The sequence below is a fragment of the Peromyscus eremicus genome, chromosome 20 (assembly GCF_949786415.1).
Source record: "Peromyscus eremicus chromosome 20, PerEre_H2_v1, whole genome shotgun sequence".
NCBI lineage: Eukaryota > Metazoa > Chordata > Mammalia > Rodentia > Cricetidae > Peromyscus > Peromyscus eremicus.
In genome coordinates this window covers 27,331,159-27,401,159 of record NC_081436.1, presented here as the reverse complement: position 1 = coordinate 27,401,159, position 70,001 = coordinate 27,331,159, and the positions used below count along the sequence as shown (strand labels likewise).

General features: G+C 49.9%; 3 protein-coding genes and 1 long non-coding RNA gene across 5 annotated transcripts; 1 reads left to right on the top strand and 3 right to left on the bottom strand.

Annotated features, from left to right (window-relative positions):
* Nucleotides 1-12,535: 12,535 nt before the first annotated feature.
* LOC131897159 (ATP synthase membrane subunit K, mitochondrial-like) lies at nt 12,536-12,826 on the bottom strand. Its single transcript, XM_059248043.1, has one exon. It carries the CDS (start codon nt 12,823-12,825, stop codon nt 12,649-12,651), a length of 177 nt encoding a protein of 58 aa, XP_059104026.1. The 5' UTR covers nt 12,826; the 3' UTR covers nt 12,536-12,648.
* Nucleotides 12,827-26,195: 13,369 nt separating this feature from the next.
* Nucleotides 26,196-27,662, bottom strand: Ly6h (lymphocyte antigen 6 family member H). 2 transcript variants are annotated; one of them, XM_059247879.1, is made up of 3 exons: nt 27,541-27,662; nt 26,976-27,107; nt 26,196-26,731 (listed from the first exon to the last, which is right to left on the bottom strand). In XM_059247879.1, exons 1-3 carry the CDS (start codon nt 27,605-27,607, stop codon nt 26,496-26,498), a joined length of 435 nt encoding a protein of 144 aa, XP_059103862.1. In that variant the 5' UTR covers nt 27,608-27,662; the 3' UTR covers nt 26,196-26,495. The 2 variants fall into 2 exon arrangements, with proteins under 2 accessions (XP_059103862.1, XP_059103863.1); XM_059247880.1 differs by having other exon boundaries at nt 26,991-27,107.
* Nucleotides 27,663-46,823: 19,161 nt separating this feature from the next.
* LOC131896440 (uncharacterized) lies at nt 46,824-47,991 on the bottom strand. Its single transcript, XR_009375449.1, has 3 exons — nt 47,638-47,991; nt 47,252-47,325; nt 46,824-46,870 (listed from the first exon to the last, which is right to left on the bottom strand). It is a non-coding gene; the product is annotated as an uncharacterized LOC131896440 (long non-coding RNA).
* Nucleotides 47,992-53,680: 5,689 nt separating this feature from the next.
* Nucleotides 53,681-55,518, top strand: Gpihbp1 (glycosylphosphatidylinositol anchored high density lipoprotein binding protein 1). Its single transcript, XM_059247906.1, has 4 exons — nt 53,681-53,997; nt 54,287-54,403; nt 54,810-54,923; nt 55,015-55,518. The coding sequence occupies exons 1-4, from the start codon at nt 53,946-53,948 to the stop codon at nt 55,455-55,457; spliced, it is 726 nt and encodes a 241-aa protein (XP_059103889.1). The 5' UTR covers nt 53,681-53,945; the 3' UTR covers nt 55,458-55,518.
* Nucleotides 55,519-70,001: the final 14,483 nt, after the last annotated feature.

The window sequence follows — 70,001 nt, the reverse complement described above, 5'->3', positions numbered from 1 at the left end:
CTTCTGGAACTTCCCAATTAATATTCTCAAACAACAGTGGTTGGCCAGCCGCAGCTGCACAGTGCAATGTTGTTGGTGGGCGAGCTCCTGCAGGGTCCTGTCTTTTCAATGTAAAGGAGCCTGTAACTCAGGAGTTAGCAATCTCGCTCTGAAGAAACCAGAGCACTCTGCCTATCACTAGAAGAAGGAATTGGCCAGATGTTTGCTATAGGTACAATTTACCAACCCCTTCTACACCCCACAAATGGTGGTGGCTTTTTAATTTCTCCCTTTCCAAATTCTAGCTCTTCGCTGTTCTGGTCTCTTTAAGTTGTTAACTATGTATTTATGTGTGCACGTACGTGTCGCAGCATGTGTGCAAAGCTCAGACACAACTGTGGGAGGCGGTTCTCTCCTTCCACTACGTGGGTCTCAGGGACCGAACGCAGGCCGTCAAGCCTGGCAGCAAGCACCTTTGGCTTGCTCAGCCATCTTGCCGGCCCTGCTTTTGTGTTCTTATTTGGTGATACCGTATTACTATACTGCGGAATGAAATGGAGTCCGTGTCTTTTCAGGGGTCCTGGTGTTAAAAGAACTTCTCATATGGATTTTTTCAGATGTCTGTGACTACTTAAGGGAAGGTCTTGCTAGTCCTTGTTTATTATTTGTTGGTTTGTTTGCTTGCTTGTGTTTTCGAGACAGGATCTCATGTAGTCCAAGCTGGCCTTCAACTTGTGATGCAGCCAACACTGGGCCTTGAACTCCTGATCTTCCTGCCTCTGTCTCCCAAGTGCCTGGATCACAGGAAAGTGTTAGTTATCACATTAGTCCTCATTTGAAAGAAGTATTTTTTATAAGCCAATGTTAGCTTCCTTGTTTGTTTTTAATGTAGATGACAGCATTTTTCTTAACTTTTAAAATTATTTTTTTTAGATTTGTATTTATTATGTATGTATACAGTGTTCTGCCTGCACATACGCCTGCAAGCCAGAAGAGGGCACCAGATCATGCATGGCTCACATGGGGAGATAAGAGGAGGACTTCATGGAGTCAGTTCTCTCCTTCCACTGTGTGGATCCAAGGACTGAACTCAGGTCATCAGGCTTGGCAGCAGACGCCCTAGCCACTGGGCCATCTCCCTGGCTCTTTCGTTTACTCTTTGCTTTCCTAGATAAGGTTTCACTACACTGGCCTGGCCTTCCCTATATGGCCCAGGCTGGCCTCAAACTCACGGTGACCCTCCTGCCTCAGCCTTCCAAATGCTGAGATTACAGATATGTGCTACCAAACTCAGCTCCGTCTTAGCTTTGTTTCATAAGCTCATGCACTAACGTGGCCCCACATTCACTCACTTCTCATTCTCTTTTTCATTCATAATTCTCTCATGCTTCTGAATTAGGCCTGTTTGGTCACCTGCTACTTTTTAATACATCATCTTAAAAATTGGTTTGTCTGTAGCTGTTCTTGTATTTTTGAGAGTGAAAGCTGCCCGTCTCATGCCTATGAACCAGAGCAGGGCAAGTGTCCTGGGAATCAAAGTACATCAAGAGCTACACAGAGGAGACAGTGTTAGGATGCAGAAATTCAAACAATTCTACCCAGAAAAGTCCCCCAACATCACTCACTGGTCTCAATGTCTGAGTTTCTATTTCCAGCCAAAAGCCAGCAACAGTGGGTCCTAGCATGCACCTCACTAGTGACAGGTGACATCAAAGCCAGACTCGACTTTGGGAAATGGACTGAGTTCAGTCCTTTTTGGTCCCTGCTACAGGGATTGGATCTAGGACCTCACACTAGTTAAGTGGTCTACCACCGAGTCACATCCCCTAGTGGTGAGCTCAGTCCTTTGAGCCAGTGGCCATCATGACCCCGTCTCATATCAAGAAATACAATTCGCCAGGCGGTGGTGGTGCACATCTTTACTCCCAGCACTTGGGAGGCAGAAGCAGGCGGATCTCTGTGAGTTCGAGGCCAGCCTGGTTTACAGTGTGAGATCCAGGACACAGAGAAACCCTTTGGGGGGGGGGACGGACAAGTAGAGCAGCTTTTACAATATGAAATAAACATCTGCTTATTATATATCTACACAGACAGCCTATCTTCTCCTAACGGTAGAAAAAATTAAATTAACTACTCAAGCCAACAAAATAGCTCAGTGGATAAGGGCGCTTGCTGCCAAGCCTGACAACTGGAGTTCGATCCTTGGGACCCACATGATGAAGGGAGAGAGAGCAGACTCCCACGGTTGTCTTCTGACCTCTGAATGCCCCTCCCCCACCCCCACCCCACACGAATAAATAAACATAATGAAAGTTACCTAATCTTTAAGCAAATTTTATTTATTTTTATTTATGTGTGTTTATGTGTACCTGCTTATCTATGTATACATTGTGTGTGCAGGTGCCCTCAGGGACCAGAAAAGGCCATCAGATTCCCTGAAATTGGGTGACAAGCTGCCTGATGTAGGTGCTGGGAGCTGAACTCAGGTCCTGTGTAAGCACCCCAAATGATCTTAAAACCTCTGAGCATCTCTCCAGTCCCAAACGTGTAGTCCAGGCTGTCCTTAAACTCACAACCCGACTGCCTTCACCTCTCCAGCATATCCCACGGACATATGTCACCAGAACCGATAACAACAGCAACAACAAGAAAAAATAATCTGCAAAATCCCAAAACAGAAGAAATGGCTCAAGTTTAGTATGACAGGGAAGAACAGACCCGTGAAGAAAGGTAACTGAGGGGTATGTGTGCACGTGTGTGTGCAAGCCTGTGTGTAAAAGAGAGAGAGACGGACCTGTGAAGAAGAGTAACTGAGGTGTTTGTCTGTGTCTGTGTGTGTGCATGCACGTGTGTGTGTGTGTGTGTGTGTGTGAGAGAGAGAGAGAGAGAGAGAGAGAGAGAGAGAGAGAGAGAGAGAGAGACGTGTGAAGAAAGGTGACTGAGGTGTGTGTGTGTGTGAGAGAGAGAGACTTGTGAAGAAAGGTAGCTGAGGGGTGTGTGTGTGTGTGTGTGTGTGTGTGTGTGTGTGTGAGAGAGAGAGAGAGAGAGAGAGAGAGAGAGAGAGAGAGAGAGAGAGAGAGAGAGAGAAATTTATTTTTAACTTTTATTTACTTTTTAATGTATGTGGGTGTTTTACCTGCATGTATGTCTATGCACCACATGTATGCAGTGCCTGTGGAGGTCAGGAGAAGGCACTGGATACCCTGAGACTGGAGTTATAGATGGTGGGGAGCTGCCATGTGGATGCTGGAACTAGAACCCAAGCCTCCAGAAGAGCAGACGGTGCTCTTAACCACTGAGCCACCTCCCCAGCCCCAGCCCTTGGTTCTTTTGTTTCATTCTGGTTTTGAGACAGGGGCTTGCCATGCAGCCAAGCTGGCCTCCAACTCCCAAGCTTCCAAGTGCAGAGTATAGATGCCCACCATCACGCACAGCCAACCAAGTTGTTAAAACAGAATCCTGACATTACAGAGGAAGACAGGCGAGTTCTGCTGAAGGGCTTCACGGAGTTGGGGACCTGTGCCTTTACACTTGTCCCACTAGCCAACATGGCTTTCACGGCCAGTTGGTGGTGCCAGAACCCCATATTCGTTATTAAAGATGACTCCTAAAAAGGCTCCGCTAGTGTGAGGCAGGGCCACTTGAAGTGTGGCTGTCACTAGGCAGCAAGACTACTTGTGTCTCTTTAGTGGTGAGTCCCGTGACAGTGGTGGAGTAAAGAAGAGTTGGCAGGGACGCTCTGGGCCCTTTTGGAGATCCGAGTCAGACAGGTCCTGAGGGGAACAGTGCTGACAGAGGGGATGCTACGGGGCCGTGAGCTCTTCCCCTGAAAGCCCCAGGGCCAGAATCTAACACTTCAGCGCATCCTCTCTAATCCCAGGCTGACCAAAGGCCAATAGTGGAGAAACTTCAGACCTGTCTTCCCTGTCAAGAGGGATTCTACCTAGAGAGTTCCAGAATGCAAGTGAATGGGACCTCAGCAACTCTCTTCACTGACCACCCAGAGCCACTGCTTAGGGGATGCTGTGCAGCCTTCTTTATGACAGTGTTTCTCAAGAGGAGGGCTGGTTCAATACAGAAGAGGCCACAGCGGGAGCACCACAGTCTAACTCTGTCTGGGCTAAAATACTCACATGTGATAGGCAACTTGCTGCCTGCTCCAAGTCGGATGTAATCCAGCAAATATGCCAAATGCAATGTGGGCAACATGTGTGGAAGGAACTCATGAGCAGCCTCACATGAATGGACACAACTTAGTGGCCTGGTAGCCTTGATGAGCCACCTGGGGTACACTTAGTACATTCACAGCAGCCTTCAGACACACCTGGGGGCTAGAGTCAAGGGTGGAGTCCCCCCTCCTGGGACATTGGTCATATCTTTCCAAATGGGGCAGACACTGTTCACAGCCATGCAAAGGCATACATAGGTGCTCAATTCTATTTTATTTTTAGGGTTTGAGATGGGTAGAAGTCACCTTCCTTTCATGAAACTGGTCCCAAAGAAGGTGACTTGCCATCCCTTGTATGGACACCAGAGGGTGTGCTCCTCCAGGAGATGGTTCAGCAGGCTTAGGCCCGCCCCACACCACCATCAGTGGAAATAGGTCACCTTCAACACCTCCAGGAAAGGGCTGGTGTCTTCCCTCCCCCGCTCCCCTCCCTCCCAGGGGTTATTGGACATTCTGGTACTCTTAAAGGCCAGTGGCCAGGCTGGGATTAAGAAATTATTAATGGGCCTTGCAATAAGTGTGTGTTGTGTCTCAGCAGGGCATCGCTGGTCAAAGTGACCCCTACCTGCTTTCTGATAGGGCCAAGTTTCAAAATCAAAAAGGGAAAGTTGACTTCGATATCATTCAGCAAGCTGTGCTGAGCATGTAATCCCAGGAGATGGGCTGGTTGGTGTGAGTGTCCCAGGTTCCATAATGACAGATGGGAGATATCTATATAGCGCCACCCGAAAATCATCCACACAGGCCAGAAGCAACCCAGATGAACAGAAGCTCCTTAGCACACCGTTACTGAGAAGAGGGTGCCTAGGGAAGGCCATCCCTGCCAGAATATGGTAGCATCCTGGTGTCTCTAAAAGTGTCTCCAAGGAAACCAGTGTGGGTCTCGGTGCCAAGCAGCGTCTGAAACAAACATCTGCAACAGAAATGAATGTCTAGGAAAAAAACAGGAAAGTCCCCAAATTTAAAGCCTTACCTTGTTGGCACTTTAACCAGCGGCCCTCTCTCTAACGCTATCACTCAGCCATGCCAGTGCTAACTGAGGTTCCCTGGGCCGAGACACTAGCCAGGCATGTCCAGTTCTCACCCATATCCAGGGCACCTGCCAAGCTTCCTCAGAGCCCACCCTCCTAGGAAGCTAGCATCTGCATCCAAGAATTCTCCACTGCTCTCCTGTCCCTCTCCACTCCAGATGCTTCGTGGCCTTGAACACAAGGGTCCAAGTGACCCCACCGCCCCCGTCCCTGACCTACTTATGTTCCTGTTGCTATGATTTTTTTTTTAAGCTGACAAAACAACTTAGGCAAGAAAGGCTTTTCTGTTGTTGTGAAAAACACCACAGCCCAAAGAAACTCAAGAAAGAGTTTATTTTGGATTTACGATCCAGAGAGGTAAGAGTCCAAAAGGCACAGCAGCAAGCAGCAGGCACTGTGACAGAATCAGGAAACATCACAGCTCCAACCACATGTGGAAAGCAGAGAAAGCAAACTGGAAGTGAGGCAGGACCACAAACTCTCAAAGACCACCCCAATGACGTACTTCCCCCAACGAGGCCGCACCTCCCCAGTACCTCGTCAAATATTCCGATTCCTGCGCCTAAGAGGACAGTTCTCATTCAAACCACCACAGATAGATAATAGACAGATAGATAACCGAAGATAGATGGATAGATAGATAGATAGATGATAGATAGATAGATGACAGAAGATAGATAGATAGATAGATAGATAGATAGATAGATAGATAGATAGATAGATAGATGATGGATAGTAGATAGATAGATAGATAGATAGATAGATAGATAGATAGATACATACATACATACATACATACATACATACATACATACATACATACATAGATATAATAGATGACAGATAATTGATAGATGGTAGATAACATAAATAATGATAGATAGATAATTGGCAAATAGGTAGATGATAAAGATTAAATGACAGATGGCTGTATCGATTGATTGATTGATATTGGACAGATGCTACATGGAAGAAAGAAGTTTTACTATGTCTAGCCAGGCACAATAAGTTGAACCTTTAGTCTCAGCTACTCTGGAGGCTGAAGTAGGAAACCAGCTGAACAGCAGGACAAGGTCTCATCTCAAAAATAGTACTAAGACTGGGGGTGTGACTCAGTTGGTAGAGTTCTTATTTGCTTGTCATGTACGAAGCCCTGGGTTTAACCTCCAGCACTACACAACCTGATGTGGTGGTGCAAGCTTGTGACCCCAGAACTTGGGAGGTGAAAGATCAAGAGTGCAAAGTCAATCCTCACATATCTAGCAACTTAGAGAACAGTCTACAATACATGATACATTGTTTCAAAAACTACTGCAAGTATAAAACAAAACAAAATACTCATTTTACAGGTCCATACTGTAAACGTTACAGTTCGGATGGAAAGGTATCCTGGCAGCCAGGAGCCAAGGAACACCACAAAGTCATACCACACAACAAAGCTCATACAAGAGATTTATGGGGGGTGGGGGGACAGGAGGGTGGCTGCTTCTGCTCAGGCAAGAAACAGCAGCAAACTGAACAGAATACAGGGCTTATATAGAGTTTCTTGGAAAGGGGGTGGAACTTTTCAGGGTGGAGCTTTCCAGGGTAGAGATTGGTGGGAATTCACATCCAGAGATTGGGCTTTTTACTCTGTAGGGTGGGGGCAGGGTCCAGCAGTTAAGAGTGTTCTGTGGGTGGAACCTGGCAGTTCTGGGGGGTGGAGGGAGTCCTCTGGGGAGGAACCTGGCCACTCATGTGGTTGGAGGGGCTTACATTCCCCATTTTTTGTTTATTATTAATAAACAATAAGGTCACGGGAAAGGGGGCAATGTTATCATTAGACTACTTCCTGCTGAATCAGGGCATCAAAGTCCTTTGGGTGAATTTGATCTTCATTCACCATCAGAGTATAATCAGGAGTCGCTGACCTCTGGCTCTGTAGCTAGGGGCTGGTAATCCTGTAATAGCAACTGATTAATAGTCTGGTTAGAGATCTTTTGAATTTCTTGTTGAAGAAATCTAGACAAGAAGTTTATAAGGCAGGGTGCAACTAGTAGGATTAGAAAAAGCAGGAGAAGGGGGTTGAGAAGGGTAGTATCCAATTCCACATTGGACTGTCAATGAGCCACTGGCCAGAGGCATCGAGCTGTTTCTTACATTTTTGGAGATTCATCTAGATCTGGTCTTTTACTTTACCTGACTGGTTGACATAGAAGCAACACTCCTCCCTGAAGACTAGAAAAAGGCCACTTCTTTCTGCTGTTAGTGAATCTGATTCTCACTGATTTTTGTAGCACTTATGGTGTCCCAGTGGGTCTATTTGGCTCAGGAGGGTAAGGATGGTCTGAGCCACCCATTGGAGATCCTGGATGAACTGAGAGGAACTGGGTGGTAAATAGCTAGGGAAGTAGTCAGTCCCAGGTTTCTGCACCAAAATGTAAGTGTTACAGCTCTGATAGAAAGGTATCCTGGCAGCTGGAAGCCAAGAAATAACTACAGCTTGGAAAGAAAAGGTATCCTGGCACACCTGTGTGGCTTTCACAGCAAAAGTAAACGAAGCAGGAGGCATCTGTAGTGCCACTTACCCAGCAGCAGAGGAGAGACAAGTGGGTAGAGCAGGTGGAGCAGAAAATAGCTGGGTAAGTCAAGTGTCTTAGTAAGTAGAATTGCACACATGGAAGGGCGTTACAGGGAGCATGCCCATGTGGTGGGCAGCTCAAAGGGCACAGAAGATCCTTTCTTAAAAGGTCGGAGATAAGATGCTTCAGTCCCCTGAGGCTATGCAGAGAGTGGGTATGGAGCCTGGGTGATATATTTTGTGGGGTTTGATGAGGCTGGTAAAGCTGTAACCCTATCCTGACAATAGGGGAACAAGAAGATGGGGTCCCTAAAACTCTATCAGGACTACATAGGCAGCCCCAGGGTCCAGAAGGAGAGAGACAGATCGCCCTGAGGCTCCCAGTGAGAGATGGCCGTGGTCAGGCCAAGGGAGCCTGGACCCCCTCAGTTGTCCATGGCCAGATCTAGAAGACCAGCTGAAGGGCCACCTGGGCTTGATGTTTCCATGCCGTGAGGGATATGGGGGCAGTCAGCACCTCAGTGACCTTCTTGATGGAACCTTGGATATAATCTGGGTAGTTTAGGAGGCATCAGACAGGCCTGGGCTTAGTGACCCTCCTGACTGCATTTGAAACAAGAACCCAGAGGTTTTGAGGCTTGGGAGACCAGGGAACCTGGGCAGTTGCTATGGTGGGTCGAAAAAGAAATTTTTTTTGTTTTGGGGCTTTTTTATCTCTCCCATAGTACACCTTAAAGGCCATTGCTAAGACTTTTGCCTGTGGAGTCAGGGGTCCTTTCTCTAGGCATTTAAGTTTGGCCCTAATATCAGGGAAACTCTGGAAGAAGTAGGCCATAAAGAGTTGCTTTCCATCTGGGGTCTCAGGATCCAGATTGGTATGTTGCAAGAGGGTCTTTGTGAGACAGTCCAGGAATTGAGATGGATTCTCATATTCGTCCTGGACAACCTCTTGGTTTTTTAATAATTTCTCTCTTTAAGGGTGGCCAGCCAGGAAGCAAGTTACAAACTGATTCCTAGTTGTCCCCTAGGGTATTATAATTCCTTTCAGGGTCCTGGTCAGGGACTGCCTCAGCCCTGACTGGGTGAGCAGCCTGTCACTGAGAAGAGAGAACGGGAAACCAGAGAGGCTGAAGAGGAAGAGAAGGGACTGTGGGTTGAGGCTTGTTAGTGTGATCAAAAACAGTGGAAGAATTATCTGGTTCAGGCCTCACAACTGAGAGTTATTGTTTTTCCTTAAACGACTTACGTCATGTGGTCACTTTTGTCAAGGTGGGAGTGAGGTCACATGGCAAAGTCTATCCTTTCCAACCCTAGCAGAGATGGTTGTCAGCCCCGTGGCCACCTCCACTCCAGTGTGGGGACAGCAGCTAAGGTAACAGCTAAGGAAGCCCCACGTTTCCTTTAAGATTACCTATGTGTAGATTTATAACTTTCACCCTGGTGTTATGAGTTTTACATTAACCCTTTAGCTACAGATTTTACAGGGTTTTAATCAGACCCAATATGCTTACAAATCCTGAAAGTACAGAAAGTTTACACAGATAAGATTTCTACCCTAGCAAAAGTTTTAGAGAGTTAACCCAAATCCAACAGAGGATGAGATGAATAGTAATTGTCCCTATCAGGAAGAGTCAGTCCCTTTATTCTGTCTTGTTCTCCCTTTCTCTGTCACACAGCAGGTGGCTCACTCAATATAAGACAAAGATTTTGGAGGAAACCTTTAAACAAGCACACTTGGGTCTACAGGGGTGGGAGGGAGCCATACCCTAACTCTGGAGCCAGATTTTAGTTCAAGTGGGACGGCATAAAACAGCAGTCTAATGCCACTCATCCCTAAAAGACACCCGAGTCCCTGTAAAACTGAATCTAGTAAGCTGAGAGCAAGGCTTAGAGAGAGGAAATGTTTGAGTCCTGGCTGTAGACAGAGGATGCTGCAAGAGGAAGCCGAGAGAAGCGCCAGCCAGTGAAGAGTGTGTGCGTAGTGTGTGCACGTTGCTGCCGGCCTGTCGCTGCTGGCCTACTGGTTCCTGCTAGGGCTCGCTCCCAGCTCCCACTTTGCAACAAACTTACAGATCCATCTATGGTAACTTAAAAGACAGGACATTTACACAGTGTATGTGTTGGGGAGACCAGACAACACCGAACAGGGCTTGGAGCCGAGAAATAGGGAGTGGGGAATCTCTCTGCGTTTCCTGAATCACTCACAGTATTTGTAAAGGTCCCAAATAATATTAGGATCTAAGGTGCCATTAGATGGCCTTTGGATTGATTATCTAAGGGCTATTAAAGCCAAATTTGATTGCAAAAGTGAATAAATTTAGGTCCCTTTAGGTCAGATGGAGAGGCTGGAGGTTTTCTAAGAGGCATCCCAGGGGAGAATGAGAGGGTATGGAAGACACGTTCCCATGGATGAGAGAAAAGGAAAATTCACTGTAGCCTGTAGTCACAGACTCAGAGGACTGAATGAGAACCAAACTGTTCAGTGGGTCATCACCACACTCAACGGGGGTCAGGAGCTTAGCCTGGCTAAGCCAGTGGGGAGACTTGGTGCCTGGTACCAGCACTTTCCCAGAGGTAAGAAGGCAAGAAGGAAAACCAAGCTCTCGGAGGAGGGGTCTCATCCACAGGGAAGGGTCTAGGAATGAGGTCACAAAAGCCACAAGGGCCTAAAGGAGCTGTGGGATTACGGGCAGCTCCAGGGGGAGGAAGGAGGCAGCAGGGAGGGGTGCAATAGCCTGGTTTGGCCTAAAGAAGCTGCAGGGTTGGGGTCAGGTGAAGGGTGGAGGGATGGGGTCAGGTGAAGAGGGCCAGCTATAGCCTTAAAGATCATGGCTGGGGGTACCTCTGCCTCCAGAGTACCAGAGGGGTGCCGGACACTCAATGGTTACTTCCTCAGACTCAGGGAAATGTTTTCACCAACCAAAGAGGAAACTTACCTAATTGCCGCTGGTGGATGGGGTGCTGAGCAATCGATGAACCGGAAGGTGAATGTGTTGCAGGTGGACTGGAGCTGAAGGATAGAGTCTCAGTGCAGCTTAGACCGTGAGGGGAAAAGCAGGCACCGTGAGGGGAAAAGCAGGCACCAGGAGAGTCTATCCGAGTCATGGAATCAAATGTAAGCATTATAGCTTGGATGGAAAGGTATCCTGGCAGCCAGGAGCCAAGGATTACCACAAAGTCACACCACACAACAAAGCTCACACAAGAGATTTATTGGGAGGGCAAAAACCAGGAGAGTGGGGGCGGGAGAGATGGCTTAGCGGATAAGAGTATTGACTGCTCCTCCAGAGGACCCAGGTTCAATCCCCAGCACCCACATGGCAGCTCACAACTCCAGTTCCAGGGGACCCTCACACAGACATACACACAGGCAAAACACCAATGCACATAAAATAAGAATAAATCCATTACTTAAAAAAAAAAAAAAAAAACCACCTCTGCTTGGGCAAGAGACAGCAGCAAACTGAACAGGATACAAGGTTTATATAGAGTTTCTTGGGAAGGGGGTGGAGATTGGTGGGATTTTACTTCGAGAGGTCCTCAGGGGAGGGGCCTGTCCGCTCTGGTGGCATGAGCGGGGGGGAGGGGAGTTACACATGTCATTTTATTTCTCTACTACATGTCTGTAAAGCATTACGGAGTAATTTTTGTCAGAGGTGCAGGTTTGTGAACCTTCTGCGTCCTGGGTCTGGATTTCGTTCTGTTGCCAGCTGTCCGTGAGCTTTGTCCTGTGGCCCCTCCTGTGTAATATTCCACGGGGCGGCTACATCACCATCCCTTAACACTTTTCTGCAATCGAGGGGCTGTTTCTGGAGTTTTGCTCTTATGAACGGTACCGTTATAAGCATCAAATACATGCCTCTGAGTACACACACACACACACACACACACACACACACACACACACACACACACGGGGCATTTTTACTGGGTGATAGGCTGGCAAGGGATTGCTTGGTCCTGGGGGACATAATCACTCAGCTTTCCAGAAGGTACTGTGTGTTCCCAGGGGGCCATACAATTGCACAATTTGTCTCTGACCTGAAAAGTCCAGGCGGGGATGCAAAGAGCGTCTTTCAGCACCTGGAACTCTCAGCTCTCTGAGGTTTGTTAATCCAGCGGCGACAGCTCCTGTCTGCAGCTGTTTCCCTGGCAACCAGTGAAACTGGAGACCTCCGTCCTAGGGGCCTGTTCTGTGACTTGCCCGTGCGTGCAAGCCTCTGCCGTTTCCACCAGATCTCTGGTCCTCATCATCCGGAGGCTGCATGTTATTTATCAACGTCGTCTTCAAACGTTACTCTGTTGCCAGTGTCCTTTCCCAGGCTGTAAACTACCCACTTGCTTTCTCTGAGAACTATTTTGACAAGTGAAAGCTTTTGGCTTGTGATTGTCACTTACTGGTCTTTTGTTACAATTTGCTCTATTTGTATCTCATTTTGGAAATTCTCCCTGTTCCCCAGGTCATAGGAAGGCCCCTCTGTTGTCTACCAGAGCTCTTCCGGCTTCCCTCCTGACATTTCCTCCCTTGATCCTGGAGTTCATTGTGGTGGGTATTTCGAAGTAGAGATGCACTATCTAGTCCCCTCTCTAGCTCAGTCTCAAAGGGACTCTCAATTTCCCCCTCCTGTCACTTGGGCTCTGCTAGGTCGGCCCCTGAGTGCCTGGTCCTGTTTCCCAGGACAGTTTTGTCTCCTGTAACCATGACTACCTCTCATTGCCACCGTGGCTTCATGAGGATTTTTTTTTCCAGGTTCATAATTTATTGTACAAATTGAGTATTACATGATGAGTTGACATCAGCTTCTTCAGGCATGGGACTAACAGATGAGGTCAGACATTTCAAAATCCATTTATGTTGCCTTCACAGCTGGGGTTTTTTTAGGCCTTAACTCAAAGTATAAGACCAACAAAGCAATACTTCCATATGTGGCCAGTACACAATTCATTCTACCTGTGAGAGTGTAAGAGCTGAAATACTTTTTAATACCAGTGAACTGGAATTGGCCATCACTTTCTGGACCAGCCATGACTTCTTCGCCCAAATCACAAACTACGCAGCTGATGTCTTTCAACAAACCCAGCTACCAGCCTTCATGAGGATTCTTAATGCCCACAGCATGTGCCCTGTCCATGACTGGAGGCCCACCTCTCCACCGGTTCCTCCACTGTAAATGGGGACAACAGTGGCCTTCCAAGCTGGGGGTTGGAAAACACAGAGAGTAGGACCCCAAGCATGCAGCTAGTGTTCTTGACCCCTAAAGCAGTACTTCCCTCATTGGGGCTTTGACCGGTTAGGTTGTACACTAAGTTTGGGCCTCAGCTCCCTGGAGACGTTAAAAGGTAGACCCCATCTGTCCTCCGACAAGGAGTAAACGGCAGAGCTGGCACGAAGGCTATCGAAGACTGACCCAGTGTCAAGCATCTATGAATGTGTCTGCCCACCTCTCCGAGGAATGAGTGACAGAAATCGGCAGAGCTAATCAGTGGGCCTAGGGAGATAGGCGGGGTCTAAGTCCCAGTCACACACACCTCTGAGTCCCTCTAGAGAAGACATGCCTTGCCCCAGAACCCTCAGTCACCCACAGGGCAAAGAGGTTCACAGCAGGAGCCACATACATGGGTAGAAAATTTAAAAATTAAAAAAATTCCCACTTCCCAGGAAGGCTCTGTAGGAAAGTCATGGTAACCATGGTGACTACCGGATGGAACACCTGTCTCAGACATGTTCCACAGACAGACTGAGTGCCCTAGATCCTCTGGGTCAGGACCACAATCGGTGCCACCAGGAACTCATACTACCCAGCTGTGGCCATGTGAGGTTCAGGCCCTGCAAGCCTAGAAAGGGCCAGCTTGAGGAGGGCTTGAACAGGAACCCTCAAACTTCCCCAGGGTGGAAGGTTTAGAGACAGTAGAGATAAGGTCAAAAAGAGACAGTTGACTCTGAAGCTTTCAGCCAAGCAAGGCTCCTTCCTCCAGGCTGTCTGCCATTCACAGCTCCACACAGCATGCACCCTTCCCTTCACAGCCCAGCCCAGCCCAGATGTCACCTGGACACTTGATTCCTGGCTTATGGCTAATTAATTAGCTAACGGCTAGTTCACCATCATTTCCCCCACTTCATTCCTTTCTAATTTATTGATTTATCCTTTTTCCTCATTCATTCAATAAAAGTCTAACACCAATGGTCTTCAGAGAGGCTGTCCTGACAGGCCCACCTGCCCATGCCCAGCCATGTGGGATGGGAAGGAGCGGCTCAGTATCCTGAGGAGGGCAGTGCAGGCCTGTGCTGGTCACACACAGCCAGGCCACCCAGTGCCTAATGAAAGTAGGGAAAGAAAGCCTGAGGACCAGCCCTTGCCCCTGGCCTGCCTAACACCTTAATGCTGCCTCTAAAAGCCCCCACGGCCGCAGTCAGTATGTGCCAGACACTCCAGAAGGTTCCCCAGCTCCTTTGGTATTCATTCTTTCGGCCAGCATCCCTCAGTGCGAAGAGAAGGAGCCTCATGAAGTTCTGGGAATGTAGGAAACCGGTGGCCGAAGATTGTGATTTCATGTAGCCTGGAAATTCGGGAACTTCATCCAGGAGAGGAACTTATCAGCCCTCCTGGACCCACCAAGGACCTCTCTTTTAGCCTCCCTGGCACACTCCCTTCCTCCAGGATGGTCCCCAAGGCCTCACAGTGCTGGTTAAGCATGGACAGGACCAAGCTCTGCCTCAGCCAAGAGCTCACTTGGACAGACCTTCCTCAGTGATACTGAGGCAGTCCACATCTGTTGGGATAATCCCTTACAGAATTTTTCTCTCTGTTCCAGCCTCACAAATCCTTCTCTACCTTCATCTTTGAGGTCTTTCCCTTCAAATCTCACTCCCAGATACTACCACCCTCCTAAATTTACGAGACCAAAAGGACACGGGGTCTCCCTGGCAAATGCCCAGCTCAGTCAATGATCTGTTGCCTCCCAGGGATTCTCCCCCAACTCAGGACAAAGGGCCAATACAACCCAGAGAAAACACTTTATCGCCTCCTTACAACCCTACAGACCAATAAGAACTCCATTTCTTTCTTGTCTTCTTTAGAGTCTATATACCTAACCATGGGCCCATTGTCAAACCTCTAGATAAGGCCTTACGGAACCAGAATGTAAACCACTAAATAACTCTTTCCTTCATCACAACCTTCCAGACACAAATGGACCTCACCAAGGCCCCAATCACAGCCCTTCCCAACCTTCCAAAAGAATTCCCCCCTATATATAGCAGAGAGGGAGAAATGGCTCTAAGACTCCTGGGACAAAAACATGGAGGCACTTAGGAGTGTTAGCTTTCCTTTCTAAACAACTTGATAACACTCTTAAATGCTGGCCTCTGTGCCATCGAGCAGTGGCTGCCTGCCACTGACCAGGAGCCTAGCACACTCGCATATGGACGACAAATGAACACTCATAATGCCTATTAATACCTTGCCAGCCCCTGCCTCACCCAGTCCTAACTCTTATTAGGAAATCTAAACATTTCTATCCACAAATAAAAATCTCCTAAATGTCACAACCCTCCTCCCTATAACAGGACCCGTTACATATCAGTGCCCATAAGTTTTAGGGTACACTCAGGCAGTTCATATAGATACAACAGACTCCCAACTTCCAAACTTGGGACAGTGATAACCACAGCCCAGAGTACAAAGAACTCAGCCCGACCGCCAAACACATCTGCTTTTCCCAAAGCTCTCTCACCCTGGGGAGATGTCAGAGACTTCACACCTACACAGGCTCCGGTATGCCCTTCCCACTGTGGTGACTGCAACGAGAAATGTCCTCTGTGGGCTCAGGAATGAACTTTGGGTCCCTCAGTTGGCGGTGCTGGTAGAGGAGGTACTGGTAGATGGAGGGAGCCTTGCTGGAGGAAGTGTGTCACGGGGGGCCGGGCTTTGAGAGTTCACAGTCCTGCCCAGCGTCCAGTTGGCTCTCTCTGCTTCGCCTCTGCAATGAAAGATGTGGTCTCTCCACTTCCTACTCTGGCTGCCTGCTCTCATGCTTTCCCTGGTACTGTGAACTCTCACAGTGGAACTGCAAGCCCAAGAAAATGCTTTTTTCTATAAGCTGCCTTGGTCACCCGCCCTACACTCACGGGCAGCAGACTGGGCACGTAGAGGACACTTATCACCCCGGGGCTCACCCACTCAACTTGACACTTCTCTTTGTCTCCTGTGTCGGTTGCTCCTCTTGTTCCGACCAAATACCTGACAAGATGAGGCCTCAGAGACCCGTGTTCATTTTGGCCTGCAGCTTAAGGGGATACAGTCTGTCATGACAGGAAATGCATGCCAGCTTGGGTGTGAGGCTGAGGGTCTCAAACAAGAGAGTGAGCAGGAAGAGGGGCGAGTGGGGGGGGGGGAGCTAAGCTATAAAACCTCAAGTCCTGTCTCCAGTGATCCACTTCCTCCACCAAGGCCCCATCTCCTAAAGGTCCCACAAGCTTCCACAACAGTGCCACCAGCTGGGGACCAAGTGTTCAGATATAGGGGCCTATGAGGGACACTTCACATTCAAATCACAACTACCAAACTCCTGACCCAAATTGTAGTTATCTATTGAAAGAGCCACCAAAGGCCCAAGTGTTAGAGGCACTGGGGACCAGTGGAACCGACAAAAAAGGCTGCCCCTTCACCCTCCAGCCCCAGAGGCCCTGGCTATTCCCTCAGTCAATCCCAAGCTTGAAGGAACAAGAAGAAATAGCAGAAGATGGAGTGATACAGCGGGACCCTGGTTTTCCTTACCAGGGAGAACTGTCCTTCCTGCTAATCAAGAGAGGAAAATCCTCACCAGATTGCAGAATTCCTCACATATAGACTCTAAGCCTCCACAAAGGCTTCTGCCTCCCTTTCTCCAATGCCCAAACCTGGGAGTTTAGATTAGAAATGCTCAAAACAAACAAACAAATAAAAGCCACCCCTCTCCCCCGCTCTTGCTCTTGCCTCATCTAGGGAGAGTTCCAAGGTTACAGCTCTGGAGACTCACTCATATTTAGAAATTGCTTGCTATTATTGGCTCCAGTATTCTCAGACATCCTTTGTCTGGGCTTTGCTTCCTCGGCTCCATAGGACTGGTGTGTATTTGCAGCCTGGTGGAATCATTTTATCCGCTCAGACACTTCCACCATGTCCACCCTCTGGCTTGACCCTTCTCTTTTCACACAGTCTCCTGGAATTCCTCTGCCTTTGTTACCCTAACCTGCTCCACCCCTACTATAAAACCACTCAAAAAGCCATCCAAGCATCAAATAAACGAAAGAATTCTAGCTTCACAGATTGTTGGATCTGAGTCCCCACATCCCTGACCAAAGGATGCATCCCTTCCCTGGTTAATCTTTTGGATCTGATTGCCACCGATTCCACCTTCCCTATCCAGGCAACAGCCATCAATGACGCCACTGACTCTAATATAAAGTTCAAATTCTCACTCTCTTTGACACATCCATGAGTACAGCTGGACCAATACTATGGATTAAAATTAACCCAGCTGGCTTCCATTTGTATGAAAAGCTGCTGCTACTCTGGGCTTCTCAAAACAACAAACAAACAAAAAAGCAAACAAAAAACTTTCCACTGTAGCTGGGCATGATGGCACATGCTTTTAATCCCAGCACCAGGGAGGCAGAGGCAGGTGGATCTCTGTGGATTTGAGACTAGCCTGTTCTACATAGCAAGTTCCAGGACAGCTAGTGCTACATCGTGGATTATTGTTTAAATCTTTTTAAATAATTAATTTAATTAACTTAATGACCAATTTTTAAAACTAACTAACTAACTAAATAAATAAATGAAAACAGCTGCCATAAACACATACAACACAGAGTGTGCTTCTTAGTGTGACAAAGCTTACAGCTTCGTGTTCCTAAGCTGTGCGGAAGGCCTAGCAAGAGGGAAAAGGTCAAAGGTGAAGTGTGTTACACAGAATTGAATGACCGTCATTCCCTGTTTACCAGTTAACCAGCAGAGGTGGTCATCTTCACAAATGGAAATTTTTCATCTGTCGGATCTCTTTTCCTTCTAGGTTTTATACAAAAAAAAAAAAAAAAAAAAAGCCACAGCAGTCACTTCCTCTGATACCGAATGTTCTGCTCAGAGATAAAGGGGAGGGTAGGTCAGAGAGGGTGGACGAGCACCAGGGCTGAGAACAGTTTTCAGCATTTACCTTTAGTTCTGACATAATCTCTAAAATTTGCTTGTTAATTATCTTTAACATTTTTCTAACTTAGAACTCTAACTATTAATTTGTGAATTACCAATTGTCTCAGTTTTTTTTCTTCTTCTTTCTTTAGATGTGTTTAAAATCCAGCTAGAGCAGGCTGCCTGTTTGTGATCTATAATCCTATTACCTAGGACATCTCATTTAGCTTAGCACGCACACACAACAATTCAGAGGTATTAAATGCTCCCCATGGAGGGAGCACAAAGTCAAGTTATCTTTAGTTAGACACCACTCTTTTTCTTCTAAAACCCATACGATCTGAATTAGCAGTTATCAAGCAGAAGACCCAGCTGGAGTACCAAATAACGTTTTGGGTTTTTTTTTTCTCCAAAGGTTCCCTCTCCTTTAAATTAGATGTTGGAGGAGGAGTCAGAGATGAGACTGACTGCTAACAATTTAGCAAACCAAAACGTCCTCAGAGGTCTGAAACCAACAAGAACAAATCAAACAATGGGAAGCCAAAATGCGCCGAGAGCTAGCAGACAAAATGGACACCTTAAAACAAATGCTTTGAGAGAAACCTCCCAAAAAATATTCAACAGGATCCTAACAGTCAGATTACAAGAAACAGCACATTGGCCTTCCACCAAACCAAGGGAGGTCGGAGCCCCCAGAAAGAACTCACACCAGGCATCTGAAGAGGCTATGCTGGGTGGTGGACACAAGGCTCCTGCTGTGACCTGGTGCAGATCTGGGTGAATCCTTGATTGAAAGTAGATTGTCCTTGAGGTCCCAAGTTTGAGTACCATAACAGTCAATGCAAAAACACAGAAAATCTCACCTTAAAGGGGATAAGCGATAGTTTTATTCTGGACCCAAAACCATGAGTGGCCGTGGTTCAGGAACACAGATCCGGGTTTCCTCAAGCTCTATGTTCCAACGTGGTAACTGTCTCATGGAATTTTCAAAGTAACAGAACAAAGAAAGCTACACATCAAAATGCTTTTAAACGCATTGGCTAAGGGGTTGGGGTAATGGGTCAGTACTTAAAGTGCTTGCCACTTGAGCCACAATCATGAGGATTGCAGGTTGGATCCTCAGAACCCATGGAAACATCTGGGTGCATTGACCCACTGGCAATTCCAGTCCTGTGAAGGCAGAGATGGATCCCCAGAGCAAGCTGCCTAGATGGATTAGCCATATAGGTGAGCTTTGGTTTCAGTGAGAGACCTTACCTCAGTGAATAAGGTGGAAGGTCATCAAGAAATACTTTGACTAGCCAAGTGTAGTGGCACATGCCTTTAATCCTAGCACTTGGGAGGAAGGGGCAGGCAGATCTCTATGAGTTCAAGGCCTGGTCTACCAAGTGAGTTCCAGGATAGCCAAGGCTACACAGAAAAATCCTGTCTCAAAAAACTAAAAAAAAAAAAAAAAATTAATCATCAGCCTTGGGCCTCCACAGGCATGCACAAATATGCACATGCAGACCCACACACATCTGTGCCCACATGCATGTGAACATGCATACTTACGTGCACACATACACATCATGGAAACATGAAAAGGAAAAAAATCACAGTTGGAAACAATAGGTAGGCATACCGTAGCAGAGCAAAGTTGGGAGGTCTCTGTTGAAGTCCCAGACTCTCTGGCGACAGTCTTAGTTTGGGGATTGGTAAAAGCTAGTGGCTTGCTAAGAATACACTTTAAAGGTTGTGTTTTTGTTTTTTAGCATAGTCACAAAGCTGTTACGTTAGACATAGGGATGAGCAATGAATGACTTTCAAAGGGACTAAAAATAGCCCAAGATCGTTTAGCTCTGGATTGCCACATGTTAACACTCAATAATCACTGAGTTCAGTCTTTGGGCCTTATAAAATCTAAAACGTAGGTGTGCCTCCCACTTAGGTTAACTTCTGCTGAAAACAAAACCTATATACCGTGGCTGCCCGTATACTCTGAGTGCACACACTCATGCACACAAGAACTCATGGGAGTACCCACTGTCTCTTGTCTACGGCTCCATCCCAGACCCTATCACCTAGCACTCAGTACCCAGCAAGTAATAAAACAGTTGTTAAATGGCACATTGGCCTGTTCTTTCCATCTCTTCTGATGCCTCCCCACCCTGCTGATTATGGAGTATGGGTGGTGCCGAATCCTGGAGGGAATTGAGTGGGAGGAGGAGGAGGGTGAAAACCTCCCTTGAGCCCATAGTTTCTAACCACTTTCCAGCCCCTGATCCTGGACCAGCATTCTGCCAGCCTGGAACAGAAGAAGCGGAGCCAGAGACTAGACCCAGCCCCAGTTCCACATGCACAACAGCCCTTAACCAGGATGCTCCACTTCACACCTCAGGATCAGGCTGTGAGGGTGCAACACTCGGAGAGGGTCAGAGAGCAAGGAGTAGGGAGGAGAAATCTGAATGGAGGCAGTCTGGCATGAAAATGAGTGAAGGCTTCCATCTCAACATCCACCTTCCTTCCTTCCTTCCTTCCTTCCTTCCTTCCTTCCTTCCTTCCTTCCTTCCTTCCTTCCTTCCTTTCTCCCTAAGATTTATATTATGTGTCTTCATGTTTTGCCTGCATGTATATACATGCACCATGCATGTGCCTGGTGCCCACAGAAGTCAGAAGAGGGAGATCGGTCCCCTGGAACTGAAGTTATGGATGGTTGTGAGCCACCATGAGGGTGCTGGGAACTGAACCCAAGTTCTCTGCAATAGCAGCTCTTAACGGCTGAGCGGTTAGTCGAGCTCACACTTCTGTTTTTAAGGGAAGCTGAGTATTGAACCCAAGGACTATATATGCTGAGCGAATGCTCTACCATTGATCCCATCTTACCCTTGGTATCCTATCTCTCTCAAAACCACTTCTCATGCATGAAGCGGGAGCAATAAGATGAACTGGGCACATTAGGTGCAAGAGTAGACGGCTGTGTGCTGGGTGCCGTAGGAGGGGGTCACTGTACCCACAGGGACACAGAGAGCAGGGAGGGCACAGGATACCCACTGATGCTGACAGACAGTTGCCCATAGGGTCGGAGGACTCCACTGACTTCCAAGCAGCAAGACTGCTCCAGAGTGTGGGAAGCAGAGGACACTTGTAATGAAGATGTCAGCGAACCATGGGCAAATCTGTGACACAAACATCCTGACCAAACACTGCCTGTTTAAATGTGGCCGTGTTTTAAAATATGACACCAGGGCCGTGGTGGCTTGCCGTCAGGGAACCTGGCAATGGAGCTCACTGAATTATCTGCTCATTAAGCCAGGGACACGTGTGGTTGTGCCAACAGATAGGAAAAGAGCTTTTCTTTGAAATACATCAGCCATTCTTGACTTTAAAAATCTAACTGAAATGTGAATAAATAGTCTAAGGTGAGTAACAGCTGCTTCTGGGAGTGTAGTCCTTAGCTAGTGGAAAGGCCTTCTGGGAAAAGACCTCCCGGCTGCTGTCACCATTCAGGCCCCCCGCAAAGTGTCTGTGCCGCGGACACAGAAACTGAACAGGAAATAAAGACTGGAATGGAGGCTGGATGTCTTCATTTGCAGACCACTGTGGTTCTGTGCCTTGATGAGGTCGGTGGTGACTTTAGAAGCGGGGAGTTTCCTTCCCTCCCCTTCAGTGGTGGTGTGGTCTGCATCCTCTCAACATGAAGACCCTTCTGCATACCTGGACCCCACCTTCCCACCGCAGGATTTAGAAATTACACCTCCCAGCCCCGCAGCTCCAAGCACAGCTCGCTGCTGCTCAGGGGCTGTGAGCAGGGTTGACCTCGGGAGAAGTGACTCAGAGCTGCCACCCCAGGGTGAGGGCCATGGAGCTGGCGCAGCACCTGTCTCATGCTGGACTGACTCCACCTTCAACTCACTAGCAAAGCCCTGTCAAACCCTCTGCCCAAGCCATGAGGCAGACTCTGGGGTCTGCACTAGAGCAGACATTGTGTGTTCAGGGACCACCATTCAGCCAGCTGAGGAGTGTGGTGGTAGTATTCCCGCTGTTTTACTTCGAGACCTAGCTATTCACCAAGGCAGCCTACACTTGTCTTATTCAATGCAGCCATTCATATTGTCTTCCCAGCGTGGTGCCTAACAGAGTGGGGGGAGGGCAGACTGTCACATCTGTCACTTAAGTATCTGTGGATACTTAAGTGACAGATGGCCATTGGGCTGACCCAAGAGAATCTTCGTGCTTGTATGTGTCGACTCCCCCAACCCATCCTTTCTGGGGCTGCCTGTGGCCCACCATCACACCATCATCACCCCTCAGATCTGGGACCTTGAGAATGCCTCCATGTCCTAACTGAGTGAAACCCCCCTCCACTTGACTATATGCTCCCTACTGAAATGTTTGAGCATCTCCTCTTAGGGTTATCTGTGCACCTCTCAGAGGCAAAGCGGGGTTAAGCTTCTGGAAGCACCAGGACTAGGGGACTCAGGCCCTCGACACTGACCTGCCAGTAGCCATCATTTGCTTGCTCTTACGGTGTGGGCCACTTACGAAAAAAACATCACCCTGAAAGCCAAAAACATCAGCTTCCCAAACAAATATGACTAATTAGATTTAGAAGGAAAGCAAAGCCCCATTATACTACAGATACACACCTAAGGAGATAAGCAGCCCGTGTGAAGAGAGCCCCACGGTCCTACAGAGTGATGCCATTCCGGAGGCCCTAAAGTACCTGAGTGAGAAGGACCGCACCTGCACCCCAGTTTCAGACCCCAGAGAGCAAACTCTAAACAGACTCTAATAGAGGAGACTCTGGGAGACTTCACCTACGTCTGCATCAAGGGCAGAAGTGGCAGTGTTCCCAGAGGAGTCCTGAGTGTCACTTGCCTCAGTAGCTATTGAAACGCTTCCCCAAATCAAAAAGCCACAGCAAAGGCCAGTGGCAGAACCCACAGGGTGGCAAATCTTGAACCTCTGTCTAGGTGAGAATGCATCATGTCGTGAAGGTCATTTTTGTTTGTTTGTTTGTTTGTTTTTGTTTTTCCAGACACAGTTTCTCTGTGTAGTTTTGGTGCCTGTCCTGGATCTCGCTCTGTAGACCAGGCTGGCCTCGAACTCACAGAGATCCACCTGGCTCTGCCTCCCGAGTGCTGGGATTAGAGGCATGTGCCACCACCGCCCGGCAAACGTCATGTTTTAAATCAGTGTGGAAATCGGGCTGCTTCGTAAGTGATGCTGAAAGACAGTGGCCACTTGGAAGAACTCCCTCCTGCCACAACAAAGCTCAGGTGGGTGGATGCCTGAGTGTAGCTACCCAATCTGTCAGCCTCCAAGAACACATAGTGCAGGTTCACAGGAGGACAGGGGCAGTTCTGAGTCAGGAAGCCCCAGACTGTACAAGAATTAGATAGACTTCAATGTGTCCAGCCTGAGTGAACACATAGTAGCATAGAGCAAGACAGAAGGAAGTAGCCACCAAACTGCCAGACCTACAGAGTCATGTATGCCAGAGAGAGGCAAAGGCCAGCATGGGGGGTCAGCAGGAAGGCACCAGGAACTCCTCAAGGGACACTGTGGCTATTGAACCTCAAGGACATTCAGCTATGGCCGACACGCTGTCAGATGGAATGTTAGCAAGGCTCTATCCTGTATCCACTGGATGAACAGAAACCCCTGACAGTACACATCCAGAAAGGACATAACAGCTTGGCAGGACAGAGACATCACTTTGTTAGAGGACCTATTTCTGCCTAAGATTTCTTCTCTGCCTGCCTCTCCCTTCCTCAAAATCAACCTTCACATCTGATCACCTCAGCCCATAACACAGTGGTTCTCAATCTTCCTAATACTGTGACCCTTTAATACAGTTCCTCAGGTTGTAGTGGCCCCTAACTGTAAAATTACTTCGTTGCTACTTCATGACTTTAATTTTGCTACTGTTATGAATCATAATATAAATATATGGCATGAAGGATATCTGATATGCAACCCTTGTGAAAAGGTCATTCGACCCCAAAAGGGTCATGACCCACAGGTTGAGAACCACTGTGCAGGAGGACAAGGACAGACCCTCCGAAGCCAGAGACAGAAATCTGAAAACAATCTCTCTTCCCTACTAAGGGGTGGCTAACTAAACCAGAGCTGTCCATTACCAGGACACATGAGAGCTTAAAAACCACAGGTCACCTATAGCTCCCTGGAAGGAGTTTGCTAAGGAGCTTCTTAGCAAAAAGGGCCAGGAGTGGGGATGAGATGCTCAGCACATAAAGGTGCTTGCAATCAAGCCTGATGCTGCGTTTCATCCCCGGAACCTATATGATAGAAAGAGAGAGAACCAACTCCATGTTGTTCTCTACCCTTCACATGTACACCTTGGCACGCATTCACACTAAAACAAAACTAAACGTAATTTTTAAAAAAGTAAAGGTCAGGGATACAGGAAACACTCAGCCCTGTCCTGAGAGCCTGAACCTATTACCACTGTGGAAGGCACCCCAATACCACGCCAAAGCTGGCCACTGGAACTCTCCTTGAGATGAGGGCATGGGCAGCTCAGGTAAGGTTGCTGAAGGGGCCCAACCCTCTGTGCCTGCTGCCCCTCCCTCAGAAGCTCCTCGGGAGTACAACAAGAAAGTTTCCCTTCTAATTTCATGGATTTCTTCGACGAGACTGAAATCTTGCTCCTGGTTGTTCTTAATGACCATTCAGACGATGTATTTGGCACATGAAGATTTGGCTGAACGAATGTGGGCTCCAAGCTTGTCTCCAGCTGGCAGCTTGGCCTTCCAGAAGCTCCAAGGACTTCTCCCAAGCATCCACCACTTGCAGCCTTCCTGCTCCCTCCATACACATCCTTCCCCTGCACCAGCTGTGCTCTGGGCTCCCCAGGCACCAGGCATAAGCAGGGGCAGCACTTTTGAAGGAGGTGAGAGGCAGAACGGCCCGTTGCTGCCAAGTTCAAATGCAAAAGGAACCAACCTTCTGGGGACAAGGCCTTGCCCGTTTCCACAGAAGATTTCAGACATTAGCAACCAGTGGTGACAGGAAGCTCCCCCTCCCAGTTACCCACCTGAACTCCTACTCCTATCACCCATCCACAGTAACCGGAAGCAATGTCAAGGCTAGATCCTACAGGACCTAGTTCCCTTTCTGGGCGGGTCCAGGACCCAGCATGACCATGGGTTTGGGTCACCTACAGGTGGCATGGGGGGGAGCACTGGCCAAAATTCGGGCCCCAGAGAATGCCTGGGGTGTCCACTAAGTGTCCCAGGGTGAGCTGGCCACACAAACTATCTGTGGAACATCTGGCAGGCAGCAGAAGGCAGGGCTGGATTCACGGGGTGCGGGGGGAGGGACTGAAGACCAGTTGCTGGGATAGAAGGACCAGGACAGCCCATCTACCTGTACAAGTCTCCCCCATCTCTCCCGCCTTTACCACCTTGCATGGGGATAAGCATCCTCGGGCCTCAGGACTCCATCCATGTGGGACCCCAGCTCAGAGTAGGGCAGGTGATGCAGATATCCAGTGAAGGGGCAGAGCCCAGGAAATGAGGGTTCTCCTTTCATCTGAAGCAACCCCAGGGCCCTCAACCACCCCAGGGTTTTCAGTCACCCAAATCCAAATGCCTGGGGATTCAGAGCAGGTTAGAAGCAAAAGAGAGCTGAACAGGCACACATGTCTGCAACTGGGCAAATGTGCATCTGAGGCAGGGTGTGAACATTCATCTGGACACACATGAGGTGATGGGGACGCTGGTGAGGATATTTCAGTGCCTGTGTGTGCAGGCACCTGTGAGTGCGAGCATGTGACTGTAAGCGGAACAGACACTGACTGTGGTCTGTTGGCACTGGCAGGGAGGCACACACGCAGGCTGGCCATGTGCACTGTGGAATGCATCTAAAAGCACCTCTCACACCCATGGTGAGTTCGCAAAATTCTCACACCTCCCCCGCAGCCCCACATTGTGATCCTGTCCATTTCAGCTCTCACCTCACCTTCCTTAAGTGTCCCCTCCCAAGCTCTCAGCCCCAAGCAGCCCTACTCAGGGCATCTCCAGGTATCCCAGCATATACACCCACCACCCTGAACCCCTGACCATATCCCACCTATCAGGTGTCTCAGGGCCTGGGCTGGCCCTTGCCCCCTACCCAGACCCTGCCCCACATCCAACACCCAGGCTCAGACCCGGGCACAAGACTCAGAAGTGACTTTATTTCTCTGTAGTTAATGCCCCTCAGGCCAGGCTGTTGGGCTGCCCCTGGCTTAGCCTCCCTCCCCTTGGGGACCTGGAGGGTCCCAGTCCCCTGCCCTCACCCTCCCCCCCACCCCAGCTTCCTGCCAGGATGTCTGGTCTCCTGGAGATGTCCAGCTGCCTGGGATATGGAGCTGGTGGAGAAATGGAGAAGGCTCACATCTAGGGAGGTGGAGAGCCACAGACCTTGATACCAAGCCCTTGCTGTCTCAGCCCTAGCCAGGCCAGGCTGGGGAGGGGCAGCAAGAGGCTCAGGGGACAAGCTCCAAAGCCCTGCAGGAGGGAGGGAGGGAGGGAGGGGCCTCAGGGCCCAGCCCAGAGGAGAGCGGGCCCCAGGCTCAGCAGGAGCCCCCCAGCCAGGGCCCAGGGGCTGCGTCCCACTGCTGCTGCCCCGTTGCACAAATCTTTCTCGCAGCAGTCCACGTCGACTTTTAAGATCCCAGAGTTAATGAACCCCATCAGATAGTCTGAGAAAAAGTGCCGCTTAACGAAGTCGCAGGAGGAAGCACACATCTTGTTCACAGAATGATCCTTCCTGCCTAGGGGAAAGAAGAAGGCATGAGGCTAAGGTCCATCTCCACCTGAGCTCTGTTCCTCCCGTTCCTCCCCCACCCCACCCGCCGAACCCAGGATCCTCTTAGATCAGTTTCTGACTTGGAGCCAGGGAGGAACAAGCCAGTGTTGTCTTGCCTCAAACTCACGCTCTTGTTCCAGGCAAGAGGAACTCAGAGGATATCTCTGACCTCTCCCCAGAGCTACCTTTCAGTAGCCTAGTGCCCTTACCAGGTCCAGACTTACTGCTGCTGGGGTCGGTGATCCGCACGCTGGCACAAACGGTGTCGGTCGGCTGGCACTGCTTCGGGGCGCAATGGCTGGAATTGGCCAGGGTGCAGTCCTGGCACCACAGGCCATGGGCTAGGCAGGGCACGGGGAGGGGGATGACCAGAGGAACCCAGGCCAGGACAGCCAGGCCCTGCACCCCCTCTTCCCCAACCTGCTGCAGCTACCATAGTAGAACCATGCCCATAGATGAGTTCCACTCCTACAAGACCCGAGTGGGCCTCCAGGCTGACCCTGTGGCTGTACCTGCACATCCTCCCTCCCCCATCCTCTTCCTTCTGCACACAGCACCCCCAAAGATGGGTGGTTTCCAAGATAGGAAAGGCCCACCCTACTTAATAGGAAGCCCAGTGGACCTCTGAGAACGAGGGACCTCTACGCAGTACCAGAAGCCCGTTGAAAAGGCGCTTGATGCCCTCGGGTGCGGGTAGAGCCCCGGGGGCTGGAGCTGAGATGTAAGAGTGGTGGTCCCCGCGACATGACCCCTCCCCGCGGGCCCCCGACTCACCCGGCGAGGGGCACAGCAGCAAGGCCAGCAGTGCCAGGCCGAGGCTCTTCATGGCTGCAGGCAGCATGCTCTGAGAGGGCCTGAGAGAGGCGCGGGGGCTGCAGGCAGGGGTCCTCTGGGGCGCAGGCCTGGAGGGGAGTAGCCTCGGTTAAAGGACCCAACGCCAAGGACCCTTCCCTTTTCCGGCCTGAGGACGCGACCATTCCCCAGAAATCAAAAGCGCGCGCGGGGGAGAAGGGGGGTCCTTCCAGGAGCCTGAGATGCCCCACCCCCAACCCATCACCCGGAGCATCCACCATCACCGCCTCCCCTCCAGGGAAGAGAAATCTGCCCTCTCCAATGAGGTGGCCGCCCGAGGTCCCCGAAGCCTTCACCCTGCACCTGCGTGAGGAGGGTGTCTTCTCTCCCCAGGGAGCTGTAGGTGCGTCCGGACAGGAAAGGCGGGAGGAGGGAGCGCACCTTACCTGCCGGCGGGGGAGGGGTGCACGCCGCGTCCCCGTCCTCGTCCCCACCCCTGGGCTGGGGGGCCGGGAACCCCGCGCCGAGTCCCCTCCCCTGGTCCCCGCGCGCGCGCCTCGGCGCTCACCGCGAATCGGGGCGTGAAGTGCGGGCCTCAGGGTCGGGGGCGCACTCACATCCCTGGGGTGTCCGCACTCCGGGCTCAGCAGCGGGCGCGGCGCGGGGAGCGATGCCCTTCGGTCTCCCTGCGGACCGGAACCGGGGCGCAGCTTCGTCTTTCGGGGAACGCAGCCGCAGACGCGGACCCTGCGCGAGGGGCGGGGCGGAGCTGGGGCGGGGGCCTCGCGCGGCTGGGAGACGCGCGGGGCGGGGGGCGCCCGGGGCTGGAGGCCACGCAGCAGGTCGCCCTACCCGGCCTCTGCGCCCTTCGCTCGCGCGCAACGCCCCCTCTAGGCCTCCCGCTCCCGCCGCAGCTGCCCCCCACCCCTATCCACCTCCCTACCCGGCGTGGGAGGATCCTCCCCCTCCACTTGGCCGTGGTCCCCTTGCAGATTCTCGGAAGAGCTTTGGCTGCTAAAGGAAGCGAAATGCACAAAGACGCAGCGAAGGAGGGAGGTAGCGGTCGTGGAGTTCAGAAGACCAGCCTTGGGGCTCCTCCCTCCCCAACCTCCACCTCGCTTCCGATTGTTCCAGCCAGGTCTACTCCTAAGAGCGCCCATGATGCCCACCGGCAAACCAGCCCCAGGGACTTTTGTCACCAACCACACCCACACCCAGAAGGTGACAATCCTCATCCGAGTACAGGGAGGGTTAGCCAGATTCACACCTTGCACTCCGTTCCACCTGTCTTTCCATCTCTCCTGGGCTCTGAGTAAGCCACAGCTACCATCGCTCCCTTTCATCCAGGAGTAAAGGTGTTTCGAGTTCAAAGCCCTAGGCAGACCTTAGTTTCTGCCCCCTCTGCCCATGAACCTCACACCAGACAAACGACTGTCATTAATATCAGATCCTTATTAGATATGGCAACCTGGGCTGTCAGTTTGAGAGCATAGTGTCTGTTCTCCTTATTCTAAACAGCACATACATTACTTCAGTATAGGTGCACATCTCCTCGCTGTCTGAGTGTTGAGTTACAGGTGAGGAAAACACACAACGATCGAGCCTCCTGCCCGGTGCCACGCCAATCACTAGGTGACTCGGCCAATAGTGGGATCAAACAGCCTGAGCACTTGAGTGGTTCACAAAGGAAGAGAGGGACTAGACACTTTGAAGACAGGATCTAGATGTAGAGAGTGCAGAGGGTAAGAATTAGTTCATACACAGTTCTCTTCCCTTCAAACCAGTCAATACCATAGTGGAGCCCAGAGCCAACTTGCTGGACAGAGACAGGAGTGGGCGGAGCCTGAGCCTGCACGCAGGCTCAGAGGATGAGCCTTCTTATGGATTCTTGCAGAGTAGAGGCCAGGTGAGCCTTCTAGGTAAGTGTTGCCTATGGAAATGCAGGGAGCTGGCTGCCAGCAGGCCAGTGAATGGTCCATGAACCCTCTTCTCATCATGACCACTGCTTGCAAAAGCCGATGGCCAACCAAAGAATCACACGGAGATAAGCGCCAACAGCAAACATACGTCCTAGAACACAAAGATAATGTACTTATTAAGGCATACTAAAAGAAGGAACATGTAACCACAAGCTGAACAGCAAGTTTATCTGAAAGACAGAAAAACTTGAAACTTGACTTCAAGGATAAAAGATCAACGGAAACCTTGGAAGAATTCTCAGTAAAAGAAGCCAATCACCAAGAAAGAAGGAACAATAACAACAAACCAAGCAAACAAACAAACAAAAAATCAAAAACAAAAACCATTTTATTTACATTACATGCCCCAAATTTAAAAATCCAACAAAGACAGAAAGATTAGCCAAGTATGGGGGAGGGAGGGAGGGAGAGTGACTAGTTTAGGACACTATTAATAAGTGATTAAACTTCATTTTGTAGTGATAAAATGCCCTACAACTAGATCATGGTGATGGATACACAACTTGTTAATAAACTAAAAGTCACTGAAATGTATCCAATAAAAAGAATTTTAGCTGGACAGTGGCGGCGCATGCCTTTAATCCCAGCACTCGGGAGGCAGAGCCAGGCAGATCTCTGTGAGTTCGAGTTCAGCCTGGTTTCCAGAGTGAGTTCCAGGAAAGGCACAAAGCTACACAGAGAAACCCTGTCTCGAAAAAAAAAAAAAAAGTGAATTTTATGTTATATAATGTGTTACATCTCAATAACGCTATTGTTTAAAAAAAAAAAAAAACTCAACAGAGTTAGCCAGCAAATTAGACACAGATGAAGAGGGAGTTTATGAACTGGAAGACAAATCTGAAGAAATCATCAGGAGAGGCTGAGACTACAGCTCAGTGGTAAAGCTCCTGCCCAGAAGTGATCAGGAATGTAACAAGAGATAAGATATTGAGAAGCAGAAAGAACTACAAAAGGCTGTTTGCAGAGAGCCAAGTAGAGTCTAAGTGAAATCTCTAAGTCAGTGTTTGGAGACAGTCTACTTAAAATAAGTCAGAACTGGTGAAAGGTAAGTGTTGGTAAAGATTCTAATGTATAATAAGTAAAATAACAAATGACAGTTTACCTAAGCATGGCATAGCAAAATTGCAGACCACTAAAGACAGGAAAATCTAAAACATGAAGGAGATAATGCTAATGAATTGGGTGGCAGAACAATCAGAATCAAAGAAAGTGAAAGAGTATCAGATTTTTTTTTTTTTTTTTTTTTTGAGACAGGGTTTCTCTGTGTAGCTTTGGAGTCTGTCCTGGAATTCGCTTTGTAGACCAGACTGGCCTCAAACTCACAGAGATCTGCCTGCCTCTGCCTTCTGAGTGCTGGGATTAAAGGCGTGCACCGCCGCCGCCGCCGCCGCCGCCACCACCACCCCGGCCTAACTCTGAATTTTATGTACAGTTTTTGAAAATTAAGTGCAAAACAAGTTTTTCAGATAACCAAAAGTTTAGAAAACAGTTTAGTAGCAAGAAAACAAATAGCCTGACTTAAAATCAACAAAGACTCTAACTAGACACTTCTCAAGAAGGCATACAGGTTTGTAGAAAAACACTGAGTATCACTGGTTACCAGGGAAACGCTAATTCAGGCCATAATGAAATGTGGCCTGACATTAATTAGGATGATGATTACAAGACTGAAGTGCTGGGCAGGATGTTGGGGAAGGGAATGTGTGCATGATCTCATTTGAGGAGCAGAGACAGAATGGGAAGACCAGGAGCTGGGCACCAAGAGACATAGTTTCCCTTAGACAGGAGGGTAGGTCATTAAGATCTGTTACACAGTCCAGGGCCATAGTTAATACAATGTGGTTTTTTATTAGTAAGATAAAGTGTTTTAAATGTCTTCACTGAAAACTTGAGAGAACAAAAAGTTGATTGGCTTTGTTTAATTATTCTACAGTGTACTGTGTGTCTAAAGGTTCCCTGGCACCCCTAAAATACACACAACTATTATTAATCAAATGTAATACTTCTTTTGGTTTTACTTTCTTGTGGCAGGGTCACGCTTGGTAGCTCAAGTTGACCTCTAACTCACTATGAAGTTCTGAGGTTCCAGGTGGGTACCACTACACTGTTGTTTGGTTATAAAGGTTTCCTCCCCCCAAGTGCCAGTCCCCAGCTGGTGGAACTATAGGGAGCCTTTCTAGAAATTTTGGAGGATGGGGATGGAGATATGGGGACTGGTGGCAGGTTCTGTGGAGTTGCCTCTGGCCCTTCCTGTCCCTTTTCTTCTTGTCTTCCAAGAAGTTAGAACATCCTCTCTAGCAAATGTTCCTGCCATAATGTCCTTCTTGCCCAAAGCCTGATGCCAAGCAATGTAGACAGATACCTCTGAGACAGGGAGCCATAATATATCTTCCCTTATTTAAGTTGCTTATGTAGATCTTTCTGTCACAGCAACAAGAAAGCTAGTACACTGACTTCAAGTTTTTGGTTGATTATTCTGTGTTTGTTTTGGGGGATTTGGAGGTGTTTTTTTTAAAGATAGGCTCTCATGTAATTCAGTCTGGCTTTGAACTTGCTATATAGCCCTGACTGGCCTTGAACTTCTGATCCCTCTACCTCTGTCTTTTCCAAGGGCTGGAATTATAATCATGCTCCCCCACAATTAGAATATTATTTTGTAGTTTAAATAAATATATTTTTCAGATAAAATTCAGAGAGTTTTACCACTAACCACCCTTCATTAAATAAGCATGTAAAGAAGTTACTTCAAGAAGGAGCATGATGATGAAGGGAAGCCCAGATATAAGAGTGAGCTGAGAATTGACTTATAAGAAGAGAAATCTGGGACTGGAGAGATGGCTCAGCGGTTAAGAGCACTGGCTGCTCTTCCAGAGGACCCAGGTTCAATTCCCAGCAACCATATGGTGGTTCACAACCATCTGTAATGAGATCCTGTGGTCTCTTCTGGCCTGCAGGCAGACATACAGGCAGGATAACTGTACGTAATAAATAAATAAGTAAAACTTTAAGAAAAAAAAAAAGAAGAGAAATCTAAGTCATCTTATAAAAACAAAGACATCTGCCATGAGCCTTCTAGAGAGCTGGAGACCTGGGCATCAGTACATGCCAGGTAGAAGGGAGCTCCGGAGTGGGGGATCCAAGACCCTGCATTGTTAAGAAGAAGCTAAATGAGCGATGAACTTTAGACTCCTTTAGATGCTAAGGATGCAGAGGAAGGTTTCCAGGGAAACCACAGGCAGTTCTCAATGAAGGGACCACACGTGGGGCAGGCAACACGTGCAAAGGCTGGAAGTGGAAAGACACCAAGGATGCAGGGCTGGAAGGAAGGCAGGATGAGGTGGGGTGGGGTGGGCAGACAGAGAGCCTGGGAATCTACAGGGAGGTGAGGTGGGAGACCAGATACCAGAACCTTCATGGTTCTCGGTCCACAGTATAGGGGGCATGGATTGTAAGTCAGAAAATTCCTGTTGGAGAGTATGTAACTAATTTTATGTGACATCTGGCTGGCCCGTGGTACTCAGATGGGGAGTCAAACATTATTCTAGGTGTGTCTGTGAGGATGTTTTTGGATGAGATTAACATTTAGCCAGCATTTTTCTTTCCTCTTCTTTCATTTATTCCTTAGAGTCTCACTATGCAGCCCAGGCTAGTCTCAAGTCACTATATAGCCTAGATGAGTGCCTCCTGACCCAGACAGATTAACATTTATTACATTTATTTATTTATTTATTTAGGGGTGTGCCATGGCTGTGGGTGCATTGTGTAACATTATTACAGGAGAGACATAAACAAATATGTACTCACCCCAGATAGGAAACCACAACAGACCAAAGGAAAGATACCACCGAAGTCCAACTTGTTGAGCAAATGAGTTTTACTCATTTCAGGGTTCCTTAGAGAAATACGGGCATCCCTTACAGGACAGAAATGACTCAAAGACAGCTGGATCGCCAAAAGCTCATTCTAACATAGACAATAAGCTCAGGAAAGCTGGGAACCGAGAGCACACTGCACAGCCTGCATGCAGATCCACAGGTTGGAGAATGTCTCTTTCAGGCAGCTCAGCTGCTCTCTGTCTCTTTCAGGTGGCTTGGTTGGTCTGAGAGTGGGTCTCCGTAGTCCTCACTGCTTATACACATTTGCTAAGTAAGGGTCCTAGTGAGTTTAGTTGGTTTCAGGGACTTACTGAAGCTTTTGTGTTGTTTATTTCCTGAATTTAAAGAGCTTCCCTACAGGATAGACCGTTTCCCCTCCCTTCACAGCATCCTGAGTCCTGTGTCTTAACTAGCTTTAATCCATGATGGAGGTTTATCTAGGAGAAAATTGCTACTCAGCAGGGCAGGGGTCAGAGGTCAAGGGTAGCATATAGGAGTCAATTCTCCCCTTCCATCATGTGGGGCTTAGAGATTGAATTAAGGCTTAGCAGCAAGAACCTTTACTCACAGGCCCATCTCGCTAGAGCACAGATTAACATTTAAATGGGTAAGTCTTGATGAAGTAAACTGTGCTCCATAGTGTGGTGAGTCACTTCTAATCACCTGAAGGCCTGAATAGAAGGGAAACTGGAGGGTGCCTGAGCAAGAGGGAATCCTGCCAGCCCTAGCTTTGGGCATGGTTGCCTGTAGGTTCTTGCCTGTTGGCCTACCTGCAGGGGTTAGAAGTGTCAATCCCCACTATCATGGGCACCCCTCCTTAAAATAACCCTAGATAATTACACATCCATTTGATCTCTGGAGAACCCTGAGCAGTGTAGGACACTGGTGATGGATGGTGATCAGAGATCCCTGTCGTCCATTCTGGCCTTGCCTGGTCGCAAAAAGCAACTGGCGGGGATGGGATTGCTAAGGGTTGTTTTAAGGTATGGGAGCATCCAGTAAGTATAGCCTTGCCCTCACCACCTTCCATCAACTGGTCCTCACTCAGGACCTCTACGCCAGCACGATGCTGTCCTGTGACAGCAACAGAAGACTGATGTCATGTCTGCGGGGCTCCTGTGCTGGGGGAAAAAAGGCAGACTGGGGTAGCCAGGCCAACAGGAAGGTAGCCCTGGGCTGTGGCGTGCATGGTAGAGGACACCTAGGATGCAGATTTCCTGGACAGGAAACAAAGAGATGGGGAGAATCAGAGAGCAGCTCAGGCTGTGCACTGTAGACAGCCACAGGGGCCATAGGATAAGTTGAGGCAGGGCATAGCGTCCAGATCTCGCCATCTTTAACCATATTTGGCTCATCCATTTCTTATTCCATGCTACCCCTCATGAGGCAGGGGACAGGACAGTATTTCTGGGTGTCCTAGCATAAAGCTGGTTTCTGCTCCCTTTTTCAGTTGACTCTGGTATTCCATACAGGCATGGTGTGGCTGTGAGGGGTCCATGATGGCATGGGAGACTTTCTGGAGCACAGCCAGCCCATTCCCAAGATGAAAACCTCTGACAAACTTCTGTTTGGAGATGTAGGAGGTCCCTGTGGCCCCAAATCTTGTATGAAGGAAAAGTGGTGAAATGAGATTTCGGGGTAGCTCCCCCAGACACCACCCTCAGGCATCCTTGGCCTGTGATCTCGCTCCCCCACTCCCTCAGCCCAAGCTAAATGAACTTGCTTTTCACAAAGACAGCACCTGCAAGAGTGAACCACAAAGACTATGTATGGCTCGTCTCGGTTCCCCTCAGCACTTCCATGGTTCCAATCCTGGAATAGCCACCTGCCACACCGTGAAGTAGCTCAGGTGCCAAGGGTTGAGCCTGCCAATACCCCACGAATGAGTCTGGGAGTGGACTCCACCCAGTCAACCTTTCAGATGGGCCAGAAGCCCAGCTTCAAGTGAGATCACAGTCCAGAGCCCCCAGCAAAGCACCTGAATTCCTGCCAGAGGCACCAAGAAAAAATGAATGTGCTGTTTTAAGCCCCTACATTTGAAAGCAATTCTGCCTGCCACACTGAAAAACACAGGTGGGTAAGGCCTAGCTTATGCGTGAGCTGGGGTGGGGGCAGGGTACAGGAGGAAGCTAGACTGGAGAGAAAATAATGTGTGAGGAGGGGAGGGCTGGCCCCTCGGGAGCACGGAAAATGGAGAGCCTGAGACCTGCTCTCCCCAGGCTGGACTTGGTTGCCAGGGAGACGAGATTCCCAACCTGGTTTCCAGGCTACTCTGACTTCCTCCTGATGCTTGCGGTCTGTTGGTTTTCCCTATCAGGATTTTTGCAGGCAAGAACAATGGTAGCCATGATTAGCAGAAGAAAGGGCTTTTTAAAAAAAATGGAAAATGAATGGCCAAAGTGTGGCCCGGCTCCTGTAGCCTGGGCAGCCTCCCTCAGGAAGGGGGCTTTGACTACCCTCTTCCAACCTACCCTGGCCCATACTGCTGTTCCTAGGGCCATGGGTTAGCAAGGACAGTGGGCTTGACCCTACCTGAGACACTCTGCTGAGTACTATGCAAAAGACTGTGTGTTTGTTTATTTACTTATTTATTTTTGGTGTGTATCTGCAGCTGTGTGTGTATGTTCATGTGGAGGGGGTACACATGTGTGTACATGTTTGTGGAGGTCAGCAGTCAACGTGGGTGTGGTTCATCAGAAACTGTCCATCTTGGACTGGGCATGGTGGGACATACCTTTAGTCCCAGCACTCAGAAGGAAGAGGCAGGCAGATCTCTGTAAGCTCCAGGCCAGCTGGGTCTGCATATCGAGTTCTAAGCCAGCCAAGGAAAGAGAGAGAGGGAGGGAGAGAAAGTACACTGATTTTTGAGGCAAGGTCTTTCCCTCGCTTCAGCTCACCAAATAGCCTGGTCTGGTAGCCAGTGGGCCGTGTCTCCATCTCCCCTGTGCTGGGATTACAAATGTACCCACAGAGATTAGAAGAGGACATCAGATTCCCTGAGATTGGAGTTACAGATGATTGTGAGTCACCATGTGGGTGAGGGAATCAAACCCCGGTTCCCTACAAAATCAGCTTTCAACTGTTGAACCAACTGTCCAGCTCCCCATGCCTCTTTTTTTATGCAAAGGACTGGTAAATTGGAGCTGCCTCCCAACACTCATGTCAGAACCAGGGACAGCACCAGGGTCCCATTCTGGGTGCCATTAGCTGCCCAGGGCCCAGGAACCCCAGAGCTAGACAGAGGAGAGCAGATGGCAGGGATGAGGGGTGAAGGGTCAGCTGAGGCTTGCTGCTTTAGTCAGTGCTGCCAGGATCCCTTCGACCAGTTAGAGACCGAGCTTGGAGGAGTCACATAAGATGGCCCTATTGCAGTGGCTAACACCCACAGCATAAAGAAACCATTGTTTCCTAAACCTTCCTGGTGACATGCCCCACCAGGAGCCAGAAGAAGAGATACATGGTGAGGATGTCATGTGGCCATGAGCCAAGCCTGCAGCTAGGCTTGGAAGGGTGAGGAAGACTCTCAAGACCCTCAGAGAGTGTGTGGTCCTGCTGACACCTTGACTTAAAAACTTCTAGCCTTGGTTGAGTATGGTGTCACACATCTGTAATTCCAGTACTTGGAAGGCTAAAGCAGGAGGATTGCCATAAGGTTAAGACTAGTCTGGGCTACATCATGAGTTCTAGGCCAGCCTGGGTTACAGAATGAGAAAGAGCTTAGCTCAAAAACAAACAAACCCAGAAACCTTCTAGCCTCAGCACGTGGCTTGGGAGTATCATTCTTGCTTGCTATTCACAAGACCCTGGCTTCAGTACAGGACAACAAAACCTACCTTTAGCTTTGAACTGTATGAGATAATGAGAATAAACCTCTCCTGAATTAAGCATCTAACATGTGGTGCTCTCTCACAATGGTTACTTCAAGCTGCCATGCTGCCTCTTCAGCTTTCCAAATAGGCTGGCCTGGTAGCCAATAGGCTTCAGGGATCCTCCTGTCTCCACCTCCCCTGTGCTGGGATTAGAAGTGTGCCCATGACCAGTGGCGCCTCTTCAGGTTGAACGGTCCATCCTCCAACATAGATGTTTCATTATGGAAAGCTTTGTGGCCAGAAAAAGTTGGAAGAATTGAACAACCAGCACCCACATGCCCAACAGCACATGCTCTGTTAGCTTGCAAGGTGTCTCCCTGTCCCTCCAACCCTCCCTCCCATCTTGCCTTCTTGAAAGGCTTCAAAAGAAGCTGTGAACATCTGCATAGTTCCCCTGAGACCTCAGCATGTGTGTCATTGGCCATTCAGCAGTGCTCTGTGATATCAGAGGTAAAAATCTCATTTAGTAAAATGAGTGAGACATTCCACAGCAAGCTCTGTCAGCTACACGACACTCAAGGCCCTCTGCAAATCAGACATTGCCATCACACACACACACACACACACACACACACACACACACACGCACACACGCACACACGCACATACGCACACGCACACACACACACCCCAAATTCCCTCCTGCTCACTCACAGTTTTCCTCCTTTCCTAAGGCAACCATTAGGAAATTTGAAAAGTCTTTATTTGGACTGGAGAGAGATGCCTCAGCCATTAGAGTCTAGGCTCACAACCAAAAGGGTTGTAGCTAAGTGCTGTCTGCCCTGGCCCTGGCCAGAGGGGAAATCCACGTTGTCTTGGTTTGCTTTCTTTTGCTGTGGTAAAACACTGAGCAGAACCAACTTGGGGAGGAAAGGATTTGTTTCTGCTTTGTTTTAGCGTACAACTTTTAGGTCACAGTTCAACATGGAGCGAAGCCAGGGCCGGAGCTTAAGGCAGGAACCTGGAGGCAGGAACTGAAACAGAGGCCATGGAGGGGTGCTGCTTACTGGCTTGCTCTCATCACTTGCTCAGCCTGCTTTCTTACATAAATCAGGACACTCTGTCTCAAGGATAGCACCATCCCCAGTGGACTGGATCCTCTCAAATCAATCATTAACCAAGAAAAATGTCCCCACAGACATGCCTAAGGGCCAATTTGATGGAGGCATTTTCTCAGTTGAAATTTCTTCTTCCCAGATGGCCCTAGCTTGTGTTTGTTTAGTTAACAAAAAAAGAAAAGAATAGAAAAGAAAGAAGCCTAGCCAACACACATGGTATGTTCTTTTGTGTCATTCCCTGTCATGTGTACAACCTAGCAATTCGTCCTTTGCCTCGCTGAGGAGCACTTGCTCAGATGAATATCTGTGAGTAGGCTTGTCGTTAGGTGTTGGACACCAGCAGTGGTTTATTACAATCAATCCATGTGAGTCTATTAAATGGGTAACAGGGATTTATTAAGATATAAATTGAAGAAATACACTCACAAATACAGAACAGAGTAGACAGATCAGAAGTCGTCCTCTGATATGACCTGGAGCAAATCCACCTTGCAGGCAGGAGTAGGAAGAAGGGGCATGTGACCCTTCTCCCTCCCCTTAACAAAGGTCACAAACAACAGCAGAAAGCACTGCCTCCTTCCGGCCCTATAGCCCAAGGTCATGGGCAGAGCAAATACCACTACAGTGGTTCTTACACCCCAGGCCTTGGTGTGGACAAGAACTTCCCAGGCTCTCCAGTCAATAGCTGGGTGTGGATTGTCAACTCTGAAGTCAGGTGACATTCTAAGCAATTGCTGGGCTTGCAGTGTGTGTGTGTGTGTGTGTGTGTGTGTGTGTGTGTGTGTGTGTGCTCTATACTGCAACCACATGGGTGTATGCAGTGCTGCACAGGACACCAACACTTTCTGTGATATTGATCAGCTCTGGGAACTCCCACATGGTCCCTCTGCTTCCTAGAGTCTTACCTTTTCCTGCAGTTCTTGCCTCTTACAAGAATATCTGAAGCCCACACTGAGGGTGCTCGGTGCCATATGCCCTGACACTGGGTCACATACAAAGAAAAGACAGGGTAAAGCGCTCAGTGGGTAAAGTGTCACACAAGAGTGAGGACCTGAGTTTGGATTCCCAGAGCCCACATACAGCTGGGCACAGTAGGGCTGTATTCTCAGTGCTCTCATGGGAACTGGGAAGTGGAGATGGAGAAATCCCTGGCATGTGTGGTGGTGAACAAGAGGCCCTATTCCAAACAAGGTGGAAGGCAGGGACAGACCCTCGACCTCCCCAGACATTTGACCTCTATATGTTGTGGCACATGTGTGCATACACACACACACACACCATGGAGGTTGCATGGTAAGAGAGGAAACAAGGCAGTCAGCCAAGAAAGCTGAATTTTCTTTCAGATCCCCCACTGCTGTGAACTAATCCTATCCCAGGAGAATCCACCCACTCTCCAGATAGCATTAATCCACTCCCCTCCAGGGTGAGCCCCAAGAGCTTTCATGAGGCCCCACCTCTTAAAGGTCCCACCCCTCAAACCGCCAGATTTGGATAAAGCTCTGAGCATATATATGAACCTTTGGAGGACAACCCATACCAGAACTATAGCACAAGGGAACAGGCACCCTCTCCTAAAGGAGAAATGGCCAGAAAATGTGAACAGACTGTTCCCAGAAACATTCACTCGTTCGTCACTTCAAATTCAAGGTTTCAAAGTTTTTATTTATCATCTTTTTAACCTGTGTCTCTTTCCATAAAATGCTGGGGCGGAGGAAGACATCATTGTTAACATTCCCATGTTTGCTTGCTTTGTGATGCTTCAAAATTACACTGCTGTCACCATGGACAAGAAGGCTGCGACTGAACTCCTGCGTCCCTTTGCAGGTCATCTCGTCCTGACGGTGTCACACGAGCTGGGCCTTCAGAGAACAGCATTCGGAGGAGGCGGCTGCCTTTTTCTACGTATCCTTTCTGTGAGGCTCCTGCCAACGTGACACACAGCCAGGCGTTTTTATCTTGTTTTCCATTTCTTAGGGTTTTGTTACTGCGGCTGTTTTGAGAGGTAGGTGTGTGTAAGAGAGAGACAGAGAGAGACAGAAAGAGACCTGGTCCATGGACAGGCTCAGAAATCCTTTACAACTTTAAACTCCTGATTCCTTGTCATCACCTCCTGAGAACCGGATTACAGGTGTGCACCACTCTTGCATCTGCCAAGCTCAAGGGATTTTTTTTTTAACCTACCATTTTTACTGTGTGTGTAAGAATGTCCACATTGCCGGGCGGTGGTGGCGCACGCCTTTAATCCCAGCACTCGGGAGGCAGAGCCAGGCGCATCTCTGTGAGTTCGAGGCCAGCCTGGGCTACCAAGTGAGTTCCAGGAAAGGCGCAAAGCTACACAGAGAAACCCTGTCTCGAAAAAAAAAAAAAAAAAAAAAAAAAAAGAATGTCCACATTATTACAAAGCCAGAAGTCCAAGGCAAGGTGCACTGACAGATGCATCATCCCTGTGCCTCCACCCCTTCACCTGGGTTATGTGTCTTATTTCTTTTTTGCCAACACTAGAAACAGTTGCTTGTGTTGGCATTCCCCTCCTTAGGCCAAGTGCGGCCATCAGCAGCACACCGACATTTTTATGTATCGGCACAGCCTGAAGAAGGACCCGTGGGCTCTTTTCTCGGGCCATGGGATGGTGGGGGAGGGGTCATGCACGCACCAGTGCACCCAGACAGCCAAGTAGCAGTGGCCCTTGGGAGGTTCCCCACCTTAGCTGGTACAACTATCACTACAAGTGAGAGCTTGGTGTGTGCCATTCCGTGCGCATGTGTAACCTTTAGAATGGGTTCCTGAAGTGGGCAGAAAGGTGTTCCGTCTGCAAGTATCTGTGTCACTGACAGGAATCTCTCCCTGCAGGCTGTGAGTCCTCTGAATCCAAAGTGTACCTTCTGATCACCTAGAGCTGTCTGTCTCGGGGAGATGGTTTTTCCTGAACAAGAAGATCCTGAGCTTCAGTTCGCGGAATCAGGAGATACACGAATGGTGCTTTCTGGAAACTGTCCATTCGTGATTTCTGATTTTTGTTTTGTTTTGTTTTTCCGGACAGGGTTTCTCCATGTAGTTTTGGTGCCTGTCCTGAATCTTGCTCTGTAGACCAGGCTGGCCTCGAACTCACAGAGATCTACCTCTGCCTCCTGAGTGCTGGGATTAAAGGCGTATGCCACCACTGCCTAGTGATTTCTGATTTTTTTTTTTTCCTATCTTCCCCTCCTAGACATCTAGGAGCTCCTCATCACTCAGGAAAGTTAACCTTAGCATATAAGTTACACACACACACATCATTTTGTCCTTTTATGTTCTTTCTCTGTTCCCCTCTCACCTCTTTCTCAAACTGTTGACATCCCCCTATTGTTCTTATTAATCCTGTTTGCCCTCCCACACTCCAGGGCAAAGGGCTCCTTTTTCTGTAAGGCAGGGTTGTCTGTGTCCCCCTACCCCTCATCCCCCAATCCCCCACCCCCGCAAGGAGGTGGGAGATGCTGTCAGAAAGGCTTCCCTGTGTGGCTTCTTAGGGCTCCTGCTGACACGATGGGGCCTGTGGTCTGCAGACCCCCCAGCCAGAGGTTCCTTTGCTGTGAGTAAGGCTGGCTGGCTTGCTACCAGAGGCTGCCCTGGGATTCACAAGTTTCTGTGCCTCCTCCTCCCCATTTCTCCCTAGCTTCTTGGGAGCCTGGGAGCCTGGAAGCCTGGGTGGCCTTGGCCTCGAGCCGAACCTACAATTTCTTTCCAGGTTGCCTGGATCTCCACACTATTTCTCTTGCCATTGTACTTACATCCTTGGGCCCCTTCAGCCTGTCCAGCCAATTCCACACACCTGAGTTCTTGGTAATGCCTAGGAAGAGCTAGGACCTCAGTGTCAGGAAAGCACTATCAGAAACATAGACAGACATGTTAGGTCACAGACCCTCTAGCCGCTACCCCGCTGCAGGCCCTCCCTCTGCGGAGTTGATAAGCAAGTGTGATGCTGGGTGAATGTGACCTTGCAGCTCTCAGAAAGTACTCCTCCCCACTCCTTAGACCCAAGACAGCCTTGAGTTATAGCTAGACTTTTATCACTAGCCTCCCGGCGGCTTCCAGCGCATAGGCTGGGTCACGTGGTGTGGAGCACCCCATTTCCCTGGGAAGCTATAAAAGGAAGAAACCCCCTTTTGTTTCCTGGATCTGAAGGGAGTTGAGGGAACTGGAGGGTTTCTCACTCCCTTCAGGGCCTGCCATGCTGCCTCGTGTTTGATACTAACTCTCCATGGGTGCTAGGAACCAAAGGGAGCTGAGGCTCTTTCCCTTCGGGACTGCCTTCGTGCCCCTGTTCTCTTTCCAAGAGGAGCTCCACCCTAGACCTGTGGGCTCATTCTCCTCCTTCAGGTTGTGGTGTTTCCTATTGAATTCCTCTGAAGTGTAATTTCATCTCCACTTCCTTTCTAGGAACTTTATCTGATGATGCTCGTGTCAGAATACACGGAATAAAAACAATTTCACAAGCTCTATCAGCTTTTCAATTATTTATTTACTCTGTGTGTGTGTGTGTGTGTGTGTGTGTGTGTGTGTGCGTGGATCTGCATGAGTTTATGGTGCACTATGTGTGTGCAGGAGCCTTCATAGGCCAGAAATGGACATCAGATCCCCTGGAACTGGAGCTACAAGCAATTGTGAGCTGCCTGATGTGGGTGCTGGGAACCGAACCCAGGTCGTCTGCTGAGTCATGTCTTGGCTTCAGTTTACCAAGCAGTCTTGATTTCTCTCAATAGCTGGCTGAGATGAACACAGGCTCATGTGTTTCGGTCTTAATTACTAACAATAGCTCTCAGACCACACGTTATACGTCACACAGTAAACACACCTTCACACATGTAGGAATGTCAGTTACAAAGCGGTCATAAAGGATTAATGAGGCTGCAGCCAGTTCAGCAGGTTCTAAAGAGGCCTAACAGGAGGCTAGCAGAGGTGAGCAGAAAGCAGAGACTAGATGCAAAGGTAAACTCTGCATGAATTAGATAACAAACCCTGCTGGAGGCCTTGAAGGCAAGCCTTAGGGTCAGAGTTCATCTCTCAGGAAGGCACAGCCTAATAAAAACCATTGTTTATACAATATGGAGTAGCCTGATCTCCACACTCAGTGTCCTGGAGCAATGACCTAAACATAGTACCACCAGCTGAGGTGCATTCCTGAGCATCAGGATACCTCCATCAAGAGGGCAGGGGATGGTGGACAGACAGGGATACTCCAGGAGAACTTCAGCAGGTGTTTAAGGGTCCAGTGTTTCTGTCGTAGCTTTCATGTAGCTATATCAAGGCTGGTAGCACCCTAACCCTCACTGGCTACACACACTGAGACTCTGTGTCTCCTTATGCTGGGGCTTGGCACAAGCTGGGTGATAAAACAGGACATCAGGACTTCCCAGGGAACAGGAAGTGTTCCTACTGAGCTGACACCCAGGCAGAACCCAAGCATAAGCATTTAACAGCACACATGGGCTGTCCCTAGAGGGTCTGGATCCAGAGAACAGAGCTTGGGTCACCTTCAGGCCTTAGGGAGCTCTAACAGCTCCCCCTAAAATGGGACCAGATAGGCATACTGAAGGAGAACACCTCTGTGCTCCCATCCCCATTCTGGACCTTGTCTACCTCACCTCTGTGTGTCTGCAAAAGAGCCGTTATTTCTCTGCTAGAGCAAGCCCTGTACCCTGCACCATGGGAGGAAGACACTGCTCAGGCCTTAGTTCTCCAGCACAGCCTGAGAAAATGCACCCCAAGGCTAAGGGTCCCTGTCCTTATCTCGGAGCCACAGATTCAGGGCAGAGCTCCAGGAAAGTGGGAGATGCTGGGCCCTAGAGCCGTACTGAGGAGAGTGGCATGCGAAGGGGGTTACACTTGGCTGTGCAGGAAGTGCTAACTCTATCCGTCCCCCCCCCAGCCACTGCAGCTTCCTTCTCTCTACCCAGGCAGCTGCCACAGCGCCACTGTCATGACCTTGGAGAACAGTCCCAGCTCGACTGCAGCCCTTTCCCAGGACGGAAGGTCTCGTGGCTGTGATCACAGGAGATGCGACCCACAGGCAGAGCCGCTTAACCTCCCTGGGACCTGGGCTAATGTGACAGTGCCTCCTCAGACCTCAAAGAACCTTCTGGTGCCTAGTGCCACCTGAGCCTCTCAGAGATCAACAAGAACCCTGGGAATTGCCCGAGGTTAAATTTGCCACCCAGCACAAAAGAAGCTGGTTGACATAGGCTTTCTTATTGAGCAACAACCATATCCAGTGAACTTGTGTGACCCTCTCGGTGCCCCTTAAATATGGAGCCCAGGCCCTGGCAGAGGGAGGGATCTGGCTAGAACCATCAAGGGCACTTCTCTGGCCTCAGCTAGGGATTCAGTAGGTTCCTGATTGTATTGACCCACTGAAGTCTGAGGAGCCCTCATGTGGAACCTTCTGGAATCTTTGGAAAGTATGTGCCCCTCCTCCCCCTCCCCCAAACACACACAAAGAAGCATTTCCATCCTTGACAGCTTAGTGGCAGCCCACAAAACTCAATTCCAGATGGAGACAACATGATCGGATGTGGAGCAGAGAAATGGGAAGATGCCAGGTCCCTGGTGCCCAGCTGATCCACATGACCAAACTCTCTCCCAAGCCCTGAGCTCCTAGGCCTCTAACCAGGGGCCCTGCCTAGTATAAAGAACCAGTTTCCGGCTCTCCCCACACACAGCTGCCTCCCACTTTGTTAAGTTCTGCAGTTGTCTCCATCTTTCCTCCTGCTTGGGGTGACGTTGCTCTTTCTCTAATTTCCCAAGCCAAATGCACAGCTGATGAATGTCAGCCTTCTTTTTTAATACGTTCTGGAAAGCAAGCACAGCTCCAGAGGGGCCCTAGAGAGGAGGAAACCCATAGAACTGTTTGTCTGGGGCTTTTTATATTTCTATGGCAGACACTGGACAAAAGCTGAAGCCATTTCTATTAAGACTGCATAGTTCTCTGAATGACAGACACCCCACGTGTTTCATGCCTGTTCTCCTGGCCCAACCAGGTAGATGGCATTCAGGGGAGTAGCCACATTGTAAAGATACGAACCCTTCAAAGAGGTGGTGATGGTTAAGACAGGTCATCAGGGTAGGTCTTAATTCAGTAAGAAGAGATCAGAATGGATGGAAGGACACACAGACAGACACAGCCTGGCTAACACCTTTATCTTGGACTCCAGACTCCGGAATGCAGAATAAATCTCCAGTTACTTAAACTGCCCAATCCATGGCACACATCACAACAACCTGTAAAAGGGAGATGGTGTGGGTGGGGTGCCCACCACAGAATCATCAGAGGTGCCAGGGCAGAAGGGGCTCCATGCCCCCATAGCCACAGCCTCCCTTGCGAAGCGAATCAGTGCACCTGTCCTGTAGAACTGAAGGCAGGGACATGGCAGAGAGCAGCCAGACTCTAGCTCCTGAATTTGTGGGGGGTCATTCCTGGCTGCCCATCATCCTGCCTCCCTGAAGAAGCCACAGCTGCTCAGTAGCCTTCCAGTAAATCCCATTTCTACTCGAGGAAGCAGGGACCATCCCTGCTGTGGGTATCTAGGAGCCCTGGCAGACAGACAAAGCACCGTAATGAGGAGTGGAGGGATGCCAGGCAGACAAAACACAACCCACAGAGATGAAAGAGCTTGTGACAGCCCACGTTTCACACAGTACTAAAGGAACAGTACAAAAGGTCTCTTGGGTCAGTTGTCGTAAAATGCCCCGGAAGGCACGGTCTTGGGGGTTAGAGCAAGGTACTGGAAGGAGTGGCCCAGGATTTTCCCCCACCAACCTAAAGGATCTTGTTCTTGCTATGGCTATGTCCAGGCACCATAGTCCTGGCTGAGTCCACCTGCAGGGGTGTAGGTCTGCGGCAAGCGCTTCCACCCTCAGCAAGTGTTAGCAAACAGGCCAGGGCCCAGTAGGCCAGCAGGTGGCAGGGCAGTTTCTTGAGCACTCCGTCTTCCTCCCTGCTCAGGGCCCTTCCTCTCCAGAAGATTCTCCTCCCAGAAAGTAAGCAGCCAGGAGCACCACTGACTTTCTCTACCACTAGATGCCTCTGACTAACTTTGGACTCCTGCCCGGTCGTGGGGTATTCAAGCTGGAAGTGAAACTATACAGGAAAGAGTCATACGGTGTAATTTTACATTAGCAAAAGCCTGGTGAGCACATTCAGGAATAGGGAGGACTCCATTGGAGGTTGAGCTGGATGTGCTTGCTGCATTGAGGTCTCTCCACGGAGGTTCTATGTTCGAAAGGAGAGCTCCAGAGTGGCAGGACACTCACTGCTCCACCAATGGGAACCTAAAATTGACAGTGGACACAAGCAGCTGAAAACCCCAAAACATTCAGCTAATAAAGAACCTCTGAAGGAGAGAAACACTTGACCAAGGCCTGCAGTTAGGGACAGGGCCCATCTACCTCCCCTCCAGCGGATCAGTTCATGGACTTGGCAGGAAGGATGTAGGAAATAAACAAAACTTACCAGTCTCCGGGTCCTCTTGAAAATCATGAGACACCTCCCCAAGTTTCTAAAATAGAAACCATTGCAGGGGAGAGGAGACTCTCCAACCAGCTGAGCTGGCCGCTGGGCAGTCTGGGAGCTCAAAATATACGCTTTCATGAGTGGTCACGCATGCTGGAGTGGGGATCGGGGTGACACAATTGCCTTTGAGTCACTCCTGTTCCTGTAAGTAACCCCAATAAACTCATGGGTTTGCTAAGCTAGACTTGAATGGAATGGTGTCTATGGTCTGTTATCAGTGCCCTAAGTGAGGTGAATGGACATTTCTTCATATCTTTCCAGGAAAGATCACATAACAAACCTGCCTGTGCTCGCTGTTAGCAATCTTGCTCGGAACACGTTGCCATCTGTCAGAGAAACCAAGCAATATGGACAAAAAGATGCCTACCTTCCTTGGGGAGTTTGGGACAGGCTCCAGGCCATCACTGCTTGGCTTTGTGTTTCTGGTTGCCCACAGCATCCCTGTAAGAGTGGAACAGACGAGAGGGAGGTGACAGAGAAGTGACCTAATTCTACTCTTTAATCCTTTAGCGTGTGCCCCATTCTTGGGGGTGAATAAATGTACCCACAATTTCCAGGACCCCTCCCAAGTCCTCTGGTCCTCAAGGTAAGGGTAGACAGGACATGACCCCAACCAGCTTGCACCCCCAAGGTCTTGGCAGTCAGCACCATGGCCAGAGGCACATGCCACTCGGGGATATTTGCCTCCCTCTTTACTCAGCACACCACCAGGCAATTGAAAGGCAAGGGTGAGCAGGGAATGACAGTACCTACCTTGAATTTAATCCCAGCACTCAGGAGGTAGAGACAAATGGATCTCTGTGAGTTCGAGGCCAGCCTAGTCTACATAGTGAGTTCCAAGAAAGTCGAGGCTATGTAGAGAGATGCTGTCTCAAAAAAAAAAGCAGAAAATGAAAAAAATAAAAGCAAGTTAAGGAAGGCAGGCAGATAGACAGGCAGGCACGGGGTGACTGTCAGATGGTTGGAGTGATTTCAACTTGAGCTCTCTGTTCGGACGGCAGTGTTGCTCCTGGCACACGTGGCCAGGCATCTGGAAATGTGTTCTCAGCAGCAGGAAGTAGCAATTGCATCAGCCCCCTTATCTTCTACGCCAGAGTTTTCCTGCCAGCTCTGAATCGCTCTTTAGACTGAAGGCCCTTGGCAGTTTCCCATGGCCCTGCTCAGCTGACCCACTTGAAGATTCTGCAAACGCGGCCGATGCCCAAGCACTCGTCTTGCTCTCCCAGGTAGAATGGGAACCCCACAGGAACCTCGGAGCCACCACCTCAGAGGACACTCAGGCATCCTATTTGAAACTTCTCCTTCATACTGTGTCTGATTGCTATGGGCCTGTGCTGGCTGGTCTGTGTCAACTTGACACACAAACTAGAGTTATCTGAAAGGAGGGAACCTCAGTTGAGAAAATGCCTCCATTAAGATCCTGCCATAAGGCATTTTCTTAATTAGTGATTGCTGGTGGCAGGGAGGACCCAGCCCATTGTGGGTGGTGCCATCCCTTGGCTGGTGGTCCTGGGTTCTATAAGAAAGCAGGTTGAGCAAGCCAGGGGAAGCAAGCCTGTAAGTAGCTCCCCTCCATGGCCTCTGCATCAGCTTCTTCCTCCAGGATCCTTCCCTGTTTGAGTTCCTGTCCTGACTTCCTTCAGCGATGAACAGCAATGTGGAAGCTTAAGCCAAATAAACTCTTTCCTCCCCAACTTGCTTTTTGGTCATGGTGTTTCATCACAGCAATAGAAACCCTACCTAAGACGGAACCCAAGCCTTCCATAATGTAATCTTTCCTGAAATGCCCTCAAATTCCATGAGGAAGATTCTCTCAAGTGTAGTCTGTGGGCAAGAGAGCAAAGTTAGGAAGCACAGCCCTTATGGAAGGCATAGCCCTGATTGGAGGCACAGTCCCCACTGTATGGTCCCCATTGAAGGGCACCTGGACTGGGCATCTCGCTGAACCTGTTCCCTAGCTGTGAGGTTGAACCAAACTGAATGTGGCCTTAAGATGTCCCCAACATTCAAGTCCTCAGGTTGCATTGACTCAGAGCCCAATTGAAGCCTAACTCAAGAACAGGCTTCTAGCGCATCACATCGGGGACACCACCCCAGGTTGCACCAGTCAAGTTTTGGGCTCACTCCCACTGTGAGGACCACCCAGTTTTGAATCATTATTTGTGCCTGTAGCTGCTAGCTTTAACTTACCCAAGGGTTTTCCTTTTAGAAGTAGGTAAATCCTGCTGTAAGGAATAACCATTCTTATAAAACGCTTCCCTTAAAAGAACATGGCTTGCAGCCGCATGCAGAACCCACCAGGCTAAGAGCTGAGGCTGCTTCCAGAAAGGCATGGGCCCTGGCCAAGATAACTTGCTGTCATACAGAGAAAAAGCCAGCGTGGTTTAGTTGGACTCCCAAGACATGGGGAGGAACAGGAAGCTACCAGTGCCCATTGCTGCTCCCAGGAGGAGAGCAGAACAGGAGCTGGGGTCTGCCTCCTAGCCCACACCCCAAGGCCATCTCAGACAGCCTGACTCTTTGTTTCTCCTCCTAAAATGTGCTTGAGGGAGTTTGAGCCTCAGTGTATAGCAGCCAATGTCTGAAAGGTAGACCTCTGGGTCCTTAGAGCCCCAGCTGAAGCTGAGGCAGCTGGCGGGGGGCGTGGTGCATGCAGGAACACGAGGGGGGGGTGTCTCTGCCGCAGCTGGGGTCATCAGGGGTCATGCTGCTGCGTGAGGTACAGAGAAGCCCCTACTGCTGTCCTGCTCTGAGCTCTCTGTGAGATGGCCTTCCTGATCTCAGGAGTCATCCCGCTCTGTCCTGGTTCACAGCTTGAGGCATGAGCAGGTCTTGACTTTTCTCTCCCACTTCTCACAGAGGATCCCAAAGGAGGAACAAGGATAAGCCACCAAGGTGACTCTTTCCCCAGTCCAGCAGGGCCTGCCCTCCCAGAGGCGATCAGAGCTGCCAACAGTAGGGGGCTTGGGTAGGAGGTGCTGGGTCCCAATAGGACCCCTTCACTCCCTCTAGTGGGACTGGGACCCAAAGCGTCTTACCTGAGATTACATCATCACATCTGGCAGAGTCCACGTGAGATGCCCCACGGCTCTGCCTCCTGTCTCCTGCAAGCTGCCCACTCTGCCACGAGGCCCTGTGTGCCTGGGGCTGGCTGCTGCGGCTTCTCCAACAGCTGTTGTCCCAATCGCCACAGCCCACAGCCTCCTGTGCATAAGGTACCCTCACCATAGAGCCCTGTCTCAGCTCAGTTACCTGTCCCCCTCCACAGGCAATCTTGCCTTCCTGGGCCTGTGGGCCAGGCCACTCCTTTGCAGGCTCCCACTGTCCCTGCTTTGGGGGACAGGCGTGTGGTACAGACGTGGGAAGAAAATGCTGCCTGTAGACCTGAGACAGTGAGAGAAGACAAGGGGACAACTCAGGAACATGAAGCCTCTTGTGAAGCCACACCGCAGAACTCAAGCCTTCCTCTTAAGCAGGAAGCAGCCTCATTATCGGCTTCCTATTTGGTGAAGAGTGTCTTTGTCCTTGCTCTCCATTTTTAGAATCTTACCACATCAGGGGAGGGAGATGGCTGCCTGACCAGATGCCATAAATGACAGAGTGTCCCTTGCCTGTATATTTTCCAAGGGGAATGCCAGTAGCCTGCGCAGTGGTGAGGGACATTAGAGTTGGGCCTTCACTGGCCTCTGCAGAGAAGCAGGGACTGAACTCGCTGCTGAGAGAGGAGCAGCTGTGTATCCAGCCTTGGAGAGCCCCGTGGAGGCTGGAAGACCAAGGGTACAGGGTGAGGCCTCACCATCCTCTGCTGTCCCCTACAGGGCCCAAGGAAAGGGGACTGACTCTCCAGGTTCATTTGTGTGGCTGAGGGGACCTAGGGACCAGAGAAGGGATACAGCATGTTCCTGGGATGTGGGTCAGCTGGGCGGAAGTGTTCCACAAAGGGGTTTCTGAGGCTGTGGTGGGTATCCCTCATGGGCTCATAGAAAAGAAGAGGTGAGCCCATGACCCACCCACCATGGCTGCCTCTAAGTGCAAGTTCTCAAGAAGAAGAAGGTGCCTGCCTGACCCAGGAGAACCTATACATCACCTCATTTCCCCACCTACCCCCAGGGGACGAGGATCTGGGCTCTGCTTCCGGGAGTCCTAGCCAGAACAGGGAGAGGGTTAGCTACAGAGAATGGAAGGAACCCAGCAGGGCGATGAGCATGAAGGCTGGCACATCTACAGACCATGTCTACCCCAAAGGCCTGGTCTCAACCCAGACAGTGGACGCTCACCCCAAAAGCTGCCTCTGTCAATTGTTGCAGCTCCAACGTGCCCATCTCCTGGGTGTGTTTCTAATTCTCAGTAGTACCCTTGGGGATGGCACGGCTCTAGATCTGACACCATGGTGTCCCCAGAGGCCAGGATGGTGCCATACACACCTCCAAAGACAGTAGCTTGCAGCCCTCAATATCGCCCCTGCCTGCTCAGCCTTACCAGTTACCTGATCGCCTCACTAGAGGGAGCAGGAGTAGCCAGGAATTCCCTGTCCACAGCCAGCACTGAGGTCTTGAGTCCAAGACTGCTGCTGTCAAAGAAGAACAAAGTGGGGAGGGACCCAGAGTCCAGTAGCGTCCTCAGAGCCCAAGGAGTCAGATAACAAAAGCAAAACCAGAGTCCCCAGACAGAAAAGTCTGCAAGCCAGAAGCCAGGTGACTAGCTGCTTTCAGGGGCACTCAAGTTAGGGAGGAAGCCTCTGCTAGAAGGAAGATGCAGTCCAGGAGCAGATTTCCTGGACCCAGGCTCCAAGATGGCTCTGGGCATTTCAGGACCACTAGACTGGAATCTTGGGCTCTCAGGGGACATGTCCTCACTCTGGAGGAGGTATGAGCTCCCTTGGGTCTGCTTAAGAGGCCATGCAGTGTGTGTGGGGGTGTGTGCAGTGAGCCACAAGAATATATTATAGAGATATAGCTGTATATAATAAGCTATACCTTGATCGACCAAGGAGTCCTTCAAGAGGGAAGCCATTTATCAAGGAATATTTCATGTTATCCAGCTTTTAATATGTATCAGCTGTCTTCTGCTATGAAATCCTTGTGTGCTCATACACTACTAGGCCATATGGCAAACAGCATAAGCAGCTCAGACCCCCTGCTGATCTACTAGGTAGCACCCCTACAGAGCCAAGGAGACTATAGATGCATAGCTTTGTTTCTTGTGCAAATGAAGCTCATGCCATCCCTTGCCTTCAGGGCATTGCAGAGCTATTGACTGAGAACAATAGGGCTTTTTGCATAACCAGGTGCAGTAAAGACTGGAGCAGAGTTCCTGGGTAGAGCAGAGTCAAGTGGCCGGAGAGAAAGGAATGAGGCAGATCTTTTGTAGCATGTGGCTCAGGCTGAGGAGTGAGGAGCAAAGGAAAGTTTTTTTTGTAGATTGTAGGTGAATCAGGTCAGGAGAGGAGAAGAGGGAGGAAAGATGGAGGATAAAGGAACAAGGGGTGAGGATGAGATCAAAAGTGTAATTGCTTAATTATTACTAGGGCTATGAGAGGACAGAAAAAGAAGGGACACAGAGGAACTGAGAGTCAGGACAGAACTGAAGCTGTATAGACAGAATTTTGTCTTAGAGAAATAAAGTTAATGGACAAAAGAGCATGGTATATATAGAGTCCTTTCCCTCCGACAACCCCATATCAAACATAGCATTTTCCCCAGGACCCTGGGAAGGATTTTCTCAGAGCAGGCCCCTGGGAAAATTCCAATGGGGGTGGGGTGGGTAATAGGGAGGGGATGAGGATCCATGCATACTAAACACAGTGATTCCCACCCATACTGGGATCAGAGCTGAGGGAAGCAGGTATCTGCCATCAGGGCATCAGGTAAACAACCTCATCTCCACCCCAGGACCATCAACCCTGGCTTAGCTGGACCAGACTCAAGTAATCTTTCCTGTAGGGCTGGGAACAGTATGTGCTGGGCCTGAGAGGGGTGTATATAGCCCTGGGAACACTGTGTATCTCCAGTATTGATGCTGTCAAAGGCAGCCAGGGTGGCCACACCACCACCACCCCTACATTTTCCTAAAGGTTGCTGTCACTCTTTGGAAATTCTCACCAGCTCAGACCTGGGTGTATGTGGCCCCGGAAGAGGAGGAACTAGGCTCACAGGGAGACTGCTTGACAGAGCCTAGGCCCATGGGAGGAGGCTGTAGTAACAAGCCTACTTCTCCCTGCAGAGTCCTGGAAGGCCCTGGCCCTCACCAGGTCAGAGGGCCCCTGGAGGAAGCAGCTGGCACATGGAGGTAAGCACATGGCCTGCAGAGGGTGGGACCAGAAGGAAAACCAGAGGAGATGTTGACCCTGGCTTGGGAAGAAACCATGCCTGTGAGAACTTAGGAACAGGTATGGGGATAGAAGTGCAGGTCAACAGAAGGCTGGGTAAGTTCCCAAATGCGGGGAAGGAAGACAGTTCAAGGGGAGGCTGAGAGGCACAGCATGTGCATGGCTGAGTCATCAGAGGTGTCTTCAGCGGCCCAGAAGGGACCACCTGTTGGTCATTTGTGGCGCTCTTACCCTGCGAGGAAACATCACGAAACACGACAAAATCCACTAACAAGAGTTTTATTAAGATGAGGGAGAGAGACAGATGTGCACAGGCCTGTGGAAAAGACACGTGAGTAAAGATGGAGCCGGGAATCATGGCTCCGACAATGCTGAGGCCTGGAGGCCCAGGGGCCAGGACAGGACCAGGTGGTTCCTGAGGCCAGCACTCACCTTTTGTAGTCCCCACCAGGCAATAGGAACAGCTGAGGTGGGCAGGACACCCAAGGCCAATATAGTAACTTCCCCTTCCTCTCTGTCCCCGGAGGTCCTTGAGGGAAGTGATGTTCCTGGCCTGGCGCCACCTGTAGCTGAAGACTGATACGAGGCCCATTGTTTGAGATTAGAGCTGGCAGGGACCACGGGAAGCCCCCAGTAATGCCCTGTGTCCCACTTACTGCAGACCCAGAACCCCGAGTGAGGACAGCGCCAGTGGACAAGGACAGCGCCAGTAGACAGATCAGCCTGCGCCAGGATGAAGGCACTCAGGGTCGTCCTCCTGGTCTTGCTGCTAAATGGACAGTCAGGTGCGGATCACCTCAAGAAGGGGTTGCCTAGTCCATGAACCCCTTATCCTAGGGACGAGGAATAGGCATGGGGAGGAAGATGGGGGGCCTGGGGCTCCTTTCTTTTGCCAGCTGCAGGCTTGGCTGCTTTGGCACTGCAGGGGTGGGGGTGGGGAGAATTCTGTCTCCTTGTGTAAAATAAAAAGGATATGGAAAAGAGGCCATGTTAGGTTCAGGACTTAGCGCTCAACCCCGGGTGTGTCCTCTGCATCTGGATATCCAAGGCTCACAGATGTCCCTGCACCACCAGGGTGGGCCCAAGAAGAAGATGGAGATGTGGACTTGGGGCCAGAGAGCTACGGCTACGATGATGACTATGAAGAGGAAGAAGAGGAGACCAACATGATCCCTGGAAGCAGGGACAGAGGTACCCACCCCAGCTGAGGGCCCAGCTTCCTGCTCTGCACAGAGCATTCCTTCAACACTTGCCTCCTGTCCCAAGGGTAAAGCAGAGCAAGCTGCTGGCATTCAGGCCGGGAGCCCAGCATGCCCACACCACACACAGGCTCTCCCCTCAGGCTTCAGCGTTCTCCACCCTGAGCTGACACTCGGGTCTGCTTCTCTCAGCCCTCTCTGCTCCTCTGCTTCCCCTCCCTTCCTGCTTCCTTAGCCTTGGACTCCACCTTATCTGACCCCCACATTCTGTAGCTCTTCTTAATAGCTCGAGGCACAGGCTCCTGCAGGAGGGCTGATGAGTGACTGGTGGTGAGGGCAGGTACTCGGGGATGGCCCTGGAGGACCACTCTCAGCCTAAGCTGCCCTGCTGTCCACAGAACACCTGCAGTGTTACACCTGCCAGGCAATACACAGCGGGGAGAGCTGCAACCAGATACAGAGCTGCTACCACAAGACCTTCTGCACCACATTCATCTCTCATGGCAACACTGGTGAGCGTATGGCGTGGAGTGGGGGGTCAGAGAAGGAGCCCCCACTGACACTCGTGCCCCGCCCTCACCACCTCTTCTCCAAACCCCCTAGACCAAGGTCTCCTGACTACCTACTCCATGTGGTGTACCGATACCTGCCAACCCATCACCAAGACGATATCTGGCACCCAGATGACACAGACTTGTTGCCAGTCCACCCTGTGCAATATTCCACCCTGGCAGAGCCCCCAAGTCCAGGACTCTCCGGCTGGCGGGGCAGGCAGCCCCATGGAGGGTGGGGTCAAAAATCCTCAAGATGGCATTGCAGGTAGACCCCTGGATGTCGGAGTCAGATATCCTCAAGGTGACAGGGTTGGCCACCCGCCCCAGGTCAAGTCTGCCAATCCTCAGAGTGGTGGGGCTAGCTTGCCCAAGGGTGGCAGGAATAACCAGCCCCAGGGCAGTAGGTCAGGATGCCCTCCAGGCTGGCCCAAATTTGGTGATACAGCCCTCCTGCTCAGCCTCCTCACTAGTCTATGGGCATCAGGGGCCTGAAGACCTGCCCTCTTCCTAGCAGGATACCCTGGCCTCCCCCCACCCCCCACAACCAGCTTCAGAGAATAAACTTGAATTTCTTTTGCAATCCAGCCAGTTGTAGCTCCTCTGGCCATTCTCTGCCCTCAGTTTCACCCCTCAGGCCTCCTTGCCTTCTTCTGTCCTCTGCCCACGGGCAGCAGTGTGGGGACCACCTCAGCCTCCGGTCCAGGTGTCTGTTGCCCGTGCTCTAGGGATGTTCAGCCTACAGGGGCCCCGCCCGCCCAGCTGCACAGAGCTCATAACAAGCCTGTAAGGCTCGTTCTCTTCCTGAATTTGCCAGCATGAAATTCTTCCCCGGAGCCACCACCTAGATAAACTCAGTCCTTTCATAGGTGTGAGATGCAGGGTGAGCCTCCAGCGACCTGGGGGAGAGGGGGTCTTGAAGGGAGACCAGGAAAGTTGTGAGACTGAGGTAGAGCGAAGGAGAAGGAAGGAGAGAGAAAGCAGGAGGAAGGTCCAGCTGCTGAGTGGGGGATTTCCCAGCTGCAACCTGGCCAAGAAATCCATCCTCTTCTGGATTCCAGGTCCTCTCTCCTAGCCCAGGCCTCCAGGAGCCCAAGATGGGCAGCAGGTCTGGGAATAAAAAGCCCCATGGGCTCCAGAGGCAGAGAAATGGATAGCACATCCATTCCTGCCTGGGCGGGTGGGTACCTTTTCTGGCTGGGGAGAGGCACCTAGCTCTTGGGCAGGTGAGCATCTCCTTGATAGGGAGCCTGGCTGCTTGGCAGGTGGGCAATCCTTGACTGGGTATGGCCCCTATCAGCTGAGCTCTTGGCTTCCCTGACAGCACCAAGCTATTCTTTCACTAGCAGTTGGTGCCAGGGCCGATGTCTGGGATGAGAGAGAAGGGTACACCTGGGCCAGTGCTGACTTGTACCTCAGTCTCCCCACTTGTGCAGCAAAGAGTGAGCCTTAAGGGACTCTTAGGTCCCTGTAGCTCAATGTTATAAGAACTAGAAGTCTAGAGTCCTTTCCTAAAAGTCAAGTTTGTTCATTGGCATGCAATAAGAAACCTCTACTGGCCGGGCGGTGGTGGTGCACGCCTTTAATCTCAGCACTTGGGAGGCAGAGGCAGGCGGTGGGTCTCTGTGAGTTCGAGGCCAGCCTGGTCTACAGAGTGAGTTCCAGGACAGGCGCAAAGCTACACAGAGAAACCCTGTCTTGAAAAACCAAAAAAAAAAAAAAGAAAAGAAAAGAAAAGAAACCTCTATTGGCCAGGCAGTGGTGATGCACGCCCTTAATCCCAGCACTTGGGAGGCAGAGGCAGGTGGATTTCTGTGAATTTGAGGCCAGCCTGGTCTACAGAGTGAGTTCCTGGACAGGCTCCAAAGCTACATAGAGAAACTCTGTCTCAAAAGAAAGAAGGAAAGAAAGAAACCTCCACTACCCAGCATGTCTCCTTTCCCTTACTGATAAAGTGTCAGTGGCTAGCTGGGCCATCCAAGGATAGAGCTCTTGGATGGAAGGGGCACCTCTCGCTCTCCCCCTCCCTCTTTCCTGCTGACTGGAACTCAGCAGCCCTTCCTACCACAAGGAAGCACCATGAGAATGGCAGGTCAACATGAAAGAAGGTTCTGGAACAATAAACAGAAGGCATTACACCAACTTTGCACCTCAAGGCACCTACCTCAAGATACCCTTTCCTAGGAGGGAAGTCAATTCCCTTGTTGAAGGTATCTGTCTTGATTTTCCTTTGCTCCCATTTTCACGCATGTTCATACACATAGGCTTGCACTCATTACTTCATTACTCACACAGACACAGGCTTGACTGGTACACAGCTGAGGACTCAGACTGCCTGAGTTAAAATCTTCAATCCACCCTACCAGCTCCATGATCCCTGGGACCCACATGCGACTCATCTCCTCTGTGAAGTGGGACTGCAGTGTAGACTCACTGAGGTGCCCCAAGCCTGACTATCCATAGCACACTTAGGACTCATGCTCTAGCAGCTCCAGCAGCTCCAGCAGCTCCATCATCAGCTCCAGCAGCTCCATCATCAGCTCCATCAGCTTCATCATCAGCTCCAGCAGCTCCAGCAGACCCAGCAGGGTATGTGTTTATTGCAAATGCCCCAACTGTGCCAGCTCCGGTCTCTCCAGACCAAAAGAACCCTCATTAACCACTCCCAATCTAGAAACGCTGGACACACTATTTCAGTCTGAAGTCACTGCTGTAGGGCCTCCCCTGCCTGGGGCTCCAGCCTCACTGTCTTCTTCCAGGGTCCCCTGGGTCCTTGCTCCCGGGGGAAGCAGGAAACACAGCTGAGTTCAAGCTGGGGACTATGCAGGTGGCACTAAGCACCTCTAGTGGCTTCGAAAGGAGCAAGGAACAACTTGGGAACAGAGAAGCCTATCTTCCAGCAGCACCCATCGCTACCACAGTCAGCCCTCCTGCCCCCCCACATACACACACACACACACACACACACACACACACATACAGCATTGTCATGAGCCACTGGAGCTTTAAGGCAGAGTGGTGTGCTGGTGAAGATAGGTGTGGTCAGGACCCCTGACAAAGGAGACTAGAAACTCGGACAAGGGAATCTGCTTCAAGGTCACATGGTGGTGACTGCGGAACCAAGACCCATTCCCGGGAATTTTTGCTATCTGAATGACGACTACAATGACGTCACAAGCTGTCAAGGGAGGTGAAGTCAACAAGAGGCTGCTGCCCCAGAGGCTAGGGGAGCCAAATTGTGCAGCAACTTCCTATGGTTCCATGTGGGTCAGAGGTGCCAGCCACAGTCCAAACATCCTAGACCCTGTCTCAGAGCCCAGTGCAGGACGTCATCCCAAGAAAGAACAATAGGATGTGAGGAAAGGGCCATGCCTAATCTTCCAGCCAGCTGGGGTGGGGATTGCTGGGTCCTGACAATGTTCCCATCTGGGTCGGTTTCCTAAGGCAGAAGGTCACGGACTCAGTAACTTCCCCACAAACCCAAGCTTATGCTGCAGAGCTGGGGGAGGGTGTGGCCCAGACCAGCTTCAACCCACTGTACTCCTGCATGCGGGTCTCCAAAGCATGACTTGGATCTTAAATGTCCTCTAGGTGCTGGTGTTGAAGGCTTGAACCTGTGGCACTATGAGAAGGGGTGGAACTTTTAAGGGGAGTACGTGTGTCTGTATGTGTATCTGACTGTTTGTCTTAGTTATTTTTCAGTTCAATTAGGGACACCATGACCAAGACAATTTACAAAACTATTTATTAGGGCTTACTGTTCCGAGGGTGAATTCATGGCAGGGAGCACGTCAACAGGCAGGCAAGCCAGGCACTAAAGCAGTACCTGGGGTTTATATCTGATCCACAAGCATGACACACAGAAAGGTAGTTTGGGAATGATGTGGGCTTTTAAAACCTCAAAGCTAGCCCCCAGTGACACGCCTCCTCCAACAAGGCCACACCTCCTAATCCTTCCTAAACAGTTCCACCAACTGGGGACCAAGCATTCAAACATATGAGCCTGTGGGGACCATTTTGCTTTTAAACAATCTCCCACTGCAGCTCCTTGGCCTATCAGCCATGACAGGATAGCAATAGGGGCAATGGGCATCTAATACCCATACACGGTCTCAGCCTGTGCCCACAGCCACAGGCACAGGAAGTAAAGATCCCAAGACTGGAGGGAGGACCTGAGTGCAGACGGACTGGAGGTACAAAAGACACCAACAGTAAGCAGGACTCAGCCCAGCACCCACTTAGGGATGGCTCCTCCCACTTAGGGATGGCCCCTCCCACTGAGGGATGGCTCCATACCCACTCTAAGCGGGGGGCCAAGGTTGCCCTGGGAAATGAACAGGCATCCTGGCGTTAAAAGGTTTCTTCCTTAGTGTACCTAGCTTTTTTTTTTTAATTATTTTTTTATTGATATTTGGGAATCTCACATCACACACCCCAATCGTGCTCACCTCCCAGTCTTCTCATGTCTACCCTCCTTCCCCCATTACCTCCCTCCCCACCACCAAAAGAAAAGACAAGTCCATTTCGTGTTGTCTATATATTCGCTGGAGCATGGTCAAATTCCTAGTGGCCATCCCAAGGGAGGAGAAGACTTTCTCTGCCTGTGTCCAAGCCAGAAGACATCAGCGGAGGAAAGCTAAGCAGAGGTCAGAATGGGTTGAGACTAGCTCTCTTCCATGCCCACACTACCACCAGAACTGCAATGCTGTGGTCAGGTGAGGGGTGGGGCCAGGTCTCCCACGAGAGGCAAGAGCAAGACCAGCTCTCCCGCACCCATGGACATTAACATGGCTTCAGGAGTCAGCCCCAACCACTGAACATCCACATGGGCTTCAATGGTAACACTGGCCACAGGCATCAATACAGCCCTTGGCCATATCAGAACCATTGTCCCACTCATGTCCCTCAGCGGCTGCACAGACCACAAGCCTCAACATGGTGGTCTCAGGTGCTTCCGCCTGCCACTCACATCAGGATGCCCGCCCCCCCCCCCTCAAGGCAGCAAAGCCTGAGGACATCACCAGGGCATCCGGCAGCGGCACATACTACCTATGTCCACATGGATCTCAGGCTTCATCGAAGTCTGGGGCAGCCACATGGACCACCGACACCAGCATGGCCTCCTGTGGTATCTCAGACCACAGTGGTCCTTCCAGGGGGTTCAATCCAGAAAGTGAACCTTTCCTCATCTCAGGCCTCCATCATTGCCCATAGCCAGGGAGATCCCACAGTCGGGAGGATTCCACAGCCAGAGGGATCCTGCCGCCAGGCAGCAGGTTTGGGGGCTGAGTCTGCCTCTGCATAAGCTCCAAGCTATTGTACACCATCCCACTGATCCTACTGGACAACGACGACGACAGCATGTGGATCTCAGCCCTCTTTCTCACTCGTCATGGCCATCATGTCTCCAGTTCTGCCTTTCTCCATAGCACACACACAGCTCCACTTTTCTATATTTCTCACCTCTCCACCACGTAATTGTTCTTTGTAGTGGTGTACCTGGCTAGTGCTTCCTTGGGTGGCTTCCGTAGACCAGGCTGGCCTCAAACTCACAGAGATCACTTTGCCTCTGCCTCCTGAGTGCTGGGATTAAATTAAAGGTGTGCGCCACCCACTGCCCGGTTGTGCCTAGCTTTTTGTCTCTTAATTCTGTGGGAAATGTAAAGAAAACGTACCATCTTTTCTAGCAAAGGGTTAAATAAGACAAAATTCCATTTTTAAAAAATTATGAAGGAGCCATTGGCAGAAATTCAAATCCCCTCCCCAGGGTCATTTCTTGAATCAAATATGTGCCCAAGGATGTGTTCTCTTTTCAAAAATTGCACTTTGCTATCAGCTGCACTGTTCTAAGTCAGTCAATAGCATAAGAGTTCAAGGCCAGGCTCTGACCACTCAGAGTGAAGCATGGGACCACTTTGCATTAGAAAAAAAATCCTAGAGGGACCTCTGCTGGGTGTGCTTGCCTGCTGGATTTGACATGGACACACACCCTTCTGCAGATGAAAAACATTCTTAATTTTGTTATTATATGTGTATGCATGTCTTGTCTGCATATATATATATATATATATATATATATATATATATATATATATGCATCTATGTATGTATCACATGAGTGCCTGGCACCCTAAGAGGCCAGAAGTTACAGGCAGGGAATAACAGGAGGTTGATAGCCATGGTGTGGTGCTGGGACTCAAACCCGGGTCCTCTGGAAAAACAGTTCTAAATGGCTGAGCCGTCTTTCCAAGCCCCAGAAGTAAACCTTTTTGCCTTGTGTGGTCATTTTCTTGGGACTCCAGACTCATTTCTATCATGTTTCAGGTTTCTCAGTGATGTCTTTGCCTGTGTGAGCAAATTAGCAGGTAGCCTTCGAGTTGTCAAACTGTCCTTACCTCTGTTCCATCTCCAGAGGATCCTGAAATGAGCCAGGTAGCTCTCTCAGCCAAGCGGGAGTCCTTGTTCCCTCAGAGCATTATCTGCCTCAGACCTTGGGCACCATGCTCACCTCTTGGTAACACCGGGCTGGGAGCCCCCTCAGCGGACGCCCCTCCTTCAGGCAACCCTCCCTCAGGCCTCTCTTCTCCCCCAGCTTCTAAGTTTCTCCGCCTGGCTGACAGCCATAGCTTTAGGGTGATGAGAACTCTACCCCAGGTGAAGAGGGCTGATGACAGCTGGCTCCTGATCTGCCTAAGAAGCAGAACATCTGCCAGAGCCCATCATACGCTGAGTCCGCTGTGGGCCCTTCCTAGGTGCTGGGCTCCTGGGAAGACTTGGAGCACTCAGCAAAGATGCTCTGCTCCACTGAGATGAGGCCTCAGTTCACTTAGCTTGAGCCCAGAACATCGATTTGCTTTCAGATGCCAGGAACAGAAAATGTAACCAATTTTTTTTTTTTTAAATGGATACTTTGGCCAGTTGGTCACAGTGGCTTTTGTCTATACTCCCAACTTGGGAGGCTGAAATGGGCAACATAGTGAGACTTCATCTCAAACGAACAAACAATAAATAAACAAAATGGAAGCTTCGTTGTGCTTCCAAACAAGCATCCTGGGTGTCTGCTAGCTGACACTGTGGCCTAATAACCCGCCTGAGTGCGGTTGTCACTCTGGGTAGCCTGTGTCTCGATCTCTTCTCATTCAGTGGGTAGCCTGTGTCCCAATCTCTTCTCATTCGGTGGGTAGCCTGTGCCCCATCTCTTCTCATTTAGTTGTATTGGGTCAGGAACAGCCCTAATGACCAGGTCTTACCTTAATTGCCTCTGTAAAGAGCCTTTCTCCAAACACAGCCACACTATGAGATGGGACGGGACGGGACGAGATGGGATGAGATAGGTAGGAGTTCATTGTGACTTTCGAGGATGCCATTCAGAACATGACAGAACTCTTGGTGTTTGGTCAAAGGCCTGGTCTGTCAGCAACAGGGAAACCAGGGAGATAGATGCATTGTCAGGTAGAGGGACTGGTTTCTGGGAACTCCTAAGTATTGAGGCCGCAGATCACACTCGGCCATCACACACATGCCCAAACCCAAGCACACCTGTCTGGCTGGGTGACCGTAAAGATGGTTGGTGCTCTAGGAGTCTTGAATCTCAATAGGCTGGTGCAGATGCACAGTCCAGGCTGGGGAAAGGTACACCCTTGGCCTAAGGGGCTGGGCGGGGGGCTGTGAGCTTCCTTGAGCTACCTCTGCTCTCACATGACACTTCCAATCTCATCCCTGGGTTCCTAAGCTGAGAGATGGATGTGGCCTGGCTGTGGTAGAACTCAGTCTGCTGGAGATGTTGTAACAAAGAGGAAGATATTAGTTCCCTGGCCAGTTGTACCCAGGAGAAGCAAGCCCAAGGCTGCAGAACAGTCTCTGAGTGGTCTCCAGAAGGTACCGGAGCCCAAGTCCCTTAATTCCTTACGTGTGTGGGCCCACGGTAACCTGCCAGCTGGGGCAGGGTGGAGGATGTCTTTGGCCTAGGTCCAGGCCTAGATTAGCCCAGTATTACAGAACTTCCTTGGGGTCCACTGGCAGATTCAGAGGGTCTCCCCTCCATGTAGATCCTGAGGACATCCCCTCAGATTGTGTTCAGTGTGTTTGTACCCTGTCTTGTGACTCTTCACATTAAAAAAAAAATAACTGTTCACTTCAAATAGGGAGGGAGCTGAGAGACCAAGGAAAGGTCCTGCCAAGTTTAGCTTGGCAAAATTTACAAATGAGTCTGTTGGGGTTGCACAAGGACCTGAGTGACTCACAGGCAGCTGCACCCCTAAAAAGTAGAAACCCCTAATTTTTTTTAACCTCTTCTACACTTTAGCATTTCTAAGATGACCTGCAGCTTGGGCAGTTGGACTCTCTGGAGAGGTACCTTGTGACCCTCCCTCAACCGAAGAGGGAGCGGTAACAACCCAGTGTTGTAGATCTGGCTGTCTGCTGTACAGTTCAGCCTCCTTTGTCATCCTCGTGTGCTGTGGTAAAACACCACAACCAAAACCAGCCTGGTGAGGGGAGGATTTATTTGGCTTATGTGACCCCATCACAGTCCACCATGAAGGGAAGTCATGGCATGAACTCAAGATAGGAACCAGGAGCTAGGAATTTAGGATAGGAATTGTGTTTTTACCGGCTTGCTCTCCGCAGCTTTCTCAGGACCACCTGCCCAAGGGTGGCACTGCCCATCATCAGAAGCTGGGTCCTCCCACATCAATCATTAATGGGGAAAATGCCCCATAGACCTCCCTATAGATCAATCTGATGGAAGCATCTTCCCAGTTGAATTTCTCTCTTGTTGAGTGACTAGTTTGTGGGAAGTTGACACAAACCAACCAACACGTATGACTTTGGCCCAAGATCCCCTGCAGGTCACACAGCTATTCAACTCCATGATGGTACAGGACACAGCAAGTTCAAAAGAAATAGCTGTGCTCGGGGCTGGAGAGATGGCTCAGGGGTTAAGAGCACCGACTGCTCTTCCAGAGGTCCTGAGTTCAATTCCTAGCAACCACATGGTGGCTTGCAACCATCTGTAAAGAGATCTGGTGCCCTCTTCTGGCCTACGGGAACACATGCAGGCAGAATACTGTATACATAACAAACAAACAAACAAATAAATAAACAAATAGCTGTGCTCCATCCTTCCTCCACCTCTTCCATCAGCTAGCTCTCTGAATCTTAGAAGGAGAGGAATTGTACATTCTCTTCTACTTAGGCTGGGCACTGTATGGCATGGCACTACTGTACATAACAGCAACAGACTGTCTTATTTAGGGTTTCTATTTCTATAAAGAGATACCATAATCATGTCAACTCTTCTAAAAGAAAGCATTTGCTTACAGTTCACAGGTGTCGTCCATTGTCATCATAGCAGGAAGCATGGTGGCACACAGGCAGACGTGGTGCTGGAGAAGGAGCTGAGAGTTCTACATCTGGATTGGCAGGCAGTAGGAAGAGACAGTGAACCACTGGGCCTGGCTTGAGCTTCTGAAACACCAAAGCCCAACGCCAGGCCACACTTACTCCAACAAGACCACATCTCTTAATAGCGCCACTCTCTATGGGCCTACGGGGGCCATTTTTATTCAAGTCACCACATCCTCATTCCTAGAACAATGATGGAGTAATCCAAGCCAGTGAGCAAAGTCGCACAGACAAAAGCTACTGTATTTCAAGGGATTCCAAGAAGTCAGTCTAATTTGTGGAGACAGAGAAGACACAGTCCGAGGTATGTATGCTTGACTTGGGAGGGCCAGTTGTCCACAGATCCAGCAGTCCAACCACTTATGACCTCCATGACTATAAAAAGCATTTTCACTGGACAGTCTGATAGCAGCAGTTGTCTATGGGTGCAATCACACATGTTTAGAGGGTAATCTGATGGGTACATCACATCCTTCCAACCCACAAGAGCAAGGGCCTTCATTCTGGGGCCTATGGCATCGCTAGCCACAGGTTTTTGTCCTGGCTTACAGTACCAAACATACTGTGGCGTGGGCCTTACGTTCAATCTGAAAGCAGGTGTTTGCACCTCTGACAGTCCTGCCACTTTGTGTCAGAGAGCACATTTGCCTGGAATGCTGGGATTGCAGCAGGTCGGGTCTGCAGCCATGCAGGACTCTTGGAGACAGTTCTCTAGCAGCCCGCACAGCACTTTCTGATGCTAGGAAAGCAAGCCAATAGGGAGGAAGCTTCCTGCTCAGTCATAGGCTAACTTCTAGGTCCTACAACCTAGCGGCGCCTCTAGTTCTAGTGTATGACCAGTCGTAATAGCAATACCCCATATGGTAGGGAGGACCCCAAGAGCCTCCCAGGCCAACAACATAGGGGAGTGATCAACCCTGCCACTGGGGTTTGAATTCAATAACTTTTTTTTTTTTTTTTTTTTTTTTGGTTTTTCGAGACAGGGTTTCTCTGTGTAGCTTTGCGCTTTTCCTGGAACTCACTTGGTAGTCCAGGCTGGCCTCGAACTCACAGAGATCCGCCTGGCTCTGCCTCCCAAGTGCTGGGATTAAAGGTGTGCGCCACCACCGCCCGGCTCAATAACCTTTTTATTATGAGGCTACTTCTCCCCAGACCTCTAGGGTGCGTTCTTCATTTAAGTCTTTAACCGCAATTATAGTAACCCATTATTTCAAACACCCAGCCTCTGTAGTATTACAGGACAGGTAGATGTACCACTGGACTTTCTCAGGCTAGTTGTGCACATCAGCGTTCATGACTGCTGGTTTTCCGAGGCGTCCATATGTAGCAGAGTTGGGTAAGACCCTTGCTAGTGACATCACCGCTGTCTGTTTACATGGTGACGCTTGGAAGAGGCCCATGGCGGTTGTGCAGACGAGCGGACATTTGCTTGCCCCTCTAACAGGCATAAACCCTGTGATGTCTCCTTGCCAGTCCCATAGGGGACAGGTAGATTGTGTATTTGTTCCATCATAGTGCATATTTGCCAAGGTTCTAATGGGAGCTGCTGGCTCTTCTCCAGCCTTTGTTGGCTCTCCGGTGATCAGACTTCCTGTGAATCCAGTGAACAGCTTCTTGTGGTACCCGAGGCAGACGACCTGAGTTTTGCAGTTTTTGTACAGACATCTGATCTCTAGTTTCCAGGAAGGCTCAAGGGGGCTGCGTACTGCCACGTGAGGAACCACTAAGGTTCTGTCATCTATCCCTTTCACATTCGCTGTCCTCACGGTTGCCAACCCGGAGCCTGCCAGTTCTCTCTTCCCCACTGGCCATTGAGTACAGCCCCACTGTCAGCAGGTGACGTCACCGGTCGGGTCTCAAAGCTGGCACCCTTCCCATCGCTCCTAACTCAGTTGTGAGCTACCCCTCCCCTCTCTTCTCTCCAGCCACACAGTGAAAACATTTCTTCACATGGCTGCAAACACCCATTCCCTCCCGGTGACCTTGTTTCTATCATCCACGTGCAGGCATTGACAAGGACGAGAAGTGCCGTCAGCACCTTGACTCCCGGGGCTGTTGGTTCAATCACTGGGCAGAGCTCAGTGGCTTGAAAAGGCACTGAACCCAGGGCAGCCTGGTTGGTATTGGTGAGAGGGCTTGCAAGCACCATGCCATGTTACTGGAAACGTGTGCCACCTTTGCAGGGTTGCATTCTGTGCCACCCTGGAAAGAGGTTTGACCTTTCAGAAGGCCTTCCTTCATCCTGGGCTTTTATCTGATATGCCGCCCTCACTGTCACTGAGATGGAACCAGCAATGATTCCATCTGTCACGATGCTTTGTACACCGCCAGCAATCACTGTCCCAGCGCTACATGCCGAGCCCCTATCTTTCTCAAGACTGAGACCAGCACTCTATTGGGACCATTTCACTCCAGCTATTTCCCATGTAGCCCTCTGAGCTGCTGGTGACTTCTAACATGAAGGAACACTGGAGGCCTGAGACACACAGTTGTTTAGTTTTGTCCTATCAAAATCTTGCTGGGGGGCAGTGGCGCACACCTTTAATCCCAGCACTCGGGAGGCAGAGCCAGGCGGATCTCTGTGAGTTCAAGGCCAGCCTGGGCTACAGAGTGAGTTCCAGGAAAGGCTCCAAAGCTACACAGAGAAACCCTGATTAAAAAAAAAAAAAAATCTTAAAGCCTTCCTGGGCCTTTCTGTCCCAATCCCACATGGCACCTTTTCATCAAGTTAAACCAAGGATGATCAACTCAGGCAAGATGCAGCATGAAAACATTTCAATGTTCCAGAAACCCCAGGAACATCTGAAGCTGTGTATACCTATATACCTGCAGGTACAAGCTGCTCTGGGATGTTCTGAATAACCATGTTAAGTATCATCCACATATCACCCTACCATAAGATGCCCCCAAAATCTCACACCTGTGCCTGGGCCTGGCACCTGGAGTGGATTGGTTTCCCAGCCTTGGTCCTAAATTTGAATGTATTTACGACGTCCAGGTGCTTTTCTAAATCTGGAAGACACTCAGATCTGCATCCTATCATCAATGTAGTGAAAGCTTCTTTTGAAGATTTTTTAAATGCCTATTCTTAATGTAATGTGTATGGGTGTCTCATCTGTCTGTATGCATGTCTGCACACCATTTACATGGCTGGTGCCCAGAGACGCCGGAAAAGGACCTCAGCTCCCCTAGAGCTGGAGCTACAGGAGGTTGTGAGCCACCCAACATGGATGTTAGGAAGCAAACTGAGATCCTCTACAAGAGCAGTACTCCCTTTTTGAGTCATCTCCAGACCCTACAAGGGTACCTTTAAAAGTCTTAGCAAGGGTTGGGCGGCAGTGGTGCACATGCCTTTAATCCTAGCACTGAGAAGGCAGAGGCTGGCCAGCCTGGTCAACAGAGAAAGTTCCAGGAAGCCAGGGCTGCACAGAGAAACTCTGTCTCAAAAAAACCAAACAAACAAACAAACAAACAAATAAAAAGTGTTAGCAAGGTCCAGCACAGCAGAGAAAGATCCGGTCATTTGGATCAAGTTGTCCTGTCAAAGAGCAATGTTAAGTACAGTGGTATGGATGTGGGATTGAATCTCCGTAACCCACAGTCTTCTCCATCAACTCTCTGACTTCTACTTACTTACTCGCTTCCTTAGTTTTATTTTATGTGTATGAATATTTGCCTGTACATGCACCACATACACCCTTGGTGCCTGCAGAACTGGAAGGGGATGTCAGATCCCCTGAAACTGGAGTTAGCCGATTGTAAGCTGTCATGTGGGTGCTGGAAACTGAACACAAGTCCCCTGAGAGAGCAGCCAAGGCTCTTAACCATCTCTCCAGGGCCCTGCCTGGTTTTGAAAAGACTTTGCACTGAGCAAATAACTGCCTTTCCTAGTTCCCTGATCGTAGCTGCGACCAAGGCTCCCACGTCGCCTTTGCAGTTCACACTACCAGGAGAACTGCCCTCCGCCCCACAGTGTTGTGTGACTCTTCCTGGGGAGAGGTGGATACACATCTACTCACTCCAGACAGGACTTCAATGACAGACCAAAGAAATAAACCCTCACTTATTCAGAGGGCCTGGTCCAGTTCCATGGGGGCTCCTCAGCTATTGGTTCACAGTTCATGTGTTTCCGCTAGTTTGGCTATTTGTCCCTGTGCTTTTTCTAGTCATGGTCTCAATATCTCTTGCTCATATAATTCCTCCTCTCTCTCGCCAATTGGGCTTCTGGAGCTCCACCTGGGGCCTAGCCATAGATCTCTGCATCTGCCTCCATCAGTCACTGGATGAGAGTTCTACCACGACAGTTAGGGTGTTCAGCCATCCCATCAGCCCCCATGGAACTGGATCAGGCCCTCTAGATAAGTGAGACAGTTGATTACCTTGAACTATTTAGGAGGCCCCCAGGCAGTGGGACCGGGACCTGTCCTTAGTGCATGAGCTGGCTTTTTGGAACCTAGGGCCTATGCTGAGACATTTTGCTCAGCCTTGGTGTAGGGAGAAGGGGACTGGACCTGCCTCAACTGAATCTACCAGGCTGAGCTGAATCCCCAGGGGAGACCTTGCCTTGGAGGAGGTGGGAATTGGGGGATGGATTGGGGGGGAAAGCTGGGGGGTGGGAGAAGGGAGGACAGGGGAATCCATGGCTGATATGTAAAATTGAATTAATTATAAAATAAAATTTTAAAAAAATACCAAAAAAGTAAAAAAAAAAAAAAGAAAGAAAAAAAGAAAAGAAAGAAACCCTCCACATCTAATTTAGTGAACCAGTGAGCTGTCCGCGGTTACTTACAGAAGCAGGGATGATTCACAAGGAGTTACATCATTAAAAATCCCACCCCCAACACAAGAGACAGCTCACTAACGTTCATCCCTAGAGCTCTCTGCACAACTTACAGGTAGCTTGGCCCAATGGAAAGTCTCCTCTCACTTGTTTAATGCTTCTGCAGCCTTGAGCAGGACCTTGTGAATCTTACACATTTTGTTTACTACCTGAGTCTTAAGAGCCTCCCCCCCCCCCCACAGGGTTTCTCTGTGCAGCTTTGGTGCCTTTCCTGAAACTCACTCTGTAGTCCAGGCTGGCCTCGAACTCACAGAGATCTGCCTGGCTCTGCCTCCCGAGTGCTGGGATTAAAGGTGTGTGCCACCACTGCCCGGCCAGTCTTCCTCCCCTTTTTAGGAAGGAATGTTCCAATTCAGAGGAAACCGCTACACACAGCAAATGGGGCTATGCAGGTGCCCTCCAGCAGCATGCCGGCTCCTCGTATATTTTCTTGCTAAGGAGAAATACAAAAATACACTCTTTTTTTTTTTTTTAAGATTTATTTATTTATTATGTATACAGCATGTATGACTGCAGGCCAGAAGAGGGCACCAGATCTCATTACAGATGGCTGTGAGCCACCATGTGGTTGCTGGGAATTGAACTCAGGACCTCTGAAAGAGCAATCAGTGCTCTTAACCTCTGAGCCATCTCTCCAGCCCCAAAAATACACTCTTGAGGGGTTGATTGCCTAACCTTAGGACAAGCTTAGTGTTTTTCATGTGTACTGTCCTACCTCCATATCCAATCACTACTGCCATTGCCTCTCCACATTTGGGGAGGTTCTCATGAATCAAAGCACATTCAGGTCTAGC

Excerpts from the sequence above, each read along its gene's own strand:
- LOC131897159 (XM_059248043.1), bottom strand. The coding sequence starts at position 12,825 with ATGGCTGGTCCAGAAAGTGATGGCCAATTCCAGTTCACTGGTATTAAA.
- Ly6h (XM_059247879.1), bottom strand. The coding sequence starts at position 27,607 with ATGCTGCCTGCAGCCATGAAGAGCCTCGGCCTGGCACTGCTGGCCTTG. Across the intron at positions 27,108-27,540 it reads GCTGCTGTGCCCCTCGCCGG|CCCATGGCCTGTGGTGCCAG; the intron begins GTGAGTCGGGGG and ends TGCCCTGCCTAG. Across the intron at positions 26,732-26,975 it reads CAGCAGTAAGTCTGGACCTG|GCAGGAAGGATCATTCTGTG; the intron begins GTAAGGGCACTA and ends TCTTTCCCCTAG.
- Gpihbp1 (XM_059247906.1), top strand. The coding sequence starts at position 53,946 with ATGAAGGCACTCAGGGTCGTCCTCCTGGTCTTGCTGCTAAATGGACAG. Across the intron at positions 54,404-54,809 it reads CCCTGGAAGCAGGGACAGAG|AACACCTGCAGTGTTACACC; the intron begins GTACCCACCCCA and ends TGCTGTCCACAG. Across the intron at positions 54,924-55,014 it reads CATCTCTCATGGCAACACTG|ACCAAGGTCTCCTGACTACC; the intron begins GTGAGCGTATGG and ends CAAACCCCCTAG.